This window comes from Palaemon carinicauda, chromosome 39 (genome assembly GCF_036898095.1).
Source record: "Palaemon carinicauda isolate YSFRI2023 chromosome 39, ASM3689809v2, whole genome shotgun sequence".
NCBI classification, from domain to species: domain Eukaryota; kingdom Metazoa; phylum Arthropoda; class Malacostraca; order Decapoda; family Palaemonidae; genus Palaemon; species Palaemon carinicauda.
The window spans coordinates 16,819,339-16,874,339 of NC_090763.1; the positions used below are offsets into that span (position 1 = coordinate 16,819,339).

The 55,001-nt window shown below is 44.6% G+C and overlaps 1 protein-coding gene across 2 annotated transcripts; it reads left to right on the forward strand.

Moving 5' to 3' along the window:
• The first annotated feature begins 6,189 nt into the window (after positions 1-6,189).
• On the forward strand, positions 6,190-21,249 carry LOC137631499 (uncharacterized). 2 transcript variants are annotated; one of them, XM_068363263.1, is made up of 5 exons: positions 6,190-6,517; positions 6,864-7,074; positions 8,990-9,141; positions 15,736-15,927; positions 20,181-21,249. In XM_068363263.1, the coding sequence occupies exons 1-5, from the start codon at positions 6,194-6,196 to the stop codon at positions 20,397-20,399; spliced, it is 1,098 nt and encodes a 365-aa protein (XP_068219364.1). In that variant the 5' UTR covers positions 6,190-6,193; the 3' UTR covers positions 20,400-21,249. The 2 variants fall into 2 exon arrangements, with proteins under 2 accessions (XP_068219364.1, XP_068219365.1); XM_068363264.1 differs by having other exon boundaries at positions 15,760-15,927.
• Positions 21,250-55,001: the final 33,752 nt, after the last annotated feature.

Below are 55,001 nucleotides of genomic sequence, written 5' to 3' on the forward strand. Positions count from 1 at the left end.
ACAAAACCGGCAACAGGACATGTTCGAGAGACAGACAATGTTACAAAGCAAAACCGGAGACATGATATTCAGGTTCTTTTTAGTGCGAGGGAAAAGCGCAGATACAAGCATAATATATACAAAATAATTATGTACAATTGTGTGACACATGGTTGGTACATGGCTCCCCCCCTAAAAATGACATACTGTACATGTTAAATAGGGCGCCCTGATCTAGAGAGGCGAACTGTAGGCGGGTCATCTGGCAGAAGATAAGCAGGTTTTAGATGATCAATGGAGACCCAGTCTTCTTTGCCCCGAATGTTTAGTAGGAATGCTTTCGGACTGCGTCGGATCACAAGGAAAGGGCCCGTGTAAGGGGGCGTTAGTGGTGGCTTGCTAGTGTCGTTGCGCAGGAAGACGTGCGTTGCAGAGTGCAAGTCCGTTGGTATGTGATGCTTCGCTGGGGGCTTGTAAGTCTGGCGGCACGGAGTAAATTTTCCCACGACGTGACGTATGCGTTGGAGATCGTCGGAGGAGATTGTAGAAGGAAAAAATTCGGCAGGGACGACCAACGGGTCGCCATACACCATTTCAGCTGCCGCGACGTCGAGGTCGTCTTTAGGGGTGGTCCTTAGTCCCAGAAGGACCCAGGGAAGCTGAGTAAACCAGTTGCAATCCTTGCAGCAGGACATCAAAGCTGCTTTGAGGGTGCGATGAAAACGTTCAACCATTCCATTGGCAGCGGGGTTGTAGGCCGTTGTCTGATGTAGGGTGATGCCCAGGAGATTCGCTAATGACGTCCACAATTGAGAGGTGAAAGTGGTTCCCCTGTCAGAAGTAATATGCTCAGGGATACCGAATCTTGAAATCCATCCAGAGAGTAAGGCAGATGTACATGAGGCGGACGTTGCAGTTTCCATGGGAATGGCTTCAGGCCAACGAGTGGAGCGGTCGATGACGGTAAACAGGTAACGATGTCCTTGTGATGTGGGTAGGGGGCATACAACGTCGACGTGAATGTGTGCGAAACGACGCTGAGGTTGAGGAAAGGTGCCCACTCCTGAATCCGTGTGTCGATGTACTTTGGAAGTTTGGCAAGAAGTACAGGCGCGGATCCAATCCTTAGCATCCTTATAAATGCCATGCCAAATGAACTTTGCCTTCAGCAGCTGTGCAGTAGAACGGCACGAGGGATGTGAAAGGCGTGAATGAAATCAAACACCTGTCGGCGCATGGGAGCAGGAATCCAAGGTCGCGGTCTACCAGTACTGACGTCACAGAGGAGAGTGGTGTTGGAGTCTTCGAGGGGAAAGTCGTCTCAACGAAGGGACGTGCAGGATGTCCTACAAGCTTGATACTCTGGATCCTGTTGTTGAGCTTCAGCCAGAGTGTTGTAATCCAATCCCAGTTGAACGGCAGCCAACGTGTTTCTTGACAGGGCATCGGCAACGGGATTCATTTTCCCAGGGACGTATTGGAGGGTGCAATTGTATTCAGCCACGGCGGAGAGATGTTGGCGTTGACGGTTGGACCAGGCGTCAGACTGTCGAGTGAAGGCGTGCACCAGAGGCATGTGGTCTGTGCGAATGACGAAGGGCATACCTTCTAAGAAAGGGCGAAAGTGACGGACAGCCAAGTGCACCGCCAGCAATTCTCGATCGAAGGTAGAATAACCCGATTCTGCCTTGGACAGTTTTCTGCTGAAGAAGGCCAATGGGCGGGGCGAGCCTTTGACCACCTGCTCGAGTACTGCACCAATAGCAACGTCGCTGGCATCGGTGGAGAGAAGGAGAGGGGCGTGTGGGATAGGAAAAGTGAGAGCCGCAGCAGTTGATAGGGCCTTCTTTGCATTGCAGAAGGCTGCTTCTTGAAGGGGACCCCACTTCAGGTCCTTTGGGTTGCCCTTGAGGGAGGCGTAGAGGGGAGCAAGAGTGGCGGCAATGGCTGGCAGAAAACAGTGATAATAGTTGATCATGCCCAAGAATTCCTGCAGAGCTTTGACGGTCGAGGGCGCGGGGAAGTTCTGAACAGCTGCTACCTTCTCAGGGAGGGGATGGACTCCTTCAGGAGTGATACGGTGCCCTAAGAACGACACTTCGTTGGCGCCAAAGGTACACTTGTCGTACCGGACTACAAGGGCGTTTTGTTGCAGGCGGTCGAGCACGATGCGCAGGTGACGGAGGTGTTCCTCTTTTGAGGAGGAGAACACAAGTATGTCGTCCACATAACATACACAGAAAGGGAGGTCCCCTAAGATGCCATCCATGAGACGTTGAAACGTTGCCCCAGCATTACGAAGGCCAAAACAGGAGTAATTGAAGGTGTATGTACCAAACGGAGTGGTGATGGCGGTCTTGGGGATGTCTTCTGGGTTCATAGGCACCTGATAATACCCCTTCAGGAGGTCGAGCGTAGAGAAAACCTTCGCTTTGTGCAGGTAGGAGGTCACGTCGGCAATGTTTGGGAGGGGGTAGTGATCCGGTTCTGTTTGCATGATCAGGCGCCTGTAATCTCCGCACGGACGGAGGGAGCCGTCTTTCTTCAGAACGATGTGTAAAGGTGACGACCATGGGCTGGAGGCCTTTTGGCAAAGGCCCATTTCCTCCATTTCGGCGAACGTCTGTTTGGCGGCTACCAATCGTTCCGGTGCCAGACGTCTTAATTTTGCGAAGACTGGGGGTCCTGTCGTCTTGATATGGTGATAAATACCGTGCTTGGCAGGAACCGTAGGCGTTTGGCGAAGTTCTGGACGGAAAACTTCCGAGTACGACGTGAGGAGGTGGGCGTAGGCATCCGTGGGTGCGCTAATGTGGAGAGCGAGGTTAGAGGGGGCGGGTTGAAGAGGTGTCGACAAGTACGAGTCTGCGTTGACCAATCGTCGGTGGGTGACATCGACCAGAAGGTGGAAATGAGAGAGGAAATCCGCACCGAGGATTGGCATTGTGACGTCAGCAACGAGAAACTTCCAATTGAATTTACCGTTTCCGAACGATAATGTGAGGTTCTCGTAACCGTAGGTGGGTATCGCAGATCCGTTGGCAGCTACCAAGCGGACGTTGGCAGATGTAGACAGACTACGTCGTGCTTTGAAGAGTTTCCTTGGCAAAAGAGAACGACAAGCACCTGTGTCTACCAAAAATCGCACGCCCGTTCCTGCATCCTGTAAAAAGAAAAGATTAGAAACACGGGAGGCCACCGCCACAAGCGATGGCCTACTTACACGTTTTTTGGCCACTGACAATCCTTGGCACATTTCTTCGCGGTTGCCCCGAATCTGAAGTGGTAGTAGCAAAACTGCGGCGGATGGGAGGTAGTAAGTGGCTGTAGAAGTCATTCGTTGGGGCGCGAGCGATTGGTGGGTGGTGGGTGGCTTTGTTGCCGCTTCGGCACGTCACGGGGTAGTCGTGTATGTCCTACGGCATTCATGTCAGCTTCGGTTGACGTTGAATAGGCATTCTCGTCGTCAGGGGTGGAGGCGTTGATGGAGGTCTTGAAGTGGCTGTCCATAAGGGCGTCGGCTTTGGTCATCAAGTCCTTTATGGGTAAACTATCGACATCGGGTATGGCAGCGCGTACAGGTTTGGGTAAACGGCGTATCCAAAGGGCACGAAGTAGGTTCACCTCACGAGGAGAGCCATCTGCGGCAGGTTGAAGGCGAGTGATACTGGTCATTTCCCTGAGGGCAAGCGAAGCCCTTTGGTCCCCCAACGGTTGCGAGAGCTGAAAAAGCTTTGCTATACGGGCGGCTGGCGACGGCGAGTACTGCTGCAGAAGGTATGTTTTGAGGGCGTCATACACTATTGGGGTGTCTCCTTGTTCACAAAGCCAGTCGGATATTTCTGGGAAGGTGTCCTCGGGTATTGCTGCGAGAACATAATCCGTTTTGGTGGTTGAGCGAGTCACGCCCCTGATACGAAACTGGACTTCTGCGCGCTGAAACCAAGCAAACGCCTCTCCGCTGGCAAACGATGAAAGTTTGAATGGAGCGGCCGCAGCACCAACTGCCGTAGAGTCCGCCATAGTACCAACGATGAAGGGGCGAGGGGGTGGGGGTGGAAGGCGGTGGGAGCGAGTCGACTTCCGGAGTCACCAATGTGACGGGCCGAGAGAGGGTTGTGAACTCAAAGGCAGGATGCAATCAACTTAGTTGTTTATTAAGGAACATTCTCCTTTATATACAAAACCTCAAGGCAACAGGACATAACATGTTCGAGAGACAGACAATGTTACAGAGCAAAATCGGAGACATGATCATTCAGGTTCTTTTTAGTGCGAGGGAAGAGCGCAGATACAAGCATAATATATACAAAATAATTATGTACAATTGTGTGACACACGGTTGGTACAATGCATTTAATAGGATTTGACCAAAGGTCTCAGTGAACTGACCCAGTGGCAACGTGTATGTCATATCTCCTAATTTGTCATTTTCCTTCCCTTGTCTTAGTGAAGCGAAAGCATCGGGATTAAGGAGAATCGGCACCGCCACAAATGAGTTTTGGTGATTGACACCTTAAGCTGCGCGTTGGCTGCCCTTGTTCAAAAGATGTGTGAGTATATATATATATATATATATATATATATATATATATATATATATATATATATATATATATATATGCATTTGTATAAATAATAAAATAATCAACACCATTTATTCTGAATGTTTTTTTGTGTCAATTTATCCTGGCATATTGCCGCCCGAAACTCATGTACCTAAAGCACATGAAATGGAATCTACTGGAGATAACAAAAAAAAAAAGGGGGGGAGAAAAAAAATCTCGACAATCACGTGCACACTGATATAAAATGAAGTTTTACCTCACCGTTATCACTAAACCTTAAATGACAGTCTGTAACTTCAAATATCGTGTATTAGTTAATTATATGACACGTTAGATCTTAAATACGAAAATACCGACAATCACACGAACACTGAAATAAAATAGAATTTTACCTCGCCTTTATCACAAAACCTTAAATTACAGTCTGTGACTTTTAACGTGTCATATAATTCACTAATACAATATTTTTGGTCTTAAATACAAAATCAAACAACTTTTCCTACTGCTGCGAAGCCAGCAATAAATGTATGATACATATTTGCGATGTCACACGAATTATTTATCATTCTGATGAGGGGGTAACTTGAAAACAGAGGGGGTAACCTGAAACCGGTTTCAAACTACCCCCCCCCCCGCCAGTAATCTGAAACCGGTTTCAAGTTACCGGGGGGTAATTTGAAACTGGGGGTAACTTGAAACCTTTACACCGGGGCTCCACAAGTCACCAGAAGAGTTGGAAGACCCAGACCTACTTGGTTGAGGAATATGAAGCGCAAAGTAGGAGATGATGAATGAAGAAGTATTGAATTAAAGTGTAATCGAGGCCCTTTGCGTCAATAGTCGTAGGAGATGATATATATATATATATATATATATATATATATATATATATATATATATACATATATATATATATATATATATATATATATATATATATTAGTCCACTGCAGAACAAAGGCCTCAGACATTTCTTTCTACTTGCTGCTATGTATGGTCTTTCTATGCCAGTTCACTCCATCAAACTTTTTAAGTTCGTTAGCAATCTCTAGGGACCCAGTCTGTTATTCTGTAGGCATCTGTCATTCTCATTACATGTCCTGCCCACGTCCATTTCTTTTTCTTACATGTTAGATTAGCGTATAATTTATATATATATATATATATATATATATATATATATATACAAATATATATATATATATATATATATATATATATATATATATATATATATATATATATATATATATATGTATATATATATATATATATATATATATATATATATATATATATATATATATATATATATATATATATATATATATATATATATATATACAGTATATATACATATCTTTTAAGCTAAAATTGGCCAATTGGCAATAACACTTGCTGCTAGTTTATGGATATGGTTGTCACTCAGACCAGGTGCAAAGCCAGTTATCAATTCATTTATCTGTACTATACTGTATTGTGATACAAAAAGAGAAATATCTTTTTGACCATTTTATATGACATACTGGCAGGTGCCAGTTCCCATTTAGCTCGTTATCATGGTCAAACAAACTCATTAAGCTGTTATAACATTTTGTCAATAAACTATGAAAAAAAAATCCTATTTTCCTTTTGTTTTTCAGCGAATGGCAGGCATCAATAATTTCCAAAAAAAATTAGCTTGTGTGATAAGCCTTGCTTTCTTGGTGTCAGTAATGATACTCAGTGGACAACAACGGTGGCCTCGTGCAGTCTGGCTGCTAGCTGGAAATCCAGTTGGATCAGAAGGCCTCTGCAATGTTACCTTTGAGCTAGAAAACTGCTCCTGTCTGAGGACTGTCGAATCCCGCTTGCCCCCGGGCTGCCCTGGCCCCTTCGCCTCCTCAGATGGAATCCTTGAGGAGATGAAGTTGATGTATGGAGAGTCGACATGCAATGACTGGGCAACTTTTAGAGGACCAGGCCAGAAAGTAATGCATTTGTCTGTTTCCCTTGATAGCTGTTGTAGGGTTAACTGTGATACTGCTCTATCTGCGTATTTGAATGTCTTCTTTCTATACATACAGAATTAACCATTCACATCAATTGTTTAAGCAACGTTTTAAACATTGCTTATATGTTAGCCACATTATTAGTTCGGTCCCGTTCTTCAGATTCCAATCAAAGCTGCTCTTTTCAGTATTACTTTTGAAAAGGAATTGTTAGAATCTATTTCTTCAGTATATCGTCCAATATAAAAAAACGTGGAATAGACCTAAAGTGTCTCATTTTCTCTGTAGAATTAATGATTTTTCTTTGCCCAAATCTTCGTTGTAGGTACTAAGTTATTCAGTCTTTGGAAACTTCAAAAATGATTACTTCCAAGGGTTTGAGCGTGTAGTGCCCCAAATTATTAAAGCATACCCGGGATGGAACCTTCGGTTCTACTTTCGGTTGGACACGCAAAACATCACCATCCGGAACTGGCTGTGTGATCTGGCGTGCAGATATCCTCATCTTGATCTCTGCCATGTGGAAAGACTGCCAGGTCAGTATTGTAAAGTCATTCTGTCTAGTACGAAATAGTATACGGTTTTAATTGGTACAGTAAAGACGCAGCTAGTGAAATTTACATTGAATCCTGATACATGAACCTCTACAGCTTTGGAAGGCTTAGATTACATGACCTCTGGGAGAGGATTTATTCTATTTAAAGGAGGTGGTGTGGCAATGAGAATCATCATAAAGAAATAGTGATAGGCCAAATAAATACAGTACTCTACCAGCAAACCATTTAAATATTTTATCATCAGTATACAATATATTTTCCTTAACTGCAGATATTATATGCAGAACTCCCTGATGATGCCAAAAGTTACTGATAGTGAAGAATTTTCATGAATATATATAGATGTTGTAAAATTATGCAATTAATACTATATGATACAATGCAAGAGAAAGTGGACAAAGGTCAGCAAAATTAAAGAGCAAAATGAAAAACGGATGTTGAACTCAGAGAAGAAATTAGAGACGAAGAAGTTAGTAAAGCCACAAAAAAAAAAAAAATTATTTAGACTATTATTATCCTTGACTATATACTCAAGCACAACTTTATATTTCATATCACAGTAGGTTGTTGTGCATTACTCTGTGCTGTAATAAAAGTACAGAACAGAACAACATAATATTAACAATATTAAGACCCACCCTCTATCTCTCTCTCCTCACCTTTGGGAAGGACATCATGATAGGCAACTATTGTTTCTGTTTTTTTTTTTTTTTTGTTTCATCGTCTGTCTGTTGCATATAATCCATTAGGCAATTGATGACTTTAATACTGCACTCTACATGAGGATCATATTCTTTTAAGTTGTCTTTCAAAGCTTTACACATTCGAAACACTTCACTTAACCTTTGTACACTGTCTTCACCCTTTTCCTCCTCTTCTGTTGAAGACTTGATTTTGATTAACAATATCACTACCACAGAGGTTACTTTAGCACCGGTAGTAGTGATGCTTGCAAGTCTCATCCCCCTCCTCGTGTCGATTATCTCGTGAATCGAAGATTTGTTCTTTTCTTACTTTCACAAACGAGTTATTTTTTTTTCATCAAATCAAATATGTTGTCCTTCTCCAGGAAGGGGATTTCCTTTGTTTGTGCATTTCTAAGCTCTCGCAGACACTTGTTATAGAAGATGCAGAATAAAACACTAATTATAGGGTAGTTTGAATGTATCTCGATGCTTGGGTCAAAGGATGACTCATCAGGCTAGTACTATGGGCTAGCTTGTAGCAACTGCCTGAGTGAGCTTGTTGGTGAGCAGGCATGAAGACGAATGGAGCATAACCTCTTTTTTGTTCCAAATGTTGACCTCATGGATGAGAAAGCAGCCACCGCTGGTAGATTTTTCATTAGTCACCATCTGGTTGGCTGTGGATAAGTGACCCAGTGAATGGTAGACACTCTGATAAGGAGGGCGTAATGTATATGTAATCAGATTAGAATACAAGAATAACTCAGTACACTTTGGGTTTTCAATGCACATAACACCATTAAGCTAGCAGATATTTTACTTTTTTCACATTCATTTCCCCAAGTAGTTTTCATCCTCAACTCAGATGTTAGACAGCGACCTGGGCAATCAGTTTTGTCTATGAAAAAGTAGACCTTTGGGAGAAACATCCTTGTGAAGGCCAGTATGGTTCTCAGTCTATTATTATTATTATTATTATTATTACTATTATTATTATTATTATTATTATTATTATTATTATTGTTAACTAATTTTAGAAAATCTATCAGAATGAAAACAACAGATTAAACAGTTAGGGTTCAGAAGCTGGATACTTTTCAACTAGAGAACCCATCTCTGAAATATATCTTGTTTGTATGTAGGTTACTTATACTATAATTGTTTTTATGATCATTTAGTCAATAATGTATCACAATTGCCATCCACAGTGCTTGGCAACATAAGTCGGTCAATAGGTCGAGTATGGAGGTTTGCGTCAATGGGAGATTCGTTGGTTGATTATTTCTCGATTCGAGATGCAGATTCGTTAATAATTCAACGAGAAATTGATGCTGTTCAAGACTGGTTAAAGAGTGGCAATGTGAGTAGTTTTTGCCTTTATTACTATCATATATCTATGTAGTAACTTCAGTAATTGTTGTATCACCAAGCATATCTTTAAAAACTGTGTATGTCAACAAAATTATCATTGCCAGGTTAATTTGGTTATTAAATGAGATATACCTTGAGAAAAACTCATTTGTTCCAACACGATTCTTACCACGAACTACTTTCTGTAGGATATCTGGGAGCTTCAGCTCGACCAGAATTCCCCCCCCCCCACCCCAATAGGCCGGTCACCCTTCCAGTGCTACCTTCCCTTTTGACCCATACCCTTCCAGTGCGACCTTCCCTTTTGACCCATAATGCATCTAGAAGGACCTCTCAGGGTCACACATACCTAAAGACGCTATTCCAGTCTGGTTGTGATCACGTGCGGTTCACCCTTCTCTCACTCAGGATCTTGTTCACTTGTGTCTCGTGTGTTAGATTATTCATTTCCCTTTTGTGTTCTCGTTCAGCATGGATTCTGTGCGTGTGCAGAGACGGTGTGCGGGTATGGGTGGAAAGCTGTGTAGCTTTTCTGTCCTACATGGTAGTTGACCCTCATATTTAGTGTACCTTGTGTCGTGGCCGTGTGTGTTCCCTAAGCGATATCTGTGAGGAGTGTGTCAGGTAGGATGAGGCTCAGTGGACCAGGATGGCCACTAAGAAGAAAAAGAAGAATAAGAAGGACAAGTCGAAAGGCAGCGAGTCTTGGCTCTCCTCGCTCGGGTTGTTCGATGGCTCCCAGTGTTTCAAGGACTTCTTCGTCTCTAGGGCTCCCAGTGTTCCTGGATGAAAGTATGAGTGTGCTCGAGGGGAACCCGCACCCCTCTCCCCCTGTAGGGTCGAATCAGCCTTTTCCCCTGTTCCCCCAGCCTTTGGGGATCCCCCTAGGGCACTCCAGCCCGGTAGTAGAGGAGGTGAGGAGAGAATTGTTGGCGAGCCTTGGTCCCCTGTTTCAGGACAAAGCGCACAGCACAGCGGTGGTTCTCACACCTTTTCCAGCAGCACCAAATGGCGACCACGCATGTCAAATTTCCACTGCCCAGGCACCACCATCTTGGACCGCCCAGCCAGCTGCTTCTCAGTCGTCGCCATCATGACTTGGCCAGTATAGCCAGCATCCCGTTACACAGTCGGCACAGTCATCTCTTCTGCCCATGGCTTGGCGTGGCCAGCCAGGCCGGCAATCTTCCTCCCAGTCTGGGCTGACATCGTACCTGCTGACCACATGTGCGGCGACTGCTTCGCCTCAGGGAGTCGCTCCCCTGTCTTAGAGAGTGGTATCGGCTCCCGATCATTTGCTTTCAAGAGATCTGGTCGGGCCTCCCTGGAACTTGTTCAGGTCACCACCGAGGGATCACTTCCCAGAGTGGGGGCCTGCAGGTTTGCTTCCTCCCGCCCCATGAGACTGTTATCCGATGGTCGATGTCACCCCAGACCCGCTCCCCACAACCTCGGCTCGGACGGCGGGAGAGAACGGAGGGCTGAGGAAGGAAGCGCTACCACTCCAGACCACTGTCTTTCGGAGACAGGTCCCTGGGTTCTTTCCCGGCCTTGAAGAGGGGCTGTGGGGAGGAAGGATGTCAGGCAGCCCCTTCTATCAGAGAGGCAGAACCTCTGAACGGTCATTCCCCGGCACCGTGGGAAGGACCTCAGAGTGACAGGTCAGTAGGTGGGGAGTCTACTCTAGCTTCCGAAGATGGTTCGAGGGACCTTCCCAAGAATTAATTAGGGGAGGAATCATCTGTTTTCCAAACAGTCCTCGACCTCATCTGTAAGTTGAATGGTCTTCCAGAGCCCGCTTCCGGCCAAGAAAAAAGGTACATCACCAGCCTGGAGCGCCGCTACGGCACCCCAGACCCTCCTTGATCGTTCCCCTCTCCCAGGAGAGTGGGAAGAGACAGCAGAACACCGCCTCAGCAGTATTGTTGACCAAGGAGTGTCATAGATCCAGCAGTACCTCCAGATTGCTGACCTTCCTGGAGGTGAAGCACAGCCGCTTCTATATTCCGGAGGGCTCTAGGTCTAGGACATCAGTCCTCAGAGGAAAACCTGGTGGCTTTGGCTCCGGGTTCCAGAGAAGAAAGGATGGCGGGAGGCTCCGTGTATTTTCAGTTCTGGAAGTGACAGCCATGGAGACTGCAACTTGTGAAATGGGTGGGGTGCCCTCGTGGTTAGACCTCTGGTCTACTGCCATCATGATCTACACCCTGGAAAATGACGTCCGGAGTGGAGCGACGAGGGACCAGTCTCTTTCCTGGCGTGACAATCCTACACAGGAATAACTAACTGGGTGCTTTGGAGGAGGGACGCCATCCTCCGCAAGATGCCAAGGAGGCTCCCAGGCAGGGATCTACGAGCCCTACGAAACACTCCCATAGTGGGAGACTCTTCCCAGAGGACCAAGTGGAAGAGGCCCTTGCTAAATGGAGAAGGAAGAGTCAAGATGCGATGCTCCACAAGATGTCTTCATCGTCATCCTTGTCGGATCGACACCATTGCCAGTCAAGGGAACAGAGTAGGCCGAGACCACAGCCCGTGAGCCATCACTACTTCCGGCAAAGAGCCAGGCATCTGGTAGTCCGGTCCTTCAGCCAGGAATTGGGGCGAAGCCCCTGCTAACCGGAGTCACCATAATTCCCGCTTCCCTAGGAGGAGGTAGGGTGGGAGACCCCTCTCCCCTGTGTTTTCCGAGGGTAGAGGGATGCCTCAAATGAAGATGGGAAAAATGGTTGGGTCAAGGAGGGGGCCCTTGAACGGTCCAGGTGCTGCGAGATGGATACCAAATCCCCTTCTTAGAGTCCCTGCCTCCCCAGATTCCGGGCTGGGAAGCATTGTCCCTTCAGCCCAAGGAGGAAGTGCAAAGGTGAGCTCTAGAGGAGGAGATCCCGGACATGCTCACGAAGAGAGCCATCCAGCCCGTAGAACCAGAGTCGCTGGGGTTCTTCAGCTGCCTGTTCCTGGTAAAGAATGCTACCGGGGTTTGCCAGCCAGTCATCGACCTTTTGGCACTCAACTGATTCATTACCAAGACTCCCTTTAAAGTAGAGACCTGAGGACAGTCCTGGCTGCTATGGGAGTGGGGGACTTTATACTGTCCCTAGACCTTAAGGATGCATACTTCCAGGTCCCTGTGCACCCCTCCAGCAGGAAGTTCCTACAGTTCAAGTGGGAGGAAAAGATCTTCCAGAGTCGCATCCTTTCTTTGGCCTCTCTACCGCACCACAAGTATTCACCAGAGTTTTTACCCTGGTCTCCCAGTGGGCCCACAAAAAGGGAAGAGACTTCTGTGGTACCTAGATAACTGGTTCCTTTCATAACCCCGGGAGGAGCTGTCAAGGCAGAGGGACAAGTTAGTGGCCTTCTGCATGGAACTGGGGTTGATGCTTAATTGTGAGAAATCCCAACTCTCCCCGACTACAAGGACAGCGTATCTGGGGATGGAGATATGATCCGTGCAAGCTTGGGCCTTCCCTGCAGGGGAGAGGATTGCTAGGTAGGAAGAAGTGGCGAGACTATTCGTCAGAGCGGACGCCGCCTTTCTGAAGGAGTGACAGAGGCTAGTGGGACACTTGGTGTCCCTGGAAAAGCTTGTTCCAATGAAAAGACCAGAGCTCCGCCCAGTCCAGTGGGACCTGAAAGAGCTGCGGGCCCTGTTGAAGGTGAACAACTCAGTGAGGCACCCCCCCCCATCCCAGTTAACCAGGAATGCTCTCCAGTGGTGGTTAGACCGGAGAAATACTCTAGTGGGGGTCTCTCTTCTGGATCCTCCTCCTGAGATTCTGCTTTTCACAGATGCATCCAAGGAGCTATGGGGGCCACATCTGGTGGACCAGTTGGCATCGGGACTCTGGTCTCATTAGGAGAAGGCACTCTACATAAACGAACTTGAACTGCTAGCGGTGCAGAGGGCCCTTTTCGAGGTGGGGAGTTCATTGATGGGAAGAAGAGTGGCCCTGATGTGCGATAGTGCCACCGTGGTGGCGTACATCAAGAAGCAGGGCAGCCTCCTATCCCGCTAGATCCACGTCTTGACAGAGGAGATACTTTCATGGGCCAAGGACAACGCCATCTCCCTGCCAGCCAGGTACACTCCGGGAAAAAGGAACATGGATGCAGACGGACTCAGCAGGAGGGGCCAGGGGCTAGGGACCAAATGGTCTCTACATCCAGAGGTGGCAAGAGCCGTGATAGGGAATTGGGGATCCCCCTGTCTGGACTTGTTCGCGACCAAGCTGAATGCAAAGATGCCAGTCTACTGTTCCCCAGTGACGGACCCGGAGGTAGTAATGGAGGAAGCATTCTAGTACCTGTGGGACGGGCTAGACGTGTATGCTTTTCCTCCATTCAGCCTGCTACGTCAGACCATCAACAGGCGGCTGCGAAGGGTGGGGAATGCAAAAAAGGATGTTGATAGCCGCATGGTGGCCTGAGAAAGAATGGTTCTCAGACCTGATGGAATTAGCAGTAGAACCCCTCTGGCCCCTTCCGCTAAAGCAGGACCTGCTAAGACAGCCACACTTCATGAGGTTCCATGAGGGTCTGCCAAGCCTCTCCCTTCACGCTTGGAGATTATATAGTGATTGCTAAGGAGGCAGGGTTACTCCAGAAGGACGGCCATACAGATGACAGGAAACCTTAGGGAATCCTCTAAGACTAAATACCAGGTGAAGTGGGCTACCTTCGGGAAGTGGTGTGCCAGGAGGAACATCAAGCCGGTCGACGCCTCGGTCCCCATCATAGCTGACTTCCTGGTCCACTTACGGCTTAATTGGGGTATGTCAGTCCCGGTGATGAAGGGCTTCTGAGCGGCCCTGGGACAGTTCTTCCTCCTCAAAGGTCTGAATCTGGGGTCATCCAAGCAACTCTCCATGCTGATAAGAAGCTCTGAGTAGTCATGCCTGCAGCAAGCGCTCTAGGCCCTGAGTGGGACGTCACCAAGGTGCTCGACGCCTTAAAGAAGCCACTGTTTGAGCCTCTAAGACAGATTACAGACAGGGAGCTCACGTTGAAGGCGGTGTTCCTACTGGCCTTGGCCCCTTCCAAGAGTAGGGAAACTCCACGGGCTTTCGGCAGATATCTCTCACTGCAAAGGGTGGAAAGAGCTGGTGTTCACTTTAGTCCCCTTCTTCGTAGCCAAAACGCAGAACCCGGTGGTGGCAGACCACTGGTTCGAAGAGTTCTTAATCCCCTCCGTACCCAGATCAAGCTACCTGGAGATCTTGCTTCTGTGCCCGGTCCGAGCGATAAGGAAGTACTTCTCTAGGCCCGCCAACCTCCGTCCGTCCATTAAGAACCTGCTCTTGGCTACAGGGAGAGTGAATAAAGCAGTTTCCAAAAGCACTATTTCCTTCAGGCTGAGGGAGATGATATGAAGGGTGTGTGCATCAAAAGGTGAGCCCTCGATGGTTCCGTCAACCCACATGACATCAGGGGCATCGGTATCTCACTGGCATTCGAAAAAAACATGGCAGTCAATCAGGTGTTGAGAGTAGGTGTGTGGAGGAGGCAATGGACCTTTACGTCACATGACCTAAAATACTTTCCCGTCAAGTGTCAGGGAGGGGTCAACTTGGCCCGTTCGTGGTTGCACAACAGAGGATCTGATGGTGTCTGGACATTACCTACTTCATGCTGAACAGGGAGCGGTAGAGTGTCCCAAATCCCTACTCCCCCCACCCCCTTGGTTACCGGGTAGTTACCATGGGATCAAGAGGACGTTGTCTGGGTGAGTGTTCCATTCTGTTATCTGTGGTTCTTCAGTATCTTTGGATGAATGTTTTCCCAATAGGCCCGACCCCCTCTCCTCGACCTATAGTTGCATCTCTCCTACCTGGGTCCATTCCCCCGACTCCTAAGTCTGAGTATCCTAAAAAAAGTAGTTCGTGATAAGAATCATGGAACAAATGACAATTTCTGCAAAAAAAAATTTTTCCTTACACACTTACCACGAACTATTTTTGGTTTACTGCCCCACGGAAGCCCCTCTCGATAGGAATTGAGATCGCTAGTTTTATTTCAGACTAGAATGGCATCCTTTAGGTATGTGTGACCCAGAGAGGTCCTTTTAGGTGCATTATGGGTCCAAATGGGAGGTCGTACTGGGAGGGTGACGGGCCTATTGGGGGAGAAAATTCTGGTCGGGGGAGAGCTGAAGCTCCCAGATATCCTAGAGAAAGTAGTTCTTGGTAAGTATGTTAGGAAAAAATACAATTTTTTTTGCAGAAATTGTCATTTTTAGAAAAAATGTCATGAAATTCAATACCAGGAAACCTGTCTAATATGATTTATATTAACTCTGGATGACTGATACTCTTGTGCACTTCATAATTGCATGAAAGACTTAGTACTGACGTGTGCACGAGTAAATCAGTTTTTGTATATACAGTACAGTAATTCCATAATCACTAACCTGCCATCAGGATATTTACACTAGCATCTTCTACATGATCACATGGGAGTAAAAACGTGAAAAAGACCTAAGGTTACATAAATGGTTTGCTTATATTTTCACATTTAATGTTCTAAAAACATTTCCTAGGTGGCAGAACTCAGAATGTTTGCCATGTGAATAAATCTATTACAGGTGAACTTTCTTATACCTCACCAGTGTTTTCATGCAATGCGAGACCACCCACTGCATGGAGTAAAGATGTTGGCTGGAATGTGGGGTGGCTGTAATACCTGGAGACCTGATATGCTTAACGTCACAAGACGCCTCCTGAACGGGGCACTTGAACCACAGAAATATACTCAAGATGATCAAAATGCAATGCAAGTGAGTAACAGGGAAAAAAAGAAAAGTGGTAAGGTAATGGTTAAAAAGTATTTGGCGCTATAGCAATTGTTAATTGGTCTTGACTATCAGTAATATACATTGTTGTATGTTAGATTGTGTAGGTTAAGTGAGCTGTTGCTTAGAGAAACTAGTTTGGCTGAATTTTTTTTTCTAGATTAAAGGGTTCTGCGCACCGTAAATAAAATTGACAATAAACTCGAGATTGCCCATCATAAAAACCGTGTAGATTTAAGAATGATGGGCAGTTCAATAGTATTGAGTCATTCAAATGGTTCCGATTTGATAGTGAAAGATTTCTGCCGTCTGTGGGTAGTATTGGTCAATTTTGTCAATTCTAAGGTTTTTGTCGTTGGGACAACATGTCTGAGGAGGTGTCTGCCCAGAAAGGGAAATCAGCGGAGCGCGCGTTTATACTCGATTGTATCAGGATATATAAGGCTTTGCCCTCGTTATGGACAGTGAAAAGAAGAAGGATTATGAACTTCTGTTAAAGAAATACAGGGAAAAGCTTCTTCAAGCCAGCATTATAGATGTAAAGAAGAAATTCAATACTGTACGCTGAGGACCAATTTCCGTAAAGAGGCAAAGATCAACAACTCAAAGAAGTTGGAACAGAAGACATTTATGAGCCAACTTTGTGGTACTTCGATGAAATGCTTTTCCTCGGCTATCAAGAAACACCTGCAGAATCCCTCAGCACCATGGCTAATGAGGATGATGATTCTCTTGAATCAGAGGGAATTGAAAATGTCAGTAGCAATTTCATATATATTTCTCTAGATATTAATATAAAAGCACAGCCCAAGAATCAACAAGCATTTAGAAAAACCATTGAAAGGTTTCATTTCACCATTCTTGTTAAAGTATTAGCAATAATTTTTAATACTAATAAAATATATAACAATTTTCTCCAAAATTTGACTATGTTCTTGCTAAAGTATTAACAATATACTTTTTAGTAGCAGCAAACTATATAAGAAATGTTCCCAAAATTTAAACAATGTCTGATTTAGCTAATGCTTGCGATTTTGCCAAGGAATAGCACCTTCATTATTAAAATAATCACAGTATTGACCCCTATACCTTTTAGCCGCTAACAAAGCTTCGGTTATACTACTATCTTCTGCACGTTCTAAACCTTCATAAATGTTATCACTTGAATCAGATTCTTCCATATTTATGTGTTCATCAAAAGAAATGTCTATATTTTCTTTTGCCACAATTATGTAAATAACAACAGGCGGCTAACACAATCATTCTTGCTTTTTCTGGTGCTGCATTAATACAGTTTTGAAGTACTTCAAATTGAGATGTCAAAATGCTTAATACATTTTCTAATCTACTTGCATGGCTCAATCTATAGGGGAAGACTTGTTGTCGCTCATCTAAATCAGACTTTGAATAGGCCCTCATTAAGTTCTCTGACATCGGAAGAGCATCATCTGTCACAAATTTAAACGGCAGTTCTTTATCACTGTTTGAAAAGCACCGAGGTTTAGGGATGTATAGTTGCTCCTCATCGAACGTCCTTCCAAACTGAGATACAGCGAACACTCCACCATCAGATACTCTGCCATTGACACCAACATCCACCATCAACAACTCATAGGTTGCATTAGCAATTGCCATCATGACAATGCTGAAGGCCTTCTTATAATTAAAGTAAATCGAACAGACTTTGCTAGTTTCTTGATTGCCTCGTGTTTTGAATCTATGGCACCAAGGCAGTTAGGAAAATTAAATTTTTCATAGAACTCATTGGCTACTAATTCCCACTCATTCTGCGATTTTGGTAGCTGAAACAGAAGCAGAGAGATATATTATTGTTAGTTTATACTTTCATAATATATGTTAGGTTTCCCTATTTTTTTTATTGTATGAATGTAAATTTTGTGGAGGTATGTATATATATATATATATATATATATATGTACATATATATGTACATATATATATATATATATATATATATATATATATATATATATATATATATATATACATCCTCCTACGCCTATTGACGCAAAGGGCCTCGGTTAGATTTCGCCAGTCGTCTCTATCTTGAGCTTTTAATTCAATACTTCTCCATTCATCGTCTACTTCGCGCTTCATAGTTCTCAGCCATTTAGGCCTGGGTCATACAACTCTTCTAGTGCCTTGTGCAGCCCAGCTGAAGGTTTGGTGATCTAATCTCTCTTGGGGAGGGCGAAGAGCATGCCCAAACCATCTCCATCAACCCCTCATCATGTTCTCATCCACATATGGCACTTGAGTAATCTCGCTTATAGTATTATTTCTAATCCTGTCCTGCTAGTTAACTCCCAATATCCTTCTGAGGGCTTTGATCTCAAATCTACTACATCTATTGGAGATTGTTTCATTGTCATAACATGACCCATGCCCGTAGAGTAACGCCGATCTTACTGAATTGATATATAGTCTAATTTTTATTTGCAATTTCAGGCGATTTTATTTCCAAATTTAACAACCTAGCCATTGTCTGATTTGTTTTTTTCTAACATTCACTAAACTCTAATTCTAAAGACCCTGTATTGGAGATCATAGTTCCTATATATACTCCATGTCTCAGTATGGACGGACAAATAAAACTAAGTCAAATCAAATTTTTCATTTATTGAATTTGGGTACGACTGTTCGTATAGCACTCGGACGTTGCTAAAACACGATGTCTTTACTTAAGGCATTTAGACTCTTTATACATACACCATTACATTTAAACAATCATGATAACTACATTTTGCTGATCCAAACAAAAAGCTTAAGTCCAACGTCCGAAGCTGAATGACTTGTTCACCGCCTAAGACCAACCGAGCAAAACTTACTGACACGCCGCCTACTGGACATTCCATCCATCAAGGAAATTAATTTTCCTCTTATTCATAAATTCAAACGTGGAAAATTACCTTTCCTAAATACTTAAATGATTCTACCTCATTAATCCTTTCTCCTTTCAATGATATTTCATCTTCCATTGCATACTCTGTTCTTCTCATCTCTGTCTTTCTTTTATTTATTTTCAGCCCAACCTCGTGTGATATTTCATGCATTCTGGTGAGCAAGCATTGCATATCCTGTGGTGTACTACTGTGTATATATTTTCTTTCTATTACACGCAGTTTATTCTGTTCCTGGTCCCTCCGGTACATAGAGTAATGCACTGGATGAAAGACAGGAGTTGGTGTCTCTTGCTTGTAAACGGCTTCGAGAGAGTGATGATCATGAAAAACTAGCATCTGCTTGGGCTTGTGAAGTAAAGCTTATTGACCCAATGCAAGCTGTGTATGCAACGAAAGCTATCAATGATATTCTTTTTGAAGCTCGACTGGGTACACAGCACCGAAATAGTTGTAATTAATAGACCGTCCCTTGAGACCAACAGTCAAACTCGAGCTATGAATTCTTCTAACTCTGCCCCTGGTGGTAGCCAATGTCATTAATTTCCCGTAATTAAAGTATCGCCATATGTCCAAACACAATGAGTCCAATGTCATTTCATCTTACGTTTCACCATTTCAACCCTAAGATTACTTAATACTATATTACTGGACAAAAACGTTGTTTTTATTTACTTTCATGTATCCTTTTATGTGCCTATGATGATTTGGCCAATGGACTTTGGAGGTATAGCAAAATTTAATTTCAGTTGTTTAAAACTTGTTCCAGTGATAAGATAACGTAAGGTCACAGATAACCGTTGACTAGCGGGGATGGCATCTCATTTATGTTATGTTTCATTATTAATGGTGTCACTATTTCTAATGATTCATCAAAGATATCACTGTTCATCATCATATCGTTTTTTAAATTACTTGGCTCACTGAATTTACGTTCATTGTGTGCATTTTCTTGGCCAAATGTGTCTCTTTATTTATACCATTCTTTTACCCAAAGCCGTCTTTTCTTTATCTTGGGGTTATCACAAAATAGCAATGCCACAGACACGCAGGCCATATCAGTATCAAAGAACATTATTTCCCTGTAACAACCAGGTGAGAACTGAAGGTATTGACAATAATATTGAGCTGTGTGTGGCCAACTACAAAATATTAAACCAATCTTATTGTCGACAAAATATTGACCGTGTGCAGACCCCTTATCTTGACCTTTATATTTATGTTATTGCCAGTAGTGTAAATTGGATTTTGTATAAAAACTAACTACTCTATTCTATATTGCTCCTCAATTATTCTGACTTTTGTTTGTATCTGCAGAAAATATTATGGAATGTAGCTAGCCTGAACATCACAGTCCATGACTCGTACTTCTGCAAAGCATTTGGTAATGCGAAGCCTTTCCCAACACAGAGAGTGAACTTGACCTACATTGGTGCAAAAAACTACATATATGAACCAGAGTTTGACTTTCCGATAAACAAAGAGTGCCCAGTTGTATGTCGCCCTCCAGATCATCAGGATTGGAAATATTGTTAAGCAAGCAGCTAGGTTAAAATAATTTGACAAAAACGCCCACTTTCAATAATGATGATTTTAATAGTATGAGTATACTGTTAAATTAGAACATCCTGATTCTAGCTTAGAGAAGTACTGCATGACAGGGTGACTACCATCCCAAGGTCTGACAATTGGATTTTAATCTTTATGGACAAGCAATGGTAGTTTTTCACCAGGACTATCATGTTCAAAGATAACAATTTACTCTAAATAAATGATGTTAATACATCACTGGTAGTACCACAGGCCTCCTTGATGCATACGGTTGGTTGACTTTGTACATAATTCTTTTTACTTTTCACTTTCTAGCAAGCTTTCCTTTTCCAGAAAACGTTATCTAATTAATTATTTTCATAACATCAGTTGGGATGGTATGACTGACTGGAATATTTGCAATAGAACCGAGCTTTCCCATCTTTAATCTAGTTAACAATTCTCCTATTTTATTAATGAACACCACACAAGATAGATGAACTCTCGAAAGAATCTCATAACCATTGCTCCAATCAGCTGCAAAATAACTAATGACCAACTTGCATATTTTTTTATTAGAATAAATATGATTATCTTGTAAATCCTGTGAAGCTTCATTAAAGATCATCCTCATATTGAAAAAAAATGTCGAAGCTCCATGTAGTAAAAATCATTATTTATCTTCGAAGACTTTGTTTATAGAAATTTGTTAATCATTTTCAATGTTTACATATTTTATAGGGATTTTAATCTTCACCTTGATGGTCTCTATAAAGAAGTGTAATTCCGTTGGTCAACAATTGTAACCGTGAAACCGCTGTCAGTAGAAAAGATTAAAATGGAAAAAAAAAACGTGTAGATTTTTTTTTATCCTTACGATAAATAACGCCTTTACCTCAGAATAAAAAATCTACAGTACTGTCTCCGTGTATATTTTTATTCAATTACATAGATAATACAGTATATCCTTATAGATTCATATGTTGTATTGTATATATTGTAGGGGTTGGGTCCCAATTGGAAACGTCCCTGCCAGGTGATCTGCAGGACTATGGTTCGAGTCCCACTCAAGCTCGATAGTTTCTTGTAGTGTGTGCAACCTTACCAACCTTGTGAGCTATGGTGGAGCCTATAGGTCTACCTGCTGAGTCATTAGCTGTCATTGTCTGGCCCTCCCCGGTCCTAGTTTGAGTGGAGAAGGGCTTGGACACTGATCATATGTATATATGGTCAGTCTCTAGAGCATTGTCCTGCTAGTTAGGGCATTATCACTATCCCTTGCTTGTGCCATTCATTAGTGGTCTTTAAAATATTTTGTACGTATTTGCTTATGTATAGATTTTTATGAATATTTATGCAACTGTGTACGCACGCACTTTCCACATGTATATAAATAAACACATGCATGGGTATACATATTTGGTGTAAGAATCAGGTTTGTACACTTTATTTAAACTTATATGTGCTTGTGGATCCAATCGCGTGTAATTGTTCAGTGGCTACTTTCCTCTTGGTAAGGGTAGAAGAAGCCATGGAGAAAGGCACTCCAAAATCAAACCATTGTTCTCTAGTCTTGGGTAGTGTCATAGCCTCTGTACCATGGTCTTCCACTGTCTTGTTTCTCTTCCTCTGGTGTTTATTAAGTTTTTTATTGTTCATAATGAATATGATAGATTAAATTTAATGTTGACAATGAACTTAAAATATTATATTTTGATTGTTATCACTTCTCTTGAAGTTTATTTACTTTCTTGTTTCCTTTCCTCACTGGGCTAATTTTCCCTGTTGGACTCCTTGGGCTTATAGCATCATGCTTTTCCAACTAGGGATGTAGCTTAGCTGGTAATAATAATAATAATAATAATAATAATAATAATATACTGTGTGTATGTAGACCTGTTTTTTTTTATTTTCATTTTATGTATACTCTATCAACGTATATATATATATATATATATATATATATATATATATATATATATATATATATATATATTTTCATACATGCATATTAATACACTGTTTAAGTCCCCACAAATCATTCAAATCTTTCTGTCATGGAATACCTTTGCCTGGATATGGTAACTATTGGAAACGTCCCTGACTGGCGTTCTGTTGGACGGGGGTTCAAGACAAGCTCAAGCTCGATAGCTTGTAGTTTCTGCAACCTCATCATCCTTGTGAGCTGGCGATGGAGAAGGTTGGTTTTTGGGAACTTATAGTTCTAGCGGCTGAGTCATCAGCAGCCAATGCCTACCCCTCCTTGGTCCTAGCTTGGGTGGAGAGGAGGCTTGGACGCTAATTACATGTATTTGGTCAGTCTCTCTAGGGTGTTGTCATTCATGAGCAACCTTTAAACTTGGGCTTGAACAACAGAGAATATTTCAAAATGTCTGTTAGTAGGAAATCCCCACTGTTGAAACTATTTCCATTGAAGTTGAAAATAATCGTCCCCTACCCCCTCCACAATAACCAGCCCCTACCTCAACCACAAACCTCACCCCCTATCCCAATCACTGCCCCCTACACCTCCACAATCCCAGCCCCTACCCCTACCCCTTTCACAATCACTAGCCCCTACCCTCCCCATCATCTCCACAATCACCAACTCCCTACCTCCACAATCACCAACCCCTACCTCTTACACAAACCTCACCCCTACCCCTCCTCAATCACTGCCCCCTACCCCTCCACAATTACCAACTCCTACCTCATCCACAATCACCAGTCCCTACCCCTTCCACAATCACGAGCCCCTACCTCCTCCAAAACCACCACCCCGTACCCCTTCCACAATCACCAGCCCCCTACACCCTCCACAATCATCAGCCCCTACCCCCTCCATTATCACCACCCCCTAACTCCACAATTACCAGCAACTACCTCATCCACAATCACCAGCCCTTACCCCTTCCACCATCACCAGCCCCCTACACCCTCCACATTCACCAGCCCCTACCCCCTCCACTATCACCAGCTCCTATCTCCTTAATGAACAACTACCATCTCATCCATAATCACCAGCCCCTACATCCACAATCACCAATCCATACCCCCTAAACAATCACCAGCCCCCTACCCCTCCACAATAACCATTCACTACCTGCTCCACAAACCTCACCCCCTACCCCCTCCTATATCACTGCCCCCTACACCACCACAATCACCAGTCCTTACCTCAACCACAAATCTCACCCCTACCCCCTTCTCGATCACTGCTCCCTACACTTCCACAATCACCAGCCCCTACCTAATCCAAGGACACCAGCCCCTACACCTATCCCTTCCACAAAAACCAGACCCTACTCTCCATAATTACCATTACCTACCCATTCCACAATCACCAACTCCTACCACTTAATTGCCAGTCCCTACCTCCACAAACCTCACTCCTAGCCCCTCCTCAATCACTGCCCCTACCCCTGCACAATCACCAGCCCCTACCTCATCCACAATCACTAGCCCCCTACACCCTCCATAATCACCAGCCCCCACCCCTCCACTATCCCGAGCCTCTACCCCTTCCACAATCACCACCCCCTACCCTTTCCACAATCACCAGCCCCAACTCCTCCACTATCCCGAGCCTCTACCTCTTCCACAATTACCAGCCCCATACCCCCTCCACAATCACCACCCCTTACCCCTTCCACAATCACCAGCCCCTACCTCCTCCACAATCACCACCCCTACCCCTTCCACAATCATGAGCCCTACCCCCTTCACAATCTCTCAATCCCCTCCACTATCACCACCCTTACCCCCTTCACAATCACCACCTATACATCTTCCACATCTTCCCTAATCATTCCACAATCACCAGCCGCTACCTCCTACACAATCACCAGCCACCTGGCCCCTCCGCAATCACCAAGCCTTACCCCCTCCACAATCACCACCTCTACCCCTTCCAGAATCACCAGCCCTTTCCCCCCTCCACAATCACCACCACTACCGCCTTCACAATCACCAGCCCTACCCCCTCCACAGTCACCACCCCTACCCCCTCCACAATCACCACCTCTACCCCTTCCAGAATCACCAACCCTTTCCCCCCTCCACAATCACCACCTCTACCCCTTCCAGAATCACCAGCCCTTTCCCCCCTCCGCAATCACCACCACTACCACCTGCACAATCACCAGCCCTACCCCCTCCACAATCACCACCCCCTACCCCTTCCGCAATCACCAGCTCTACCCCCGCCACAATCACCACCCCCTACCCCTTCCGCAATCACCAGCTCTACCCCCTCCACAATCACCGCCCCTTACCCCTTCCACAATTACCGTCCTCTGTGAGACTACATCATCCTTAGCTGTCATTGTGGGTTACCTTTTTTTTTTTCTTTTCTTTTACTAGAGTTTCACACATCCTAAATCGTAGCCAAACATTAGGTTTAAAATATACACATTCAAATAATGGCAGTTATTAAGAACCAGTATTTACTTGGCTATTTAAGTTATGATAATGTAGCGCTATTCTCATCAAAATCTTAACTTGAAATAGCAATCTGAACATAATTTTATTATTAAATGATGGGATTTTAAATATTTTTGTAGAATTGTTATAATTAATCTAGATTTTCTCATTATAATTGGCTAAATTTTCCTTTAAAATCATTATCAGAATTTCAACTTATTGGTTGACATTAGTAAGGAATATTAATACTTCATATATATATATATATATATATATATATATATATATATATATATATATATATATATATATAGGCTATATATATATATATATATATATATATATATATATATATATATATATATATATATATATATATATATGTAAAATGAAACACCATTTACGTTTACGTTCATTGCAATGTTCATTACAATCGTATTATGCCAGCAAATGAAAATTCATCCTACCCTTGATATAAAAACCAGATTTCCATCTATAGAAATATTTTGATGATACATAAGTTCTGGTGCGAATCTATTCTGATGAAACGTAGTCTTAATCCTCGGTAAATTGTCCTTAATTTCTTTAGATATAAAAAGAAACACTTTGAACCCCTCAAAAGCTAGAACGTTTGAATACATTCTGAAGTAAATTCAGCTAGATTACGAAATTGTCCAATCATAAAACTTAGGAACTCTCTACGCGGGAAAATGTCTGCCTTTAGGTTGGCTGTAATATGCTTAGTTGTGATTGGTGGTTACTCTTGCTTACGAAAGCTTAGCACTCCCTTCGTAGCCAAAACAGAATTAATTTCACAGTTCAAAAGGTTATATTTATTTCATTAATGTAAGTGAACGAGACCCATTTTATGTTTTAGTTTGAAAATGATTGTGACATTAAGTGTTTTGCATGAAAATATTTATTCATTAATCTTTATTTTAATGAAATTAATATAAGTTTTTCCCACTATTGGGCTAATTTATTCACAAAACGCCATTATGTGACGTCACATCACAACCACTCAAAGATGATAAGGGGAAGACCTGAAAGTAGCTATAATTTTCATGAGCATCTACCCTCCTTAGTAGGGCGCGTTGGCAAGAGATGGCGCTGATCTGTTCGTGTTTTTGTTTCCATCTGGGCTCGTGTTAGGGGAAATTGATGAATATGAATTACGTTTGTCACTACTACTGAACAGTGATACATGCATATTTCGTAGGAAGCGACACCTACAGATCATAAATTTCATAAATATTTGTGAGACCTGTGGTTTAAAAGAAATATAGTTGGCCGTGTTGTCTGTAGATGGCACTGGTATGCGATCTTATGAGCATTTTTTTTTTCGTGAATGAGCTCTTTGGTCTTCCCTTTAACTACATTTGGTCACCCATCAGAATCGAGATAGAATTTGCCCATAGGATGATATGAGTACACATATTCCCCACTACGAAAATGCACAAGGTGTGGCAATGAGACAGGTTTAAAGGCTGCTGTTCACGAAAAAGTCTTTATTCAATACTAAATATGTTTCAGTAAAACTCTTTCCGACTTCATATTGATATCTTATATATATAATCATGATATGATAGATTGAAATCTATAATAAAAATTTTCTAACACTGCATAAGTGTGCATCTCTTGATAAATCCTTCGTCCGTAATTTCCCTTAGGCAAAAAGAAACTCCCAGAGCTAGAGCGCGTGAATAGGTTGTTGTCAGGAAGTATTACATTTTCTGATTGGCTGCATACAACTTAGCTGTGATTGGCGGTTACCTTTGTTTCACGCTCTTCACATCGTAGCTAGATCCTTATCAGTTCATCGGTTCAAATTAACATATTTATTCTACTAATGCCAATAAAATAGTCCCTTTATATATTCAATTTGAATAAACGATAAGACTTCAAGTGTTTCTCATAAAAAGTTGTAATTTATTAGTCCTTAATTTGTTATTTTAACATTAGTCTTTTGTCCTATTAGGTGTATTTATTCCTCTGACGTCATATAGTAACCAATCAGAGGCGTTAAAATGGACCAATAGGAGGACAGATATTTCCCGCCAAGAAAATGTACAAGATGTACAGGTTCCTTTGATTTATGGGCTGTTGTTACTTAAAACTCGGTTACCACAATAATGTTCATTTAAACTCTCAGGCTTAGAAGGGTTATTTATATATAACATTATATTTCGACCTCTTATAGTACATAATTAAGGAATATGAACATACGGTGCTTAGTTTTGCCAATATTTTAACTAATTTCTACTGTTTTTTATATCAAAATACTAGCAACTATGGACGTTTTTCGCAAATACATTCCATCTATTCTCTTAAAAATAATTAGTAGAACTCCACACTATGTGAGCAGTGTATTGCTGTGCTTGTTACTTATATTCTTATTCTTCTTCTTCTTCTTAAAATTATTGCCAACTTGTGTGTGGAGTACTTTTTAAGAACTGCCTCAGCAATTCTAAGGTTCTATAGTTGTTTGTTTTTGTGTATTTAACATTATATTTATTATAATCTTTACTAATGGTTTGAGTGTTTTAGCGTTGTTATAATTTGAGGATATATATATATATATATATATATATATATATATATATATATATATATATATATATATATATATATATATATATATATATATATATGTGTGTGTGTGTGTGTGTGTGTGTGTGTCATCTTTTACCTCCTACGGGCAACAAGGAACCCCAATGCATTTAATTGGGCTGTGCAATTCACTTGTTACCTCATATTGTGAAGGTAAGGCTATTTTTAATATGTAATAATTTCGTTCACATTCAAATAATTTAATAGGGAAAGTAGTCTTCGCCCTTGTTGTGATTCTTGTGAAACTAGTTACTATTCACAAAAATAATTTATAACAGGCCTATATTTTTTTTATCGGGACCAATCGGCTTCATGTTAGATAAGCCTACCCTCATTGTGGGCTTAACAGTAGGATATGGATGTGAGTAGGGTGTATCTTGGATTTGTTTGAAAATAATAACCTTTATAGGGTGCTACTTTAGCGTGAGGTCTACTGCTCATTAGCACTAACTGTGATGGCTACCGCTGTTTAATCCTAACCTAACCTAACCTAATGGTATTCTTGTATATGACCAGGAAGAGCGGGAGTGACAGGTCACACGGTAAACCTCAGGTTTCACGTGGGTAGGCTACATATGGCGGTAGACATCACGCTAAAGTAGCAGCCTTTATAGTTCGTTGGGACAAACCAAAAAAAAAAAAGTTTCTTACTCAAGCATAGAAAATAGACACCAACATAAGCTTCCCCACCTAACAACCTTTGGGCCGTGTCTTTACCTACTTACCAGAGGGTGGGCTAACACCATTTGCGACCGCCCCGCTGACACTGCTGTATTCTTATTTGGCTGTCACCATACATATATGTAGCCACTAGCACATTTTACTAGGGGAACAAAAGTTTGTCCCATCTGTTATTACAATAAAACCCAGTCTGCCACATGGGAAACAAGTTAAAATTATAAAGAACCATAGAATTATAAATAAAACTAGCCTGGTTTTCTCATTAAACTACCTGAAACTGACATCATCAACATAGTCAGCCAAACAGAAGTTTGAGGTGCCAGCGCGCATTTGATATATATTCAAAATATATACTAAATTAAAAATGGAGTAATTACTCAAAAGTGTTCATAAAATATACAATTCACAAATAGTGACATTTTTGAGTAAATACTCTATTTTTAATTTAATATATATTTTTAAATACTGTATACAGTGGAACCTCTGCATACGATTGTTCCAACACCCAAAGTAAAATTCCATCAAATTTTCGTTTTGACACTCGGTCATGATCCAGCATCCGACATAGATCATACATGTAGAATTTTCTCGACGTGTCAGTCGTAGTTTCTTGTTTACGCCGGTAGACGGCAGCATGTCGGAGGGACGCCATTGAACGTCGTGTTGGTCAGTTCTCTGTTCTCGTGCTCATCTCATGGGTCCTAAGAAGCTTAGTTTTGGTACAGGTATTAGTAGTGGTGAGAAAAGGAAGCTGTACCAAGCAACTTTCTCCTGATAGTTTCTTTAAAAAATCTACGAAGCGTCAAATGATCGTGATGAAGAGGAAGAAAGTGAAGTAAAGAAAACTAAGATTGAATTGAGTGAAAGTGATGAAAATTTAAAATCAATAAAAAAAATGTAAAAAAAAATATAAAATATGAAAATAAAAAAGAAAATGAATAAGCTAAGTTAGGTTAGAATACACGTAGTGTAAGTTAGAGTAAGTTACGGTACGTTATCGCAGTCACCATCTCTACCTCCTCGCCGACCGTCCGTCTCCTATTGCATAGCAATTCCTACACCTGCGTTGGCATGTCTCTAAGGTAAAGTGACAATAAAAACCCCTTTTTTTATTTATTTCTTTATAATTATTCTTTTTTACATCTCTTATATAATGCAATTGTATCATTGTTATGTGTAGTAATTTATTAAGGAGTTATCTTAGGTTTTTGGGCTTTAGAACGAATTATACAAATTACAGTGTATTCTTATGGCAATATTTGCGCCAACATACGATTGTTTTAACATACGAAGCAGTTTCCGGAACGAATTAAGATCGTATATAGAGGTTCCACTGTATATCAAATGTATGTTGGCATCATGAACTTCTGTTTGGTTGATTATGTTGACGATACTAAATTTTAGTTCCAGGTTGTTTTGTGAGGAAACCAAGCTAGTTTTTTTTTTATAGTTCTCCATTTTTTTTAAATTTTAACTTATTTCCCAGGTGGCAAATTGTTTTAAATTATGAAAAAGTAATAGAGGAAAACAATAGCTTTGCATAATTTGGTAATATATGGAGAGCGTGGTCTTGTAAACAAATACCCAAAAAAGTTACCCAACCAACAGTCCCCACCTAATGTTTGCTCTATTATTCAGTCTCTTATCTGGCAGTGCACCTCGAGAACTGCATTAAAGATATGAATTAAATGTTTTCTTAGTTTCGATGTGGCCCTATCTATTTCCTCTTTTTATCCTTCTGCCGTGCGTTCATTCCAACTGCCTTTCATACAACCTTTTGTCCAACATCTATCAAGTTTTACTTCTTAGTGTACCTCGGGAGATTTCCCGCAATTCCATTGCAGGGCTGAATGGCCTCTTTGACACAAGCAACGTGCCACATGACCACTATCAATAAATCATACTGATACAGTAATCGCTTTGTATACATGTTGGAAGATATCAAGGGAAAAAAAAAGATCAAATTTCCAAGTAGACATTAGAAGATTTATATCTCTTTCTACCAACTCACATTTTGGGCCCTGCTATAGAACGCTCAGTTAACGGTATGTCAGAAGCAAGTACTAAACAAGGTCTGAGAATAGCTAAGAGGTTCAATGTATATAGTAATTGGCTTGCTACTACCCTTTAGAAAATTAAAACACTCCATTTTTAATTTAAGTTTGTTCCGTAACTGAAATACAAGCCACGGTATTTACATGGGGTAATTACTTCGGCGTAGCTGAATGACGAGCCATAAAAGTTTTAACGAGGGTTTACTACCTCGCCGGTAGTTAGCGCGGGGTAGGGAGGGGTAGCTAGCTAAACCCCCCCCCTCACACACACCGGTGAATGCTTCACTTTACTTTTGGCTTGGGAAGAGAACAGACCTGTCTGCTCTCTCCCTCTCTTTGACTGCCATATTTAATCTGTTTTTGCTTTTTCTTTTTCAGTGTGTTTGAAGTTGGCCTCTACTATGCGTATTTGCCCTGGACTTCCCGGCCGCCCTTGTGGGACCTTTATGTCGGCGGTCGACACCGATCCCCACACCTTACGTCCTCACTGTAGGGGCCAGCGGTGTGATAGTGGTAACGTGTGTATAGAATGTAGGAAGTGGTCTACCTCCCAGTGGGAGAGGTTTGCCCGGCGCCGGAAGAAAAAGTCCAAAAGGGATCTTTCTCCTTCAGAGGCTTCTTTGAAGAGAGGAAATTCCAGGACTTTTCCGTAGCCCTTTCCTCCTCCGAAGCTCCCCCTCAAGCGGTCTCTTCCGAGAGGCCGGTGAGTGGTAGCGTGGACCGCATTGCTGTTGACCGATCTCGGGGTGCGGGAGAGGTAGTTGCCTCCCATAGTGAGGCGGCTGCCCCTCCTCCCCCGGAAGAGGATTTGAATATGTCTAATCGTGATTTGTTTCAGCTATGGGCTTCCTTGGGGCTGCAGGGTTCGCCCTCCAAGGAAGCCATGTTTGACATGATCAAACTTGGTGCAGCTGTCAAACAATCGCCAACTACAGCAGGGATAGATCCTCTGTCTGTGGTTGACGTTGTTGTGACAGAGACATCTCGCGGGTCAAGTCAAACCCCCGTTCCTGTTGCTGAGGTAGCTGACGGCTTAGATTCCCCCTCCGAACACCTTTCGAGGGAGGATCTAAGTCTCACGGTCTCTCCTGCCGGTGATTCTCCCCCTTGGGGGAGTTCACTTACAGAGACTCCTCTTCGGAGGCCCCTTGATGGTCAGCCTGCTGATCCCACGGCCCCTCGTGGGCGTATGAGGCGGAAGGCTCGTCCTCTCCTTCGCCGTAGAGGCCTTCCTTCCCCTCATAAGGGAGTTAGGAGGCGCCTCTTCGGCTCGTCGTCGCCACAGTCCTCTGCGGAGGAGACGACTCGCCGTTCGCCGATCCTGCCAGCTACCACCTTAGACCTCTCCGGGGATCGTTCGCGATCCCCTTCGGATGATGGTCGTCCTTCGGGACACAGTGACCAGTCTCCCTCCAGACCTGCTGACTTGCCGTCACCCTCTGATGTTCCAGATGCGCGTGGCACGCCACCTGATCCTGCCACTGCGCAGGCACCGGGGCCTTCGGGGCTGAAGGGTCTTGAGGGCAAAACCGCGCCTCTTGCCCTCAAGCGCCAGGTTCTTCCTGCGCGCCCTCCTGCTGCTGACGCTGTTTCTGTCTTAGCGCCACAGCGTTCACCTACGCGCGTGCGCGCCCCTGTTCCTGCTACGCGCCAGTGTTCCCCTGTGCGCCCACATCCTTCTGCGCCCCGGCACCCTCCAGCAGTTCCTGTGACAGCGCGTCAGCGCCCACCTGCGCCCCAGCATTCCTAGGTTCCTGCTTCGTCGCGCGCAGTCCAAGAGGTTCCTTCGCTAGCGCACAGGCGCTCACATGTTCCTCTGGACTCGCAGCGCCCGTCTGGAGTTACGCGAGAAGCACGTCCACGTGTGGTTCCAGTTCCAGCACTCACGCGCTCGCCAACGCGCCAGCGCGTTTCCACATCACAGCGCGCCGCCCAGGAGGCTCCTAAGCTAGCGCACGGGCGCTCACTGGCACCCCAGGGCTCTCCTTCCAGACCGCGCGATCCTGCACGCGTTCCAGCCGCGCGCGACGCTCCGGTTGCGCGCCCCGTTCCTGTCATCAAGGCGCCTCATGCAACCCTTCAGCGCACCCATGTGCGCCCTCATCAAACCGCGCGTCCTGCTCGCCCACCGCAGCAGCGCACACCAGTGCGTCCACATCCTGATGCGCGCCCACGGTCACCTGCGCACCCAGCGCGCCCACAGGCGAGTATGCCTGTTCTGTCGGACCAGCGCCAACCTACGCGCCAACGCGCCATCCCTTCCTCGCGCTGCCCTGAACTGGCGCTCACGCGCCCTCGCCTGGTTCTCCCGGATACGCGCTCAGGCGCCCCTGTTCTCTCGCGCCCTCCAGAGTTGCTCCTGCGCGCCACACGCCCTCGCCATCTCCTATGCGCGCTCTCGCCATCTCCTACGCGCGCCCGCTCCAGCTCCTGCGCGCTCACGCGCCTGCTCCATCGCCAGCACGCCATCGCTCTCACGCTCCTGTGACTTCGCCTACGCGCCACCGCGCCCTCGCGCCCGCTCTCGCCCACGCCGATGCCCGCGCGAGCGCGAGATTCCTGTGTCATGCAATCCTTTCGCGCCCGACCCTGGCCAGGGCCCATCACGCGTTGCCAGGCGGACAGGTCTTCGTCTCGTTCCCCTCCCCGCAAGCGCAGACCAGCACGCTCGTCGGAGGAGGGGTGCTTCCCGGACAGGTCTAAGGACACTTCCTTTTCAGCTTCACAGGCGAATCCGCATTTGTCGACTCCTCTAAGGGATCGAACGATCCCCTTCCCTCCAGAGGGAGTGTCTGACAGCTGGCAGCCCTGGTTTGGTACCCTAGTCAGAAGCCCGCCCTGTCTGACATGGGTCTCAAATCAGTGGCAACTTCCTCCCCCTTGAAGAGGAAGAGAGGAGTCTCTCCCATGGAAACACCTCCAAGGCCTATTTTGTCTCCTCGCAGATCCTTGCGCAAGGCTCCTTCCCCCCCCCAGACTTTCTCTCCCTCCCCTGCGGATGAGGCCTACCCATCCTCAGGAGAGTCGGACGAACCGGACCTTGCCCCCATCGCACCAATGGGGGAAGCTCCGCCTCTCCCTGAGAAGTCTTCTCGTCCAGGGGTGGAAAAAAGCCTGCACCCTTCGTTACTCAAGTCCTGTATCCCGCCCAGGAGGGAACTGAAGGACTCATAAGACGATTCCTAAATTGTCAGCAAGGATCAGGCAGGAGCCATCTAGACCTTCCGAGGATGTCCACGTGTCCCCCCCAGGAAGAGCCACTGGGGACGGGAGACTTCGCTGCCAGTCCTTCAGGAGGAGAGCACCAAGAGTCAGAACACGCATTCTGGCAAGTCCTGACCCTCATGAGGAACCTCAACGGAATCCCAGACCCTGAGATTCCTCCTTGTGAAGGCAAGGACACGGTCCTGGACCGCGTCTACGGCACCCTGAAACCCTCTAGGGCCAGTGCAGCCTTGCCCTGGTCTCAGGGGATGAAGAGTGCCAGGGACAAGGTTGAGGGCCAGCTCTCTGAGCTTGCCGCCTCCAGCAGATCCAGCGCCGGTAACAAGCTCCTCCCTCCTCCTCGAGTCCATCAGAGGAGGTACTTTGAGATCCTAGAGGAGTCTTGTTTGGGTCTTCCGATGCATAACTCTGTGGAAGAACTCACCGGGGGAGTCCCTCTAGAGAGACTCTCCAACCGGCACGTGTCCTTCTCGGCCACTGAGATCCTAAGCCAGGAGAAGGTCGCTAAGTGTGCCATGCAGGCAACTTCGTGGCTTGACATCTGGCTGGGGTATCTGGGCATCCTGGTGCGGTCTGAGGACCTCCTAAGAAAGCACCAGGAAGGCACTGGAGACTTTCTTACTCTCAGGCACACGGACCATTGAGTTTCTGGCCCACCAAGTCTTGTGCTTGTGGGCCAATACGATTCTCAAACGTCGGGACGCTGTGGCTGAGAGGTTCCACCAGAAGGTTCCCAGTTCGGAGGTTAGCAGGCTCAGACACTCTTAACGTGTTCGGTAAGAGTTTGTTTGAGCCAAAGGACGTGGAGCTTACCGCTGAGAGGTGGAGGAAGTCCAACCAGGATTCCCTCATCCATAGGGCCCTGACATCGAGGCCCCACAAACCTCCAGCGGCTCAACAGCCCCGTCCAGCTAAGGACACTAAGAAGACCACTGCAGCGAAGCCGAAGGTGTCTCAGCCCTTCCCTGCTAAGAGCAGAAGGAGCAAGAAGTCCTCCAGGGGAGGCAAGAACCCTAGAGGTAACAGCTGAGGCCGTAAATGCTAGGGTTGGCAGGTCCCCTGCATGTCCACGAGTGGGGGGATGCCTACAAGGTGGCAGCAACTCGGGGCAGATGCCTGGACGATTTCCGTGATCGCTCTGGGTTATTGCGTCCCGTTCACAGCCTCTCTACCTCCCCTGACAGCGAATCCAGTGTCGTTGAGCTCTCTTGCCATGGGCTCGGCAAGAGGGCAAGCCCTTTGGGCAGAAGTCCAGACCATGTTGAAGAAGGACGCTCTCCAGGAGGTTGTAGACGGGTCCCCAGGCTTCTACAGTCGACTCTTTCTTGTGAGAAAGGCGTCTGGAGGCTGGAGACCAGTCATCGACCTCTCAACCTTGAACGGGTTTGTCAAGCAGACTCCGTTCAGTATGGAGACGGCAGACACGGTCAGACTCGCAGTGAGACCACAAGACTTCATGTGTACACTGAACCTGAAGGACGCGTACTTCCAGATCCCAGTCCATCCGTCTTCAAGGAGGTACCGAAGATTTTGCCTAGACAGCAAGATCTACCAGTTCAAGGTGCTGTGTTTCGGTCTCTCCACAGCCCCTCAGGTGTTCACCAGAGTGTTCACCCTCATCTCTTTGTGGACTCACAGGATCGGCGTCCGTCTCCTCCGTTATCTGTATCTGGACGACTGGCTGATCCTAGCGGACTCGGAGGCAACCCTTCTTCGCCACCGAGACAAGCTCCTCGAAATTTGCCAGGATCTAGGGATCATGGTAAATCTCGAGAAGTCCTCTCTGCAGCCCTCTCAGAAACTGGTATATCTAGGAATGATCATAGACACCAATCTCCACAGAGCCTTCCCATCAGACGACAGGATAGCAAGGCTGACGAAGGTCGCGAGACCCTTCCTCAATCGAGAAGAACTCCCAGCCCAATCGTGGCTACATCTCCTCGGCCACCTCTCCTCCCTGGCCTGTCTCATTCCCAACGGTCGCCTCAGAATGAGATCCCTCCAGTGGCGACTCAAGTCCCGGTATAATCAAGGTCACGATTCCCCGGACACTCTGATCCCTATGGGTCCTGCGGAACGGACGGACCTCCAGTGGTGGGTGGCGGATGAGAACCTACGAAAGGGAGTGGACCTTCTCGCCCTTCCCCCGGATTTGATGTTGTTCTTGGACGCATCAAAGAAAGGGTGGGGGGCCCACGTTCTGAACCACAGGACCTCAGGCCTGTGGTCAGAATCAGAAAAGTACCTTCACATAAACCTGCTAGAAATGAAGGCCATGTTCCTGGCACTAAAGAAGTTCCACCAAGTCCTGGCGGGCCACTCTGTGTTGGTGATGAGCGACAACACCACGGTGGTGGCTTATATCAACAAGCACGGAGGTACCTTTTCGGAACAGCTATCCCATCTTGCAGTAGAGATCCTGAGATGGTCCAAAGTCCACTCGATCTCGCTAGCGGCTCGCTTCATTCCAGGCAAAAGGAATCTGCTCGCCGACAGTCTGAGCAGAGCGACGCAGATAGTGAGTACCGGGTGGTGTTTGGATCGTCTAGTAGCCAACAAAGTCCTGACTTTGTGGGGTTCTCCGTCGGTGGACCTGTTTGCTACAGCGCTGAATTTCAAGCTCCCGCTGTACTGCTCCCCAGTCCCGGACCCCAAGGCTCTCTGGCAGGATGCCTTCCAACAACGGTGGGACAACGTCGATGTGTACGCCTTTCCCCTGTTCTGTCTGATGAGGACGGTACTCAACAAGACCAGAATATCGGTCAATCTTTCAATGACCCTGATAGCTCCGCTATGGCATCACGCAGAATGGTTCCCGGACCTTCTGCAACTCCTCACGGAGGTTCCGAGAGAACTCCCTCCACGTCACGAGCTACCTAAACAACCACACGCCAACATCTACCACAAAGCCGTAGCTTCGCTTCGACTTCACGCCTGGAGACTATCCAGCATCTCCTCACAGAGAGAGGATTTTCCGCAACAAGTTGCGGACAGGATGTCTGATCACCTGCGTAAGTCCTCCGCAGGGGTCTATCAGGCGAAGTGGAGAGTCTTCTGTGGTTGGTGTCGTGGAAGGGGTATCTCTCCCCTCGATGCCACTATTCCAGCAATAGCGGAGTTCCTTGTGTATTTGCGGGAGGAAATACGCCTTTCAGTCTCGACAGTGAAAGGCTATCGCTCAGCCTTAAGTCTTGCCTTCAGGCTCAAAGGAATGGACATTTCTTCCTCGCTGGAACTTTCCCTTCTCATACGGAGTTATGAACTTACCTGCCCTCAGTCGGAAGTGAGATCTCCTCCATGGAACGTGGTTCCAGTTCTCAGGTCTCTGAAGAGACCTCCCTACAAACCATTACCCCAGGCTTCTGATCGCCACCTTTCCTGGAAGACGGTTTTCCTGCTAGCTTTGGCCTCGGCCAAGCGAGTCAGTGAGCTACATGGTCTCTCGTACGACATCGCCCATTCAAGGGGATGGGGGGAGGTAACGTTCAGCTTCGTCCCTGAGTTTGTTGCCAAGACTCAGAATCCGGGAGTGCCGGACCCTAGGTTCGACTCTTTCCAGGTTTTGAGTCTCCGTTCTGTAACAGATGACCCAGACCATCTCTTACTGTGCCCAGTGAAGAGTCTGAGGTTGTATGTTAAAAGAACAGCTGCAGTTCGTCCCCAGGTGCGAGCCCTGTTCGTGAGCACCGGAAGGACGAAGAGGAGGGTCACCAGGAATACCATCTCGGCCTGGATTCGCAAGGTGATACATCTGGCCTTGAATCCTGACCCTCTTCCGTCACGTCGCCCTAGAGCGCATGATGTCAGGGGCATAGCTACGTCCCTGGCCTTCAAGAAGGATTATTCAGTGACGCAGGTCCTTCAAGCTGGGGTGTGGAAGTGTCAGACCACCATCACGGTCCACTACCTGCAAGACGTGACACACAGGATGATCGATACGTTCTCTATCGGCCCTGTGGTGGCTGCAGAACAGCTGGTCTAACCTCAGGCTCCTTAATGGACAAGTAGCAGGAGGTTGAGGGCATTGTTACCCGGTTTTAGTCTGCGTGAATTAAAAGATCTGTCTGGCCCTTATTCTTTTCTTCATCCTCTCCTCCCTTGGAGAAAGCAGCATCCTGGGTTCTCTGCACAGCTGACCTCGAACCTCTGCAGGTAAGCCATGCTCTCTTGTGTTCCTAGTATTAAAATGTAATACTGTCATGTCCCCATACCCTGACGAGGTGGTATTGGGAGAGTCCTAGCCTAGATTTCCATCTGAAGAACTCCAGGTCAACTTCCTAGGACGAGTCACTTCTCACCTTCACACACAGCTTATGTAGGCCGCAGCAGTTTCACAGCTGCCAGCGAGGAGCAGGGACCCCTTATTTCTTGAGTTCTTACACACTCGAATCTGGGGTCCCAGGGCAAGCCAAACCCAGTATGGGAGGGGACTTACCGCCCTTCCTAAGGGTTGAGTCACCCCATGTAAATAGCGTGGTTTGTATTTCAGTTACGGAACAAATGACAAATTCGTAGATAATTTGTATTTTTCCTAACTATACAAACCTTAGCTATTTACACATATGCGCCTGCCGGCCCTGTCCCCCAGGTTAAGTCCTACCTCTAAGCAAAGTGAAGCATTCACCGGTGTGTGTGAGAGGGGGGGGGGGTAGCTAGCTACCCCTCCCTACCCCCCGCTAACTAGCGGCGGGGTAGTAAACCCTCATTAAAACTTTTATGGCTCATCATTCAGCTACGCCAAAGTAATTACCCCATGTAAATAGCTAAGGTTTGTATAGTTAGGAAAAATACAAATTATCTACGAATTTGTCATACTAAAACAGTGAGTTCATTTTCTATTCACCTATACAGTACTGTACAATTGTGAGATTTTAATCTTATTCACTTCTTAATACTTCAAATGCAATATTACCAATGCAATGACAATTTTGTTAACCTTATAAAAAATAGTACTCATAAAACAATTTTTTAAAGAATTGGGTTGACATGAAAGGACCTATCCCATACATGGCTGCTACAGTATTTTATTGCAGATAATTATCCAAGCTGAACTTGTTTTATTCTTTTTATTTTTCCAACTCAGGTTATTAGCACTGTTCTTCCTTCTGATGTTTTTGGTTGAAGAACACCACATCATGGTCAAGTTTAAAGTTCATAAGTGTTTTATATTCATCTCTAAAGTAGGAAGTTGAATATGCCAGTTATATTAATGGGTAATCCTAAAAAGTGACCATGTATAATTAATTATTAAGTCAGGTTATGACTTGAAGGTTAAGAACATTTGGAGTAAAGATGTTTTACTTTTCTTTCAGATTCGTTTATTGACCTGCGCATGTGAAATCCAAAAGCTGAATCCAGTATTGTATGCAAAAAACTCTGTAGTGAGCAATCCAATTTCTTTAATATGGAGGAGGAGATGGAAGCTAGATGTACATTGATGGCTCAAGATTAAATTAATCATATCTATATCAATGCTGATGGATAACAGGGATGTAGGCTGTAAGGTTAAACCAACATCAATTTAAAGATAAGTTTGAGTTTTTATTGAATTTTTTTTTCCAGAAATTTTCACATCAGATTACAGAGTAAGTAATAATCATCTATGTAAGGTAGCTTATGTACAGTGTACAAGCTAATGTTCAACATATACTGTCTGATAAAGTCCACCATACATAAATTCTCTTGAAAATGAGATTGATATTTAATTATTTTTAGGCGAGTTGGTCATAGATTTTGTTATTTCTATACATTATTAGTTTTATGTCTGTATACTATTGGGTCATTTTAGATTGGTTGATTATGAAGCACTATGTGCGTAAACTAGAGCTCGATAGAGTTAGGAGAGCTTCTAGGTCTAAATCTAAGTCTGTTAGTGGAAAGGAAGACGAACTTAGTGTAGATTTATCCTTTGAACCTATAATTGATTCCTCTTTGGAAGTTGATCCTTCCCTTGAGTTAGTAACTCCTGCCCCTTCTACAGGATCCGTGTCTGCGGATGACCCTCGGTACGCTAGTTTGGCTGCCGAGTTGAAGGCCATTAAAGAACAACTTGCGGCCTTTAAAGGTAAGAATAGTGAAAGTGCTTGTGTAAGTGCAGTGGAGGGGGCGACTGACCGAACCTGTCATTACCCTAGGCCTCTACCAAGCTCCCAGGACCAAGAGAGAAGGTACGTCGACAACCGAAAGGGGGTGAGAGGTACGTACCCTCGGTCAGCCATCGCCTCAGACAGTCCTGTTGCCGATTCCCAGGCTGTTCTTGACCGTCACGGAAAAGACGTTTCGGATGTGTTAATTTCTTCTCCGAATTCTCCCAGACGTAAATGGAAGTTTGAAGCGTCAAGACCTACAAAGTGGAGATGGAACCGCGACTAACTGTCTCGTTCTTTCTCTCCCGGTTCTAGCAGCTATGAACCTTGTCCGTTTGAGGACGATTTCGACTCTGTGCCTGTGAAAAGGACGAAGCCTAAGCCTGCAAGTCAGGATTTTACAGCCGAAGATCCTTCCTCTTCTACGAGTGTTATTCGTCAACCCTCCCCTTCGGGACCGCAAGACCCAGCTGATGTTGCTAAATCCTTTATGTCTGTCATGCAGGAACAACTTTTTACGTTAGTGCAAGCATTTAGCCGCCCTCACGCCCAGTCTGATAAACGTAAAGACGACTCTTTGCCTATTAAGAAGTCTACTTCTAAGAGAGAACGGAGTCCTTCTCCTAAGAAAACTTCTTTCTCTCGGCGCCAGGACGATGACTGTGCGCTTTCGCAAGGCGATACTTCTTCTCGATACCAGGACGATACCATCTCCCGTTCTCGATGCCAGGACGATACTGCCTCTCGTTCTCGATGCCAGGACGATACCGCCTCCCGTTCACGACGCCAGGACGATACCGCCTTCCGTTCACGACGCCAGGATGATACCGCCTCCCGTTCACGACGCCAGGACGATACCGCCTCCCGTTCACGACGCCAGGACGATACCGCCTCCCGTTCACGACGCTAAGACGATACCGCCTCCCGTTCACGACGCCAGGACGATACCGCCTCTCGTTCACGACGCCAGGACGATACCGCCTCTCGTTCACGACGCCAGGGCGATACCGCCCCTCGTTCACGACGCCAGGACGATACCGCCTCTTGTTGACGATGCCAGGACGATACCGCCTCTCGTTCACGACGCCAGGACGATACCGCCTCTCGTTCTCGACGCCAGGACGATACTGCCTCTCGTTCTTGACGCCAGGACGATACCAGCCTGCTTCCTGAGGACGATACTGCCTCTCGTTCCAAGGACTATTCTAGCGCTGGGCGCCAGGACGCAAGCCATCTTTTGCAGGACGATTCCTTTGATTTGCCATTGTCGGATTCTAAGGAGCCTTCTTCTCGTTCGAAGGATGTTGCAGATGTGGATCAGGACCTCGAGGAGGTCTCTGATGACGATGATAAACCAGCCGACGCTGCTGGAGATTAACAAAGTTCTCTCTCGCTCCCTTCTTGAACTTTTTGGAGAGGAATTCCAACCTGCTGCCCTGCAATCTCCTCAATCCCAATTTAACAGAAAGAAGGCCAAGAAACAGTCAGCCTTCATCAAGATGAAGCTGTCGATTTCCGCAAAGAAGGCTCTTACGAAGATTGATGACTGGATGAAGGAGCGGAGACAAGCAGTTAATACTTCCTTCTCGTTTCCACCAGCTCGTCTTGCTTCAAAAGCTGGTATGTGGTATGAAACTGGGGAACCTTTGGGTCTGGGAGTGCCTTCCTCCTCCAAGGGTGACTTCTCTGGCTTAGTGGACTCAACTAGAAGGCATGCTCTCAACTCAGCCAAGGTCATGTGGTCGATGTCGGAGCTGGATCATCTCGTCAAAGGTATTTTTAGAGCCTTTGAGGTTTTTAGTTTTCTAGACTGGTTGCTAGGGACTCTGGCAAGGAAAACTGACCAGATGGAAGGAACTTGGGACCTAACCAGTATTATGTCCTGTATGGACAAGGCCCTCAGAGATGGGGCGAATGAGTTGGCTTCGCTGTTCTCAGCTGGGATCCTAAAGAAGAGAGTCCTGCTTTGCTCTTTTACTTCAAGGTCTGTTACCATTGTGCAGAAGTCTGAGCTTCTTTAGGCCCCCCCTGTCTCAACATCTTTTTCCCGAGTCCCTGGTTAGAGACATTACGCTTTCGCTGGCCCAAAAAGCCACCCAAGACCTATTATCTCGTTCAGCTCGTAAGCCCTTGGCAACCACTCCTTCTTCTTCGAAACCAGAGGAAAAGAAATTCCAACAGCCCTTTCGGGGCAGGACTACTCCAAGACCAGATTTTAGAGGAAGAAGGCAAGAGTCAGGACCAAGATCAAACAGGGGTTCGTTTAGAGCTCGCTCCAGAAAATGAAGTTCGTCTCCTCCAGACAGTGGGCGCAAGACTCAGGTTTTTGGCAGTCTTGGAAGAGGAGAAGGGCGGACACCTGGTCCCTCTCAGTCATCAAGGAAGGATACAAGATCCCCTTTCTGAAGAAATCTCCTCTCGCAGATGCTCTGCTGGCCTTAGTAGCCCAGTACACAGATCCGGGGAAACAGAAGGCCCTAATAGACCTAGTCGACCAAATGCTAGACAAGGGAGCGATAGAACCGGTTCGGGATCTATCCTCCCCAGGCTTTTACAATCGCCTGTTTCTAGTCCCCAAGAACTCGGGGGGATGGAGACCCGTCCTGGATGTCAGTTCTCTCAACGTCTTTGTGGAGAAGACAAAGTTCTCCATGGAGACGACTCAGTCTGTGCCGGCATCAGTACGTCCAGGGGACTGGATGGTGTCCCTCGATTTGCAGGACGCGTATTTCCACGTCCCCATCCATCCGACTTCAAGGAAGTACCTGAGATTTGTAATGCAGGGCAAGTGCTTCCAATTCAGAGCGCTTTGCTTCGGTCTCAGCACGGCTCCTCAAGTCTTCACCAGGATAATGACGAATGTGTCAGGCTGGCTGCATCAAGAGGGAATAAGGATATCCTTCTATCTGGACGATTAGCTGATTCGTTGACGATCGAGGGAGAAATGTCTGGAGGATTTACGAAAGACTTTTATGATGGCTCAAGATCTAGGCCTGGTCATCAACAGGGAGAAGTCTCAGATCAAGCCAAATCAGACTATTCTCTATTTGGGGATAGTTCTGAATTCAGTTCTTTTTCGGGCTTCTCCCTCTCAGGAAAGACGGACCAAGTTTCTCGAAAAAGTCAGAAGTTTCCTGGACAAGAAGAGGTGCTCAGCGGAGTGGATGAGTTTGCTGGGAACACTATCCTCCCTCGAGCAGTTTGTCCATCTAGGGAGGCTCCATGTAAGGCCTCTACAGCACTTTCTTTCGAAAACGTGGAACAGAAAGACGCAGGAAGACTCCTTTTCCTTCCCCATTCCAGCAGAAGTCAAGAATCTTCTGAAGTGGTGGCTGGATCCAGCCTTGTTAGGGGAAGGGATCTCCTTAAACAAGAAGAACCCAGACTTAGTGTTGTTTTCAGACGCATCGGAGTCAGGTTGGGGGGCAACACTAGGAAGCAAGGAGGTCTCAGGCTATTGGGAAGGAAATCAGCTGGAATGGCACATCAACAACAAGGAGCTGATGGCCATTTTTCTGGGGCTAAAGGTCTTCAAAGACTCGGTGTCTGGGAAGATTGTGGAGGTCAACTCAGACAACACCACAGCTCTTGCTTACATCAGAAAGCAAGGGGGGACTCGCTCTCTGTCTCTGTTCAAAACAGCAAGGGAGCTCCTTCTTTGGGCGAAGGAGAACAAGATAGATCTGCTGATGAGGTTTGTACAGGGACAGAGAAATGTGAGGGCGGACATGCTCAGCAGGAAAGGGCAGGTCCTTCCCACAGAATGGACCCTCAACCAACAGGTCTGTCAGAGTCTCTGGAGGCTGTGGGGGAGACCCCTCATCAATCTTTTCACCTCCAACTTAAACAAGAGAATCCCCAACTATTGCTCCCTGGTCCCGGACGAGGAGGCAATAGCGGTGGACGCCTTTTTGATGGATTAGACGGGGATGGACACATATGCCTTTCCCCCGTTCAAGATCATCAATCTGGTAGTCAGGAAATTTGCTCTCCTCGATTCGGGACGAATGATCCTGGTAGCTCCTTTCTGGCCGATGAGGGAATGGTTCACGGAGGTGGTGGACTTGTTGATGGGCTTTCCAAGAAGCCTTCCTGCAAGTCCAAAGCTGCTCAGACAACCCCACTTCGAGAGGTATCATCAAAACCCCCTCGCTCTCAATCTGACTGCCTTCAGACTATCGAGAAGCTCGTCAGATCGAGAGGATTTTCAGTGCAAGCTGCGAAAGCTATCGCCAGAGCGAGGAGGGTCTCTTCACAGAGGGTCTACCAGTCCAAGTGGGAGACTTTTAGGGCTTGGTGTAGGAAGCACAAGATTTCCTCATCCACTACCTCTGTGATCCAGATTGCTGATTTCTTGTTGTACCTCAGGCAGGACGCTAAGCTGGCGGTGTCCACAATCAAAGGGTACAAAAGTATGCTCGCTTCAGTCTGTCGGCATAGAGGCTTGGACTTGTCTCACGATAAGGACTTACATGTCCTCTTGAAGTCTTTTGAGACAACCAAACAGGTCCAGTTAAAGCCCCCTTCTTGGAACCTTGATGTGGTTCTTAAATTTCTGTGCACCAAGAGATTTGAGCCCATCTCACAAGCTCCTCTTAGGGAGGTTACGAAGAAAACCCTCTTCCTTTTGGCCTTAGCAACAGCTAAAAGAGTCAGTGAAGTCCATGCAATTGAAAAGCAGGTAGGCTTCAATCTGAATGGGGCAGTTTGTGCCTCAAGAATAGACTTCCTCGCCAAGAACGAGAACCCTTCAAAGCCCTGGCCAAGGACCTTTGAGGTTCCTAACTTGACTAACCTAGTAGGTCAAGAACAAGAGAGGCTCCTCTGTCCAGTCCGAGCCCTCAAGGCCTACTTGTCTCGCACAAAAAATGTGAGAGGCTCTTCCAGCTCCTTGTGGTGTTCTGTGAAAGATCCTCAGAAGCCCCTTTCCAAGAACGCTTTGTCTTTTTCCCTGAGGGAAGTTATAAGAGAAGCGGATCTCTTGTGTGAGGAGGAACACTTCGGCCTTTTAAAAGTGCAGGCTCACAAAGTGAGAGCCATTGCGACCTGGCTTGATTACCGCAAGGACATGTCGGTCAGACAAATTATGGATGCGACATTCTGGAGGAGCAACTCTGTGTTCGCTTCTCATTACCTCAGAGAGGTGAGAGTGGATTATGAGAAATGCTATACCTTGGGCCCATACGTAGCTACGGCTTCTGTATTAGGCAAAGGAGTTACTACCTCCCCTCAACCTTAGTTTTGTATACCTGTGTGTGGGTTGGTGTTTTTAATGGTTGTCTGAGGATGTCGACTTGTGTACAGTCACCTCAGTCTAGTTAGATAATTTATATCTACTTTGCAAAGGTTAGGTGGTTGGTTTTGGTAAGGTTGCAGTTTTTAATATTGGGCAATAGGTATTCCTGAAGTCTAGTCAGATTGTTGGTCTCATCCCGTTTACAGACTCGATTGAGTGTTTTCAGCACTGCAGGTCACATCCTGGCTGACACTCCTAAGGGAAAGCGACTCAAGAGGCAGGAACCTTTGAAGTCAGCTACCTTAGCAGGTGAGGAATCAAGGTGTTTTTTATCCTACAACTTTTTTGGTTGTTTCCCCAACGATGTTTACTGTCTATCACCCTCCTCCAAGTGTGTTAATCAGCTATGTATATATAACTACCAGGTAAGTTCTATTCATAAAAATGGAGTTTTTATGATAAAACAAAGTTTTATGAATACTTACCTGGCAGTTATATATATATTCGAAGGCCCACCCACCTCCCCTCAGGAGACAGGTCGGGCATAGATGAACTGAAGTTAGAAAACGGGAATGATTCCTCGTACCACCCTTTAACGAGTGTAACCACCCAACCACCACAAGGCGGTTGCCGCGTTTAGAAAAATTCTGCCGAAAGTAGAGATTATTAGCTATGTATATATAACTGCCAGGTAAGTATTCATAAAACTTTGTTTTATCATAAAAACTCCATTTTTCAATATTCTTGCATAGATCTGTTTACAGGGAGTCTTTAAAGTACCTTAATATTGCCTAATTTATCTGTTAGAATTCAACTGAAAATTAATATTTTTATATAAATCAAAAAGTCTGTTGCTGTCTGTAACATAGTTGTGTCTTTGTATTACAGTATACTGGTTAGGTCTTAACTATCGTAAACGCTACAATCATTTTTTTTATTTGAAAATTTCAAGAAAGTACAATGCATAAAATTAAGTTCTACTAAATTCGCAACTTGAACTTGGAATGTCACTGAATTTCCCCTTCAGTAGCTTTGATCACCATATTAGTATTTCACTATATTGTGTCATACTAAACTTACTAGGAGCTTCAGTATTAAATCTTACTCTCAATAACGTATCATCATCAGTTGAAAATTTTGCTGGTAATATTTTTTTTTTTCATATATATATGAAGGTATAAAATTGTTTGTAATACTTGCTGTTATCAGGACTACTCTGTAGGAGAATGTTATATAATCTTCATTTGTGTGCTAATTTGATTTGACCACCCTGTGTGTATATTTGCCTGTGTGTATATTTGCCATTCTTGTAAGCACAAGTGGGGTAAAGTTTTTATGCTACCTGAATTTTTACTTGTGGATAATTAATAACTTGAAATTTCCAAATAGCATTTGAAGGGATACAAATACATAATCATAGTGCTGTTTTAAATAAGGAAACATATTAGCTGAAACTTTTGGTACTGATAATGAATGGCTAGTTTTTCCCAAACAAGCATTGTGATATCCTCAGGTCAATTTTTTTTATTAATTTTTATGAAAATAACATAGAAAATATTCAGTCCGATTATATGATATACTGTATGTGTTTTTAAAAGGATATATTACCACAAGTCAAGATATTTAATTTTAACTATATGTATTCTTGTGACCTAAAGTTCAATTTATCACCAGTTTCCCAATCAGGTGAGGTCCTATTGTATGATGATCGCTTTCATACAGTGATTTCTATTCATCATTGTATTTCTATGATACCATGCTCTTGGTGGCACTTGCGGATATTGGACTAAGGCTGCTAGATTGGAAAGCTACTTAACAATTCCAGGTTTTTGACCTTATGCTTTAGCTTATGATATAAGGTTTTGCTTCTATCCTTTCTTTCCATTAGGACTTCCTATTCTGTAAATATTTGTTGGTCATTAAGCATTGCCTTTAATTAGAATGCACCTTATGCATCTCGATGGTATACAACCTATGACGATTGTTATGATTTTTTTGGCGTTCTCTGCTTACATGCTGCATTTCTGTGACAATCCAGGTTTTAGCAGCTGTAATTTAATTCCACTTTTTCTGTTCTGTTTTTTATGAAGCCTGCTTATGATGTTGCATAATCTGGAGAATTGACTTATGTTATTTTGTTAGATCATAGTTTTTACCTCATGTTTATTAATTGGTTTGAATATATAATGGTAAACTTTGCTCAAGTTTATGTTAGTAACTGGTTATATATGGTTGTGTCCAGAAAATTATTCTCTCTGAGAATTTTTATTCGAGTACTTGAATAAGTCTTCTTTAGATTCTTTTCATGATACTTCTGCTTGAGAGTTATGGGGTCATTTGACTGTCCAGACAGTACTACATTGGATCATTCTCTCTGGTTACGGTTCACTTTCCCTTTTCTTATACACACTGAATAGTCTGGCCTATTCTTTACATGTCCTCCTCTGTCCTCATCCACCTGACAACACTGAGATTACTAAACAATTCTTCATCACCCAAGGGGTTAGCTACTGCACTGTGATTGTCCAGTGGCTACCTTCCTCTTGGTAAGGGTAGAAGAGACTCTTTAGCTATGGTAAGTAGCTCCTCTAGGAGGACATTCCAAAATCAAACCATTGTTCTCTAGTCTTGGGTAGTGCCATAGCCTCTGTACCATGGTCTTCCACTGTCTTGGTGTAGAGCTCTCTTGCTGGAGGGTACACTCGGACACACAATTCTATCTTATTTCTCTTCTTGTTTTGTCAAGTTTTTATAGTCTATGAAGAAAATATTTTAAGGTTGTTACTGTTTTTAAAAAATTTCATTTTCCTCATTTCTTTTCCTCACTGGGCTATTTTATGTGTTGTTGCCCCTGTGCCTATAGTATCCTGGTTTTCCAGTTAGGGTTGTGACTTGGCAAGTAATAATAACAATAATAATAATCTTGCTGAAAACTATTATTTTATCATCGATTAATTGTTGATGGTTCGATGAGTTAAAATACTAGCGTTTTTAGAAATCTAAGGCTATCTAGATTGAAAATTTATTGAGTCCTGAAACCTGATAATTTTAACTTTCTTAAAATTTATTTATCTGTCCATAATAGATTTTTTTTGTATGGAAAATTTACATGCCTTTCAGATGTAATGAGGATTTCACAGCTTAGTTTTTTTCAATATTAAACTTACCCGATGATCATATAGCTGTCAGCTCTGCTGCCCGACAGAAAAAACCTACGGGCGGAATACGCCAGCGATCGCTATACAGGTGGGGGTGTACATCAACAGCGCCATCTGTCAAGTAGGTACTCAAGTACTCGATGTCAACATAGAACCAATTTTCCCTCTGTCGTGCCAATGGCAAGACCTACTAAATACGCCGTCCCTAACTGGAGTTGTTTTCACAACGATTTGGTGAAGTACACTATTCCAGTTTTGAGCTTTCGCTATGCAGGGGTTTTATCTTCATTTCAAAACTTGAACTCGTTTTGGATAGATTTAATTATGGTGACGAAGAGAGTATGGACTCTCTTTCACTTTTAAATGGCCGACCCTTCCCTTAGACGGAAGTGTGTTTAGGTTTTTGGTAATTTTGCTTAACAAGTTATAGATCTATTTATTTTATATCTCTCCGCCTTTATAGGCCTCTTCGATTAACTTTCCATTTATTATAAACTTTTAGAAAATATTTTTTTTTTATGTTTGTTTATATGCGACCTTTCCTAATAGTAGGCGGTCCTTACTTGGAACCGAAGTTAATTAACATTGAGCCCGTTATATCGTATTTAACCTTTTAAGAATTTAATACTTTTTTAATTTTAATGTTTTATGAAAGAATTTCTTTGATAGTCTCGTACTGTTTTCAAAGATGAACTAACGTTTAGTTTTTTAGTCTCCGCAGTTGTTGACGTTCAGAACGTTCAACATGCGCTCTATCGTTACGATAGAGAGAGAGTGTATCACGGTTTCACTTTGCAGTAAGAGTAAACCGATTTTAGCATTTCGTTCATTCTTTCTTAGCTTAAATGGTTTAAATTCTAAATAAAGGAACTTTTTATTTGGGAAACCTTTCAGTTTTTTCCTTTAGCAAATAACATGTTTTAACGATATATAATTGGGCTCCTCTCTCAGGTGCTAAATCAAGAGAGAAGAGAGAGAGAAATAGAGACGGAGGGAGAGAGAGGAGAATAAACATTTCGTTCAAGCGGGTAACGTTGTTCTCGTTTTTACTCTTCTCCCTAGTCGCTGTAGGGGAAGAAGGTAAAACGTTTCTAGGGTTTTATTCTTGTTATCAGGCTTTATGCGGTGAGAGATTGTAAACGTAGTTTATTTGATCTAGTGTTTAGTCTCTTTTCCAGCCACTGAATTCTTTATCTTTATTTATGTTTTTTTCTGTTGCATTGTAAAACTGTTTTCGCAATTACTACCTTTTAATGAAGGATAGGATTGCGTGTTTCAGGTAGAAATCAGTTAAAGTTTCGATTTCAGTGAAATAAGTGCAAACAGAAAATCAAAAGTGATAAAGTGATATGCGCAAAGTGTTACAGTGTTGCGTCCGAGGGTTCGTCTGTTCGTGCCAGTTGTTCACCTAGTCCGGGACCTCTTACAAGCTCCCAAGCCCAGGGGAGAAGTAATGTCGAACGACTTATGGGTTCCACAGGCCTTGATCGACGAACAGACGTTTTTCCCTCCGTGGTTTCGGGCGTATCTACACACGTTAGCCGACGTGAGATCGCCCCACCCACACAAAGACGAGAGAGCCCATTTTTTCCTCGTCTGCGGAAGAGGTGTCTCGTAAGAAACCATGGACCACATCTTGCAGCTTTTAAGTGCAAGTCGGTCCCTTCCGCGCAAGTCCAACGGCCTAGGTGTAGCCACTGGGTCAGTTCGGACTCGCTGCAGTCATCCGACGACTGCACACCTCCCAAGAGAGGCAAAATGGTACCGCAACAGGCAGTAACTCCGTCTGTTGCCGCACCAGCTGTTTTAGACCCTCAGTCACAACGGACAGTAGCTCCGTCTGTTGCCGTTTTTTGTAGACCCTTAGTGGTCTTTACTGCAGTCTATGCAGACTCAGTTAGCTGCGGTTATGCAGGAGTTTCGTGCGGAGAAGGTTGACACTGCTCTCGTTAGCCTACAACCTGCCACGGTTGTGCGCCCAGCTCACGCTGAGGCTGCCTGCTCCCACACTCCGGCTGCGGAGAGCTCCACCTCCGATGCGCAATCGACCCTGCCAGACGCATGTTAACGTTAGCCGACGTGCGGCTCCCTCCGTTAACATGCGTGAGCTACCGCATCAGCAGTGGGAAGGTGGAGTCAAGCTGCCGTGTTTTGACGCGATGCGTTAGTTTCCGCTACCCACGGCAGTCCCCACCACGCACCACCACTCCGCTTTGGTTGTTGCCTGCTCCCACTCTCCGACTGCGGAGAAGGTTGACGATGCACCCGTTTGCCTACAACCTGCCACGGTTGTGCGCCCAGCATGGCTGCCTGCTCCCACACTCTTGTTGTGAGAGCTCCTCCACCCATGCGCAGTCGACCCTGCCAGACGTATGCTGACTCCCACAGACACACGGAGCACTCCGTTGCCGTGCGTGAGCTACCACAAGCTGCCGTGTTTTGACACGGTGTGTCAGCCTCCGCAACCCACTGTGGTTACCGCCACTCGCCCGCAGCAGACTAGTCAGTCAGGAGTTGAGGCTTCCCCACACAGCTTTGGTTGTTGCCAGCTCACAGACTGTCAAGCAGTTACATGACGTTGCCTTCTGGTCTGCTACTAATGCACCAGTGCTGTACAGTGAACCCTCGTTTATCGCGGTAGATAGGTTCCAGACGCGGCCGCGATAGGTGAAAATCCGCGAAGTAGTAACACCATATTTACCTATTTATTTAACATGTATATTCAGACTTTTAAAACCTTCCCTTGTACGTAGTACTGTTAACAAACTACCCTTTAATGTACAGAACACTTAATGCATGTAATACAGTACCCTAAACTAAAACAGGCACAAATATTAAAGGCGACTTTATATCATGCGTTTCCTAAACACGCCAAAAAGCACGATAAAAAATGGCAACCAATGTTTTGTTTACGTTTATCTCTGATCCTAATGAAGAAACAAACGCATTTACACATCTGTTTATAGGTTAGTTTTTGCATCAATTATATTGATTATTCAGTACAGTATGTTGATTTGGTTATTACTAATGTTTTACTTAATTTTTCTTAGGACTTCCAAATGAAATTTTTTTCTTTATGACGCCGCCTGAAACGACGGCGTCATAAAGTACGCTCAGTAAACAAACTAAGGAATTTAACCCGCATGATGAAAGTGATAAATAATGATATTACAGTAAAAGCTTTTATAAAATATGTTATTACAAATATTATTTACCGTATCTATATAAAATCATACATACGTAGCAAAGCAGGAAAACAATCTACGAGAGAGAGAGAGAGAGAGAGAGAGAGAGAGAGAGAGAGAGAGAGAGAGAGAGAGAGAGAGAGAGAGAGAGAGAGAGTTGTTTTACATACGTAAATGTAAATTTTAAACAAAACAAAAATAGCCCCATTTCTTATAAAATAGATTACAAATATTTTACTTTATCATATTACAGTAGTCTGTATAATACTGTAAAGTTCAGTACAGTATGTTGTTGTTAAAGTCGTGGCGATGAAATTCTCACGAAACAAAAACACGCCATTTGATTACAACAGCTGATTCATTCTCTCTCTCTCTCTCTCTCTCTCTCTCTCTCTCTCTCTCTCTCTCTCTCTCTCTCTCTCTCTCTCTCTTCTCTCTCTTCGTGTTATACAATACTTACATTTAGATGAAGAAACTAAAATTAGTTTTCTTAGTGTCAATTAAATACGAAATGAAATAATTAGGCCGAGTCTACATCCATTTCAATCATAGCCAAAAATAGGGCATCCGATTTCATCAGCAAACCACTATTTTTTGGGAAATATCATTTTATTCTAGAAAATTGCCACTCTTTAAATAGTTAATTGCACATTAAGAAAGCGTGTACTTTTGTTTTTAAATTTCGGGTGTGTTTTAAAAATCGAGTATTGTTGACTTTTTTTTTTTTTACTTTTGGCTGTGATTAGATCAGCTGTCATCTAGCTGCCGCTCTTGAGTGTGTACGAATACACTAACAAAGTATCATTTATACCATTTCTTAACTTATTCAAACCGTCTACAGTATACAGTTGATATTACATAAGCACCAATGTGTTATAACCTATCAAATTTTTTTGTTTATTACATTTAAACCCCCCTCTCTCTCTCTCTCTCTCTCTCTCTCTCTCTCTCTCTCTCTCTCTCTCTCTCTGTGGGCTACTTTTCACTACCTCCCATTCCTTACCTCTCTCTATCTCTCTAACAAATGATATCTTTGTTGCTCCTCAAAGTTTCATTTATATTGAAAATCAATCATGATTCAATTTTCCTTACTTTCTCCAATCTCGCACCATCGGTCACATCGCGGTATTTTCGATATTTCCGGAAAATCCGCAATATATGTATAGACATGGGTTATGAAAAAAATCCGCGAAGTGGTGAATCCGCGATGGTCGAACCGCGAAGTAGCGAGGGTTCACTGTATGTCCTCACGCACCTGTTGTGGTTGACAGTTCAGTTTTTGACAGTTCACAGACTGTCAAGCAGTTACATAACGTTGCCTTCTGGTCTGCTGCTTATGCACCAGTGAGACCCTCACTGAGATAACCTAGCTTTTCTCGGACATGGTTCCTGTAGATGAGAAAGTGCTGTTCTCCCTCCTTCTGATATTCCTTTAAGGACTCTTGTCATTTGGAGAGGAGCCTTAAGCTGCTTAGCCTCCTATGGACTTTAATTAAAGCATAACAAGGCTTCCAGGGATGGTAAATGGTTCCGCTTCAGTCGCTAACCCCGTCTGTTGCCACACCTGCTCCCATAGACCCTAATGGGCTTTGTTGCAAGACATGCAGTCCAAGCTTGTGTCCTTGATAGAGGATTTTTTACGGAGAAGAACCTTCTAGCCAACAACCTTCCTACCGGTTGGTTGTACGCCCTGTTGACGCTGAGGTATCCTACTCACGTCCGCCAGTTGAGATGGTTCCTCCACCGGTGCGACCCAGTGTGGGTTGCCAGTCGCACGTTGACGTTAAGCGACTCTCGGAGGTGGTTGTGGACGTTCAGTGTGTCACTAGGAAGACGTTCAACAACCAGCAGAGGTGACTTGTTGTGACGCAGTGCGGCAACCTCAGCAACCCGGTAGGGGGTTGACTGCACAACCCAGACAGTCTAGACAGTTTCGGGTTGACGCTGTACTTCCTCGCGTCCCCATGGTTGACAGTTCACAGACTGTGCAGCAGTACCATGATCTTGTGTCCGGCTCCGTCACGCATCCACCAGTGCGACCGGATTCAGCGAGTCAGACGTTGCCCACTCTGTTGCCGTTTCCTCATCAGTTTCGGATGAGGAACCCTCCGATGAGGACATGGCTGAACAAGACGATCAACCCCCAGCCCTGCTATCCATCCAGAAGATGCTGAAGAAGGAACACTGCCCTGTCAGGCTGTGGATGAGTCTGGTTAGGACACTGTCATCCGTGGTTCAATTTGTGTCACTTGGAAGACTACACCTCCGTCCTCTTCTGTATCATCTAGCTTTTTACTGGAAAAGGACAAGACGCTAGAGGCGGTCTCGATCCCGGTTTCCGGAAAGATAAAGTCTGGTCTGACTTGGTGAAAGGACTTTATCAACCTTTGAAAGGGTCTTCCCCTGACTGTTCAGACTCCCAACCACGTTCTCTTCTCGGACGCATCGGATGTAGGCTGGGGTGCGACATTAGGCGGTAGGGAATGCTCGGGATTATGGAACTCGAGTCAAAGGACAATGCATTTCAACTGCAAGAAGCTTCTGGCAGTACGTCTGACCTGGAAAAGCTTCAGGTCTCTCCTTCAAGGCAAAGTGGTGGAGGTGAACACGGACAACACCCTGCTTTGACGTACATCTCCAAGCAAGGAGGGACCTACTCTCTGACATGGTACGAGTTCGCAAGAGACCTCCTCTCCTGTTCAACAGGTCTAGACTTTTCACTAGTAACGAGGTTCATCCAAGGCAACTTGAATGTCATAGCAGATTGTCTCAGTTGGAAGGGACAAATAATTCCAACATATTGGACCCTCCACAAGGATGTATGCAAGAGACTTTGGGCCACCTGGGGCCAGCCAACCATAGATCTCTTCGCAACCTCGATGACCAAGAGGCTCCCAATACTTTGCTCACCTATCCCGGACCCAGCAGTAGTTCATATAGATGCCTTTCTACTAGATTGGTCACATCTAAATCTATATGCATTCCCTCCATTCTAGATTGTCAACAAGGTACTGCAGAAGTTCGCCTCTCACGAAGGGACAAAGTTGACGCTAGTTGCTTCCCTCTGGCCCGCGAGAGAATAACTCACCGAGGTACTTCGATGGCTAGTAGACGTTCCCAGAACACTTCCCCTAAGGGTGGACCTGCTACGTCTGCCACGCGTAAAGAAGGTACTCCAAGACCTCCACGCTCTTCGTCTGACTGCCTTCAGACTATCGAAAGACTCTCGAGAACTAGAGGTTTTTCGAAGGAGGCAACCAGAGCGATTGCTAGAGCAAGGAGAACATCCACCCTTAGAGTCTACCAATCGAAGTGGGAAATCTTCCGAAACTGGTGCAAGTCAGTATCCGTATCCTCGACCAGTACCTCTGTAACTCAAATAGCTGACTTCCTCTTATATCTGAGGAAAGAACGATCTCTTTCAGCTCCCACTATCAAGGGTTACAGAAGCATGTTGGCATCAGTCTTCCGTCACAGAGGCTTAGATCTTTCCAACAATAAAGATCTACAGGACCTCCTTAAGTCTTTTGAGACCACGAAGGAGCGTCGTTTGGTTACACCTGGTTGGAATTTAGACGTGGTTCTAAGATTCCTTATGTCAGACAGGTTCGAACCACTTCAATCAGCCTCCCTGAAAGATCTCACCTTTAAGACTCTTTTCCTGATATGCTTAACCACAGCTAAAAGAGTCAGTGAGATTCATGCCTTCAGCAAGAACATCGGATTCTCATCCGAAACGGCTACATGTTCTACAACTTGGTTTTCTAGCCAAACACGAGCTGCCTTCTCGGCCTTGACCAATATCGTTCGATATTCCAAACTTATCGTATGGTTGGAAATGAACTAGAAAGAGGATTATGTCCTGTAAGAGCTCTTAAGTTCTATTTTAAAAACCTTTACGAGGCCCGTCTGAAGCTTTATGGTGTTCAGTTAAGAATCCATCTTTGCCTA

Bases quoted from the DNA above. Each gene is read 5' to 3' on its own strand.
- LOC137631499 (XM_068363263.1), top strand. From the start codon at position 6,194: ATGGCAGGCATCAATAATTTCCAAAAAAAATTAGCTTGTGTGATAAGC. The intron at 7,075-8,989 runs GTCAGTATTGTA...TGCCATCCACAG, and splicing joins CCATGTGGAAAGACTGCCAG to TGCTTGGCAACATAAGTCGG. The intron at 9,142-15,735 runs GTGAGTAGTTTT...AATCTATTACAG, and splicing joins ACTGGTTAAAGAGTGGCAAT to GTGAACTTTCTTATACCTCA.